Source organism: Humulus lupulus, chromosome 9 (assembly GCF_963169125.1).
Source record: "Humulus lupulus chromosome 9, drHumLupu1.1, whole genome shotgun sequence".
NCBI classification, from domain to species: Eukaryota; Viridiplantae; Streptophyta; class Magnoliopsida; order Rosales; family Cannabaceae; genus Humulus; species Humulus lupulus.
The window spans coordinates 163683977-163756065 of record NC_084801.1 but is presented as its reverse complement, the minus strand read 5'-3'; the positions used below and the strand labels follow the sequence as shown (position 1 = coordinate 163756065).

At 37.0% G+C, this 72089-nt stretch overlaps 1 protein-coding gene and 1 non-coding gene across 2 annotated transcripts; one reads left to right on the top strand and one right to left on the bottom strand.

Annotated features, from left to right (window-relative positions):
• Positions 1-51462: 51462 nt before the first annotated feature.
• Positions 51463-51879, bottom strand: LOC133800259 (uncharacterized). The gene has a single exon (XM_062238213.1). It carries the CDS (start codon positions 51877-51879, stop codon positions 51463-51465), a length of 417 nt encoding a protein of 138 aa, XP_062094197.1.
• Positions 51880-52964: 1085 nt separating this feature from the next.
• Positions 52965-53071, top strand: LOC133802689 (small nucleolar RNA R71). The gene has a single exon (XR_009877434.1). It is a non-coding gene; the product is annotated as a small nucleolar RNA R71 (small nucleolar RNA).
• Positions 53072-72089: the final 19018 nt, after the last annotated feature.

Below are 72089 nucleotides of genomic sequence, written 5' to 3'. Positions count from 1 at the left end.
CCATCTTTTCAAGCATACACAATAGGGAACCCTTACTCCCATCACAGATATTCAACCAGGTGTAGTTTTCTTACCTTTAATCTTTGTGGTTTCGGATTACGAGCAACGCTCCTCAAGCACGATCCGTTCCCGAGCCTAAGCTTTTATCACCTAGTCACAACCAAGGTATAGGGTTCCATTAATATTCAAATATAGGTTTTCGGGTACAAAACTAGCTTCCGGGAAATCGAATCCCACCAAGCACGATGGTGAAATTGATCCCGAGCACTCTAGGTTCAATTCCCGACCTTAAAAACCCTAAATGTTCAAGTGCACAACTAAGGGCAGCGGCCCTTGAAGCTCGGCCGCGGCCCTGGCCTCAAAACAGAACCAAGGACAACCCTGGACAAAGAAACGCGTTGCGACCCTAGCATTGGGCGCCGCGGCGCTCATCCCTGGCCGAGCCTCCTTGGCTCATCTTCAACCTAGGGCCACAACGCTCTAGAACAGAGCCGCGACCCTTCCCTTCGAACCCAGAAATCCCACCATTTCTAGGCTTAAAACCTTAGCCAAAACCACCCTTAAGCTCCCTACTTCAACACCCAACAATCCCAACACTTTCAGAGCAAGTTAAACTACACAATCCAACAGAAAAAGTCAACTTAAACTCATAGAAATCATACTTTTAATTTATGAAACTTAAGAGCATAAACACTCAAAACCAACCAGTTAAAGCTTATATTTAAACCCTTAATCATAACCCAGCTAATTCCCAAAGCTTTCCAGCTCAAATTCCACCTTAAACATCAAAACTGAAATCACCTCAATACCCAGCTGAAAACTCAGAATTGAAACTTCAAAAACATAGTTTGATCTTTACCTTAGCCTTGATTAAATATCTCGTGGATAATCTCTGAGCTTAGCTTCAAATCCCCACTGAATTCCCAGCTTAAAATCCTAGAAATTCTCTATTTTTCCTTTGTGGTTTTCCTTGGGAGAGAGAGAGAGAGAGGAAAGGCTGAATAAAGGGTCGGTTTAATTTTCTGTCTACTGTTTTCTAAAGCTTCAGTAATCTTATCCCATTAAGTCAATCCCGAGGCTCGGGGTGCCGGAAACATCCCCGAGGGAAAAACGGTAAATTTCCCCAATATTCCCGCCTAGACTTCCTAACCTCAAATATATCTCCATATATTTATTTTCATAACCCGATAGTCTAAATAGCTACCCGATACCTAAAATACCCCTGACTTATCCAAAGTCAACTGTTAAGCCCTGTAGTGACTTTTCCCCGCTAACTAGCCCTAGGATCGCCTCGAGTCGTGCTGTAACGCCCTGGTTACCCCAGAACAGTTACGGTGAACGGTGGACCAGAAATTTGACCCGCTACCCGAGCCCTTTGGTCAAAAACGTGCTCTAAGTGTAATTAACAGGTTAAGGTGGAAAACTAATAAAAAGGAAATTGATATTTTCATTACAAACTGCTCTACAGAGCTAATCAAAACATTTACAAGTTGTTCTCAGTACAAAATAGTCATTACTGTTTCAAATTTACAACTCCGCCGACCTAAGCAGCAAAAATAGGGTAAACCCCCTAGTTCCTCTGAGAATGCCTTGGCCGTGGTGGTCAAGCGGCCACATATGTACACATCACCACCTAAGCTCTCCACTCAAGGCTGGGTGAGCTTTTCTTTCCCTTTACCTGCACCACATAGCACCCATAAGCCAAGGACCAGCAAGAAAAGCATAATAAAACATGATATAATATCAACAACGATCATAATAATCATTCAGGACTAACGGTCCAACTAAATAGGTGACAGTCGCAAAAGTCACAAATGTGGGTACAGCCCCCCTCTAGCCATGTGACGTTAGGGTCACTTGGGCTTAACTGATAAGTGAACCTTTCATAAGTTTAACCAGGATAGGTGTATGGTGAATAGTCACCAACATAACCCTCCTCATGACCATAGAGTCATAACCCTGGAACAACGTTCCCTAGCCATGTGACAAACAGCCACCGGGGCCACATGCCCTGGCTCTGAATAACTAGTCTCAGACTAGCCAAGCGCTTATAAGTTCATCGACCTTAGAGTCAGTCCAGTGTTAATGCCTTAGAGTCATTCAACACTGATATCAATTAGATCTAATCTTCATTTGGCTCGACGTTCATGACGCTATGCCATTTCTGACTCTTAGGTCAGTGTCCCTGACTAGTCAGTACATATACAGATAATCAACATTCACTAGCATTTAATATGCAATCCATGTCCACATCTATCAATCAACATGCCACAATAGCCAACACGCATGTCATATATACACAGGGTGCAGTTCTCTTACCTCAGGTTCGAGCGAGAAATATAACAAGGACGACCCCTGAGAACGATCGATCTTTTAGTTCCTTAGCGGTTACCTAGTCACAACAAATTATAACCTCCATTAATGAGAATCCACATAAAAAGGGTCTTAACCTAGGCACCACTCTCGGGACCTCAAAACATGCCCACACAGTGAGTAGATTCGATCCTGGGCCTTAAGGATAGAAACCCCAAGTCAAAAACCCTTAAAAACACTCAAAATGGGACTTAGAAGGAACAGGGTAGCGCTACAGCGCTCAACCCCTAGCGCCCCAGCGCTATACTCAGAACCACCAATATGCCAAAAAGCCTCCTGAGGAGCACTGTAGCGCCCTAGGGTGGGTGCTATAGCGCTACCTCCAGACCAGCACTGCCTTGAACCGACCTTCTTCAACTCCTTCGAATCTAACCTGATTCCCAAGCTTCCAAATCCCATCCTTGATGCCAAATGAACCCAAAAACCATCCTAACACACCCCAAACATCACAAGCATGGGAACCCTACCCAAACTCCCAACAAAACCAAGAATTCACCCTAGAAATCTCAGCTGCAAAACAAAGCCAAAACAGGGCAAACCAGAGAAATCTATGGTTAGAAACTTACCCAAAGCTCAGCTTATGATGCTCTTCAATGGTGGAACACACTCCCAAACTCCCAAGGCTTGCTTCCCAAGCTAGAATCCTCAAGATTGGTTCAAAAATCACAAAGAAAGGTGAAGAGGAAGGTACGGGAGAACTCAAAATCTTGCTCTGTTTTTCACTATCTTCTTTCAGCCAACACTAGGTATATCTATCCTAGGGGTGAAATGTCAATTTTACCCCTAGGTCAATTAATAGTTTCTAAAGACTCCCAAAGGCATATTTGGTACTTTCCTCCTATCTCATTAACTATAATTAACGCTCTCCAATTCCCGCTATTCTCAATAATCTCGAACACCAATAATTCACATCCCACTACCCTTTAATACCCGGTAACGCTCTAATCATTAAAATCACCCCGAGACTCAACCCAAGCCGCGGTCTTAAACCTGTTGTGACTAAACCACTACTCAATATTCTAAGATCGTCTCATGCCGAATAGCTCGAACAAACCCACATTATAATGTGGTCTCAACACATATCATCGACATACATACAATTATACCCTCAACGGGCCAAATTATCATCACACCCCTGTAATTTAAATGTGAACCTACCTGCATGTACTTAACATCATATTATAATATAATTCACATATACATGCATAATATCATTTAATGGCATAATTAAGCAAATATGGCCCTCCCGGCATACTAATCCCGCCAATAAACCACATCGGAGAATTTGGGGCATTACACGTGCTCTGCAGACCTACCCACATAATAATGTGGTTCTCACAATACCATATATAACCATGCAAGCATCATTAATCATATAATTATGCATTTAAATCTATAAAGTCATTCAAATCACATTTGACCCAATAATGCCCTCCCGGCACACTAATCAAGGCCCTTAAGCCTCATTAGCGAATTTGGGGTCGTTACAAGTTTGCATGTTTGTTGGATATCCTAAAGGTACTCGGGGTGGACTTTTCTATAGTCATTCAGAAAAAAAAGTGTTTACTTCTACGACTGCTACTTTTCTAGAAAATAACCATGTTGAAAACTTCAAACCATGCAGCACAGTAGTTTTAGAGGAGATGGTTGAAGAATTGACTCCAACCAATGTTCCATTTTCATCAATGCGAGTCGATGATGAAATTCCCCCTCTTCATGTCTAATTGATGCAAGTCGATTTAAATGAAGAAAGTACCACTGTTCCTGAACAAACAGTCACAGAGCCTCGTCGTAGTAGGAGGGTTTCTAGGAACCCATTTCGCTATGGTTTGGATGGTGAAACCAATATGGTTGTTGGTTACACTAGTGATGATGATTTGTTGCCTTTCAAACAGGCAATGGCCCTGAAAAGTAACTATGGCTCGAAGCCATGAAACAGGAAATGGAGTCCATGTACTCAAATTCTGTCTAGGATCTTATGGAAGCACCTAGTGACTTTAGGGCTATTGGGTGCAAGTGGATCTACAAGAAGAAACGAGGTATTGATGGAAATATCGAAACTTATAAAGTTTGATTAGTGGCAAAGGATTATACCCAAAGAGAAGGTGTGGACTATAAGGAAACTTTTAGTCTGGTATCCATGCTCAAGTCCATTCGCATCCTCCTATCCATAGCAGCCGCTCTAGACTATGAGATCTGGCAAATGGATGTCAAGACAACTTTTCTTAATGGAAAGTTTGACGAAGTCATTTATATGGATCAACCAGAAGGATTTAAAGTATCTGGACAAGAAGGAAAAGTTTGCAAGTTGAATAGATCCATCTATGGACTTAAGCATGCTTCTTGTTCCTAGAATATTAGGCTTGATGAAATAATCAAAACCTATGTATTTGAACAAAATATTGATGAGCCTTGTGTTTACCAACTGAAGGCAAATCAAATAGTGGTATTTTTGGTTCTTTATGTAGATGGTATCTTACTAATTGGAAACAATGTTAAGAAATTGTCAGATGTGAAGAATTGGCTGAGCACTCAATTCCAAATGAAGGATTTGGGTGAAGCAAGTTATGTTCTAGGGGTCCAGATTATCAGGGATAGAAAGAACAGACTCTTAGCTCTATCTCAAGCAGCTTACATTGATAAAGCGCTTGAACATTTATTAATGACAAATTCCAATAAAGGACATTTACCGTCCCGCCATAGAATTCATCTTTCAAAGAAGCAGTCTCCCTAGACTCCAGAAGAGGAAGATGCAATAAGAAAAGTTCCTTACGCATCTGTAGTTGGAAGTCTAATGTATGCTATGTTGGGTACTAGACCAGATATCTGCTATGCAGTGGGAGTATTGAGCAGGTATCAGTCAAACCCAGGACCGGAACATTGGATAACAGTTAAGCATATCCTGAAGTATTTAAGACGAACTAGTGATTATATGTCAGTCTACTAGAGTCGTTCTTTTACTCATTCTCGCTCGAATCAGAGGTAAGAAAACTGGACCCTGTGTATATGACATGCGTGGTTGTTATAGAGGCATGTTGGTTGTTAAATGTGGACATTGATTGCATATTAAATGCTTATCAAATCTCGCTTACTTGTGTATGGCACTGACTATTCAGAATCGGCACTGGTCGCATATTACTGACCTAAGAGTCAAGAACGGCATAAGCGTCATGAATGCAGAGTCGATAAAAGATTAGATCTAATCGATATCAGCGTTGAATGACTCTAGGAGCATTAATGTAGGACCGACCCTAAGGTCGATGAAAATTATAAGCGCTTGACTAGTCTAAGACTAGTTACTCAGAGCTAGGGCCAAAGGCCTCGGTGACTGTTTTGTCACATGGCTAGGGAGCAGAATCCCATGGTTGTGACTCTATGGTCACTCGGTAGGTTATGATTGAGGCTATTTCATCAAATACCTATCTTGATAAGCTAGTGAAAGGATCACTTATTTGTAAAGCCCAGGTGACCCTATCGTCACATGACTAATGGGAACGGAACACACCTTCGTGACTTTTACAACTGTCACTCCTCTATTTTGGACTGAAAGTCCTGAATTATTATTATGATCATTGTTGATGATATATTCATGCAGTTTTGTGTTTTCTTGTTGGGCTTTGGCTCATGGGTGCTATGTGGTGCAGGTAAAGGGAAAGAAAAGCTCACCCAGCCTTGAGTGGAGAGCTTAGGTGGTGATGTGTACATATGTGGCCGCTTGACCACTACAGCTAAGGAGTGTAGGATCTTGGAATTTAAATCTAGATGCATGCTTCCTATTATTTTTCCAAACACATAATAGAAACATAGAATAACATGACATACATATGATTATTAGATTCGTAAATTAACATAAACACAATGATGTAGAAACTTACGAATACGCAGCGGAACTGGACCAACTCCTTCCTTCAATCTCTCTAACTCTTGATTCCTTTCTATAGCAGAGTATTATCAAGAGATTGAACTAGATCAGCAACACAGTCTTCCTCACCAAGCCTTTGATCAACCTAGAACTAGTGTGGGCTGGTTTTCAACACATGAGATAGAGATCTAGAAAAGAAGAAGAGATAGTGGCTAAGAAAGAATTAGAGTGTCTAGGTTTTCACTTACCCAATGAATCAATTGAGACTAACTTTTGAAAACCCTAGATATCATATTCCTTATATAGACAACTTAATGGACTTTATTTAAATTTAAATTTTGAATTAATTAAAATAATAAACAAAAAGATAAAAGCTTTGGGCTCCCACAAATGGACTTGGGCCTAATAATTTTATTTTGAATTTAAATCCTAAATTCAAAACCTTTTATTTATTTATTTATTTTAATTAATTAACTAAATCCTTATTCAAATTAACTAATTATAATTTGAAACTTGATTTAATTTTTATTTATTTATATTGACACCAATTAATCAATATTAATAAATTTACCCAAAGATTCTCTTTTATTCTCTAAATCTCATATCTCTTATAAATTTTCCAAAATTGACCTAGTCAACTTTAAAAAATTCTAATTGATAATTAAATCAATTAATTGAGACATTCTAGATGATTTACTCAAAGGTGATGCGGGGACCATGGATCCATGAAATCAAGCTCCAATAAGTTACCGTGAATTTATTTACGAATAATTTCACTACCTTATTAATTCCTCGTGACTCCACTATAGACTTGGAATTGAACTCTTGAATTCATAGAACGTATTTTCCAAACCATAAATACGTTATCCATTGCTATAACCATTACAGTTAGTCAATCCTCTATCGATGACTTACTAACAAGCTGGGTGAAAATTACCGTTTTACCCCTCATCAGTATTTTATCCTTAACTCCCACTAAGTTCCTTATAAATGATATTTCCGTGAACTTAATCATAGAAATGAGATCTCAATCATTTAACCTTTTGAACAAAGCAATTAAGGAAATCATCTTTTCACTTCTCATACAGAAGTTATAGATTTCATATCTATGAATAATACTCCCACTTAATTACATTACTAAATCTCTAAGATGTAAGTATGGGCTAGACCGTAGGGTAAGCTGGTAACGAACAAGTCAAAAGATTTAAATAATATAATTAGCATAATATTATCACTCAGAATTAAGATCGACTTAACATATGGTCAACGTTGTGATATTGATTAGATTCGATAACAACAATACTTATTTATCAATCAATAATCAATATCGGTCCTAGTCCGATGTAACCAAATACATCCGATCATATCTACTTGGTCAATGCCTTGGACAAGACATCACACTCCTAATGTGTAAGTAGATCATATCGTAGATTTCCTAATCAGTGAAAATCCAATGCACTGATCTAATCTAGGACTCGTTCTTTTGAACATATAATTACAACTATAATCCACTGTGACCTAATCACTATAATTGTAACTATCCATATGCTCAGGATTTTATGAATGTTTGTATTAATTGAATAAACATGTAATAAAACAAGCGAACAATGCAATTGAATAAACAAAACGATTTCTACTTCTTTTATTGATAATAATAACGTGTTACATAAGAAATATGGTTTTATTAAGGGCATAAAACCCAACAAGGAGTTCTCAGGGGAACTAGGGTGTAACGCCCTGGTTACCCCAAAACAGTTACGGTGAACGGTGGACCAGAAATTTGACCCGTTACCTGAGTCCTTTGGTCAAAAACGTGCTCTAAGTGTAATTAACAGGTTAAGGTGAAAAACTACTAAAAAGGAAATGGATATTTTCATTACAAACTGCTCTGCAGAGCAAATCAAAACATTTACAAGTCGTTCTCAGTACAAAATGGTCATTACTGTTTCAAATTTACAATCCCGCCGACCTAAGCAGCAAAAATAGGGTAAACCCCCTAGTTCCTCTGAGAACGCCTTGGCCGTGGTGGTCAAGCGGCCGCATATGTACACATCACCACCTAAGCTCTCCACTCAAGGCTGGGTGAGCTTTTCTTTCCCTTTACGTGCACCACATAGCACCCATGAGCCAAGGCCCAGCAAGAAAACACAATAAAGCATGATATAATATCAACAATGATCGTAATAATCATCCAGGACTATCAGTCCCAACAAATAGGTGACTATCGCAAGAGTCACTAATACAGGGACAACACCCTCCAGCCATGTGACGATAGGGTCACCAGGGCTTAACAGATAAGTGAGCCTTTCACAAGTTTGAACAGGATAGGTGTATGGTGATTAGTCACCAACATAACCTTCCTCATGACTTACAGTCATAAACCCTGGAACAACGTTCCCTAGTCATGTGACAAACAGTCACCGAGGCCATATGCCCTAGCTCTGAATAACTGGTCTTAGACCAGACAAGCGCTTATAAGTTCATCGACCTTAGGTTCGGTCCAGCGTTAATACCCCAAATGAGTCATTCTTCGCTGATATCGATTAGATCTAATCTTCATTTGGCTCGGTGTTCATGACGCTATGCCATTTCTGACTCTTTAGGTCAGTGTCCCTGACTAATCAGTACATATTCAAGTACTCAGCATTTTCTAGAATTTAATAGGCAAGGCAATCCAAGTCCACATTTATCAATCAACATGCCTCAATAATGATCACGCATGTCACATATACACAGGGTGCAGTTTTCTTACCTCATATTCGAGCTAGAAAGATTAAAAGAACGACCCGTGAGAACGATCAACCTTTAGTCCTTTAGCGGTTACCTAATCATAACCAAACACGGGACATCATCAATAATAATGGTCAACATAGGTTTCCACACCAATATCAAGCCTCCGGGAGATCAATTCCAACTAATCCAAGTAGTAGGAACACTCCTGAGGCCTATAGCTAAGTTCCCGAGGTCAAAACGAGCAAACGGGGTAAAACAAGGCAAGGGCTGCGGCCCCCAGAGATTCCAGAGGCAAGCGCCGCGGCGTCCAACCCAAGGGCCGCGACGCCCAGCACAAACAGAACCTCCTCCTTCAACCTCAAGCTAGGGCCGCGGCGCCCAAGAACAGGGCCGCGGCCCCCAACCCTGGGCCATTCCCAAACGCGTTTTCAACTTCTCCAAGCTTCCAAAATCATACCTAACCATCCCCAATCATTAAAGCAAAGTTCCCAAGCTTCCCAAAACACCAAAACCCTCAAAACCCAAGGTTCAAACCAACCAAAAACTCAACAATTCACAAAGTCCAATTCAAAGCTTAGAAACTCGGAAAACTCAAAATTTAAACTTAGATTACCTTTGATTGGGTTGTTTTCCGTCAAATCCTTCGGTTAAGAAGCTTCTAATCTTTCCTAGGATTGCTATACCTCAATCCTCGCTTGATTCTGACTCCTAGAACTCGAGATATCTTCGAAAATGCTCAAACGGTAAAACGGACTGTCGAAAGGGAGAACGAGAGGTTTTCTAATCGTACGTTCTATCAGACAGCTACTTCAAGCTTAAGTAACCTCAAATAAAACCTAATGTTCGGGGTCCCGAAAATACCCCCGGGGACATTATAGTCAAAACCTCCGAAATTTCACCCTGATCTCAAATATTCCCAATTTATCATCAAATAAACATTTCTACTACCCCAAAATTGACCCCGTTATGACAAAACCGCTAATCCATTATATATGACCGTCTCATGCCGAATAGCTCGAATATATCTCCATAATAATGGAATCTCATTCACAAATCAAGTTATGCACCCAAATACACACATTCACCCTCAATGGGCCAAATTATCAAAATAGCTTAATTATTTAAATGTGGACCCACATACACGCATATAACATCATATCATAATATAATTCACATATACATGCATAATATCATTTAATGGCATAATTAAGCAAGTATGGCCCTCCCGGCCTACTAATCTCGCCATTAAACCATACTGGAGAATTCAGGGGCATTACATATGGGGTTTACCCTATTTTTGCCGCTTAGATCTGCGAGTTGTAAATTTTATAATGTAGTGATCATTTTGCATTGTAAATAACTTGTAAACGTTTTTATGGGCCCATGAACAGTTTTATGTTTTAAATAAAATATATCATTTCCTTTTGATTGGTTTTCCACCTTAACCTATTAATAACACCTAGAAGCACGTTTTTAACCAAAGAACTCGGTTAGCGAGTTAAATTCACGGTTCAAAGTTCACTGTAACTTTCTTAGGGTAACCAAGGCGTTACAGCTATGAAATGGAGAAGCCTAAAGTAGTCTGCGATCTCAGATTCCACCATGGAGGCTGAATACATAGTTGCGTCAGAAGCAGCTAAGGAAACAATCTCGCTAAAGAAGTTATATTCGGATCTTAGTGTTATTCCAGAAATGGATAAATCCCTTGTATTATTTTGTGACAACACAGGAGCGATAGCCAACTTAAAAGAACCTTGAAGTCACAAGAGGAGTAATCATATAGAAAGGAAGTATCACATTATTCGAGAATATGTGGCCAGGGGAGATGTGAAGGTTATGAAGATTGCATCCGAAGACAATCTTGTTGATCCGTTTACAAAGACGCTACCAGAAGCTACATTTGATAAGAATATCAAGGAAATGGGATTAGTAGAATTAAGGCATTAGTTTCAATTAGTGCAAGTGGGAGTTTGTTGGGATTTTATGCCCTAGTTAAAACTCAATTTCTTTGTAATCTCATTTTACTATCAATAAAAGAATAAAAATTATTTTTTGACTTGGTCAATCACTTTGCTCACATGTTTTATTTTCATGATTATTTGTTTAATATAAACTTATATTAAATCTCGAGCATATACTTAATCATTTTTATAGAGACGTAATCACAGTGGAATATAAATTTGATTATATGTTCAAAATAAGTTAGTCATAAGATTAGTCAGTGCACAGGATTTACACTGACTTGCCAATCTAAGATATGATCTACTTACACATAGTAGTATTATGTTCTTTCCAGAACATTAGCAAAGTAGATAAGATCAGATGTATTTGTTACATCGGACTGGACCGATATTGACAGTTGATAGGATAAGTAAACATACCGTTATTCTCTATTCTAGTCATATCATATAGTTGACCATAGGTCAAATCAATCTCAATTATGAGTAGTTAGTATTCTAACTGATTGTATTATTTGAATTTTTTTACTTGTTCGTTACCAGCTTACCCTACGGACTAGCCCATACTTACATCTTGGGAACTCGGTAGTATAATTGAGTGGGAGTGTTAATCATAGATATGAACATTTATAGTTTCTGATGAAGAAGTGAAATGATGGTTTCCTTTTAGTTTGGTTCAAGGTGCTAAATAATAGAGATCTCATTTCAGTAATTAATATTAGTTTACTGAAATATCATTTACAAGGAACTAAGTGTTTTAAGGATAAAATACAATGATGGGTAAAACAGTATTTTAGTCCCATCTCATTGTAGACCGTCTATAGTGGAACGAGTGAAAATTATGGTTGTAACAATAGATAATTAATAACGTATCTATATTGCTTATAGAGCATTCTATGAATTAAAGAGTGCAATTCTGAGTCTTTAGTGGAGTCACGAGGAATTAATAAGTTAGTAAATTTATTTGTTAGATTTATGATAACTTATTGGAGCTTGATTTCATAGGCCCATGGTCCCCACCGTACTTTGGATAAAATCATCTAGATAGTCTCAATTAATTGATTTAATTATCAATTAGAATTATCAAAGTTGACCAGGTCAATTTTGAATAGTTTCACAGAGTTATGTTATTTAGAGAAGAAAAGAGAAATTATGGTAGAGTTATTAATTAAGATAAATTGGTTCAAATTATAAATAATTGATTTGATAAAGGATTTGAATAATTATTTAATTAATTAATCAATAGAAAATAATACAAGCCTTGATTTTAAGTCCAACGGGCTTATAATTAAATGAGAAACTTCACGGGCTTAAAGCCCGTGATAATTTCGACCTAGAGCTGATATTATCTATTATTTTATTGATTTTTTAATTAAATTAAATGACCTAATTGAGTCTATAAAAGGAGTGCTAAGTGAGAGTTGAAAACACACTTGTTTCTAAGAAAATCAGAAGATCTAGTAGGTTTTAGATTCTTTCTACAAACATAAGTCATTTTCTAAGCCTCATTATTCTTTTCTCTTCTTCTCTCTATATCTATCTCATGTGTTGAAAACTGTCCACTCTAGTCTAGGTGATTCTGAGGATACTTTTGAAGGCTGTGAAGAAAATTGAAGAACGGTTCAGTTACCTAAATAGGGAGTGTCATTGAAACATGAGCACCTAAATCCTATTTCTTAACCCTATTCCTTGATCTATACGATACATTCACATAACCCTTTCAAATCCCATAAAAGATACCATTTATCCTACAAATTTTCCTAAAAAACTCATTTTTACCATTTTATATACTAGCATATTGGATCAAAACACCCATTTTTTCTATAACATTCCAAGAACTAAATAAAGAACCAGTCAAGCTTTTCCTATAAAAACTACAACAAGAAGATCAGAAAACTTACACCTTGGGAGTTAATGGAAGAATCGAAGAGTCGATTGGTAGTATCCGTGCAGAGAGATCCTCGGAAACTCGTCTTCGAAAGGGGAGTGAGTGGGAAATTGAGGAATTCTTGAGATTTCTTTTCTTTTCTTCTCAGAGAACATGGAAAGTTTTAGAGAAATGAAATGAAAGTGGTGATTGAGGAAGAAGAGTGGGTTTATATAGGTTTAAAATGGGGTGAGGTTAGAATAAATCTGAATCGTCAAAAGGGAATTAAATGAGATCTAATGGACTGCATTTAATCTCGAAGATTGGCGACAAAACGGTGGAGTGGAAAAAGACTTGTGCACAAAGAGAGTACTTGAGTACTCTTGACATGCAATCTCGCAATGATGTGTGTCCACACTCGAGTGTGGTAGGTAAGCACGTTTCCCGAAAGTGAAGTTCAAAAGTTTACTTCTCATAGGATTTGAACCAACACTTTTGAGGGGGCAAAATGTTACACCAAAATTTCGAGAATAAATTAATGACCTCGAAATGTAGGCTCGTGAGTTGCAGGCTCAAAGGCAAAAGTCTCCTCCAAAAGGATGAGTTCGAAAAACTAGTCGAGTAAAGAGGTGGCGACAATTGGAATGGTGAGCTCGAAATTACGTGATCTCAAAAGCGTGCTGAAGTAGTGTTCAAGCTCGAAGACGCGTTAAACATACACACTGAAAAGTTGTTAGGAAATATCTATTTCTTTAGGATTATGTTAAACCGTATATTGAATTTCTATTTTTATGGGATCTTTATTTAAATAATACATTTAAGTTGTATTATTATTATTATTCAAATATTAATTTGAATATATGTTGTAACTTCCCTAAACTTGTGGGAAAATATTCTTGTAACCAATTTTATAAATAACATGAATTTGGTTATTTGTACGCACTCACAATTTGGTACTGAAAAATGCTCTGTGAAAATTGCTCTTTCTTGAAGCTTTGATACATTTCTTAATAAAAGTGACTCGATGACGTAGACAGATTTTAACTGCTGAACCGTGTAAAAATCCCTTTCTTTTTTCTTTTTCCAGATTAATTATTTAATTTCTCTACATAATTATGTTAACAAAAAACGATGTTAACAATACATATATATATAAGTGTTCAGGGGTGTTCATATAAACCACAAAACGTGGTTTGGAACCAAACCGCACTACATCAAACCGCTAAAAACTGTAACCGGTGAAACCATTTTCGATGGTTTGGTTTTACCAGACTACTCAACTTTAATGGTTTGGTCACGATTTCTAATTTTTTAAAACCAATTAAACCGGACCGGACCGTGATTTTTTCTAAAAAAATAGTTTTTAGAAATGATGGTTCAAATGTTTGAACCCCTACACTTAAGTTAATATAAAATCTACCAAACCATTCGAGTCAAACAATTTAATTGTTTATGATATGTTTTAAGGAGTATTTAATACATGCACAAGTTTCCAAAACTAAAAAAAAAAAAGATAACTGTAAAGTCTCACATTGTTTAGAAAGTAATCATTTTTTTTTCTCACTTCTATAAAATAATTCAAAATACTTACACTTACAACAACAAAGACAATAAACTTCTTGTAGACTTTTATGGTCTTTAAAGTAAAGTTAAAATTATTATTATTATTTAAATACAATTATTTAGTTAGTTATTATGTAATAAAAAAAGTTTAAAATTTTAATAATTTGATTGTATGGTTAAAACCAAACCATTTATTTATGGTTTGGTTTGATTTTTTAATTTTAATGGTTTAGTTTAGTTTTTCATATTGAAAAAACCGCATGAGCGGTTTAGTTTCAAAATTCTTCTAAATCGCACCAAACCAAATCGTGTACACCCCGATAAGTGTTATAGTGGCCATCTTTTCAATAGGTTGTAATTGTATATCTCCAATTTGTATTGCTGAATTTGGTACTAAATTTTGGCATTTACTCTTTGTAATATATATATTTTTTAATGGCTATGCAGGTCAATATTCATATGTTTTTTTTAAATGTAGTATTATCATTAATTTTCACAAAAATTGTTTGCTTTCAAATGATATTCCACAATAGAAAAATAAAATGGAACGAATTTACCGAACAAAATTTTCTGGCTAAGTCGCGGACAAAGTCGCTCTCTTTAAGACGTTTCGCGGCTCTGTCCTAAGTGTGCACGGCAGTCTATCAACCACGCCGTCCCCAGGATAAAACAGCCCTCTGTACGAATCCTCCCTGCACCGAGAGGATCGTTCTTGTACACCCTTTATAAAATTGCTCTCTGAGAAATTTCGTAGAAGAAAACTCTCTGTATTTTTGTTGATCTATTTCCAAAAAGGTTCTATCTTATTTATACACAGAGAAATCCCCAAAACGGTCAAAAACGTTTTTTCTTAATAAATCAGAGGAGGATTAAGGATTAAACAGCTAAAAACGTTTATCATTAAGTAAAAAAAATAAAACCGTTTTTGGTATTATTAAAATGAACGTTTTAAAATTAATTTAATTAATAAAATGATATAAACGTTTAGATACCTTTGTTTAAAAAATAAAACGTTAACACCACACCACCCACCCGCCAGCCAGCTCAGCTCAGCTCGGCTCGGTCAGACGGACGGCGGCGGTGGCGCGCGCGCGTGTGTGGTGGTCAAGTGTGTGAGTCCTCACCCATTCGCACAAAACTGGGTACCCCTTGGGGCACACCCCAAGTCATTGCATTTGCAATATATATACACTCCAAAAAGAGTGTTCCAAATCCATGTGGGACTTTTCCCATATCACACACAAATGTATCAATTTTTAATAATTCATAACAAAAGGTTCCAACAATCCCCCACTTGAATTTTTAAAAATATTTTCTTGAGCAATTTCAGAATCTATAAGATTGTGCATAAACAAATGTATCTTTCGATTTGAACATTTGCGTAGTGAATACGATTTAGATTATACTAGAGTGACACGTAGTCTTGAACTCTATTTCTAACATCGTACCACGCACCAACCTTTCAAGGGTGTAATCAAAACAGCCCGTGCGTTAATGGCCATGCACGTCTATCCCAGTATAGTGAATGCTCTAGAAATTTTGCCCAAATTCCATAGGAAGCGGCCCCACTTCCACATTCACGTAGGTGAGTCTATCAAGAGTACTCCTGTAGCTCGGTACTCCACTCCACATAGAGTATAGATCTCATTAAGAGTTTCTATTAACTCATCCTCTCATCGCTTCAGGAATTCATGCTTCTATTTGCTTTAATGGAAATAGCATGATTCAACTCATATCACTTCACAACTTTTTATTACCCATTGAACCTAGTTCTTGGGATCTCCAGTCTTTAGGTTGGGTTACCATCATGAGTGATTCATCATTCTAAGGGCAATAGTCCCATTCCCTTCGATGTTTTAAGGACTTTCTCTCTAGCTAATCCTTTCGTTAAAGGATCTGGTAGGTTATCATCAGTGCGTACATGATCCACTCTAATAGCTCCTGTTAACAGTACTATGCTTACGACGTATCTGTCGTCTCTTATCATTGTAATAACGGTTCTGAATTTTTGCAATAGCCGTGGTACTATCGTAGTGGATCAACACAGCTGGTATCGGTTTTTCCCATAAAGGGATCTCAGCTAGCAGGCTTCTCAGCCAACCTGCTTCTTCACTAGCTGTAGCTAGTGCTATCATTTCTGACTCCATGGTGGACTGTGCCAAAATAGTCTGTTTCTTTGATTTCCAAGAAACAGCTCCACCAGCTATACTAAAGATATAGCCACTTGTTGCTTAGGAGTCATCAGACAGAGAGTTCCAGTCTGCATCACTATAACCTTCGAGAACAGCTGGAAACTTCTGATAATGTAATCCAAGGTTCATGGTTCTCTTTAGGTATCTCATGACCCTTTCAATAGCATGCCAATGCTCTATACTAGGTCTGCTAGTAAACCTGCACAATAATCCCACGACATAGGCAATGTCGGGTCTCGTACAATCAGTGGCATATCGAAGACTGCCAATGATGCTCGCATAGTCAGATTGTCTTACACCGTCACCAGTGTTCTTAAATAACTTTACACTTGGATCATATGGTGTGCAAGCAGGTTTACAATCAAAGTAATTATATTTCTTTAGAATCTTCTCAATATAGTGAGATTGATCCAGAGAAATTCCCTTTTCGGACCTAGTAATCTTAATACCAAGGATTACATTCGCTTCTCCGAGGTCCTTCATATCAAAGTTAGCACACAACAGAGATTTCACAACATTAACAGCATGGATATTCGAACCAAATATGAGCAAGTCATCCACATATAGACATACAATAGTGCAAATGTCATTATCAGATTTATAATAAATGCATTTGTCACTTTCATTCACTTTAAATCCATGTGAGATAACTAAATTGTCAAATTTCTCATGCCATTGCTTAGGTGCCTACTTAAGACCATACAGAGATTTATCTAACTTGCAAACCTTATGTTCCTGGCCATGGATCACAAACCCTTCCGGTTGATCCATATAGATCTCTTCTTCCAATTCACCATTCAAAAAAGCAGTCTTAACATCCATTTGGTGTACAACTAGATTGTGTATGGCAGCTAGGGAAATCAAAACTCTAATGGATGTTATTCTCGTAACAGGTGAAAAGGTGTCAAAGAAATCTATGTTTTCTCTCTGCCTAAAACCCTTGGCTACCAAACGAGCCTTGTATTTTTCAACAGTACCATCGGGTTTCAATTTCTTTTTCAAGATCCACTTACAACCTATAGGCTTACAACCAGGAGGTAAATCAACTAAGTGCCACGTTTTGTTAGACTCAAGAGACTCCATCTCATCATTTATTGCTTCTTGCCAAAGGTCAGCATCTAAAGAGCACAAGGCTTCTTGGAGGTTAGCAGGATCCTCCTCTAATGTATAGACACAGAAATCAGAACCATAATCTTTAGCAACTCTAGTTCTTTTACTTCTCCTAGGTTCTGATTCTCTATCCTCAATATGTTCATTATTCCTAATCACAGGAATGTTGCTAGTAGATGCGCCCCCACTATTTCTCAATTTAAAAGGGAATCTATGTTCATAAAAATCAGCATCATTTGATTCCACAATAACATGCGCATTTAGATCATAGAACCTATATGCTTTACTATTAACTGCATATCCGATAAATACACATTCATAGGCTCTACTTGCTAGTTTAATTCTCTTAGGATCAGGAATACGAACATAAGCCAGACAACCCCAAGTTCTAAAATAAGACAGGTTAGGTTGCCTATTTTTCAAGATCTCATAAGGTGAAACTTTACTTTTAGACTTAGGAACTCTATTCAGTACATAACAAACAGTCAAAAGAATTTCACCCCACCAATGAGATGCAGCACCAGAATTCAATAAAATAGCCACAATAGATTCAGTAAAAGTTCGATTCTTCCTTTCAGCTTTACCGTTCATTTCAGGTGAATATGGTGCAGTGGTTTCGTGTACAATGCCATGAGAATTATAAAACTCAATAAACATATTTGAATCATATTCAGTTCCTCTATCACTACGAAACCTTTTAATTTTCTTATTGAATTGATTCTCAATTTCAGTCATAAATAATTTGAACATGTCAAGCGCATCACTTTTATTTTTCATCAAGTACACATAAGTAAAGTCAGAGCAATCATCAATAAAAGTGATAAAATAACGTTTACCATTCCTAGTTAACGTTCCGTCAAGTTCACAAATATCTGAATGAATTAAATCTAGTGGCTCAGATTCTCTAGTAACAAATTTATGAGGAGTCTTAGTTATTTTTGCTTGACTACAAAAATCACATTTTTCAAAATCATTTTCTGACACTTTAGGAATCAGTCCTATGTTACTCATGTTCTTAATAATGCGCTTATTAACATGACAAAGTCTAGCATGCCAACCATTAAAATCACACAACATATAAGCAGAAGGAGAAACTTTATTGGATTCAACATTTAACTTAAACATACCATCAGTAGCATAACCCTTCCCAACAAAAATACCATTCTTAGTGATGGTGTACAAATCAGCCCCAATAGTTTGAGTAAACCCAGCCTTATTAAGCAGAAAACCAGAAACCAGATTCTTTCTCATCTCAGGAGTATGCATTACATCTTTCAGTAATAAAGTCTTTCCTGAGGTAAACTTAAGCTCCACATTTCCCATCCCAACAACAATAGTGGTGTGGGAATCTCCCAACAGCACTTTCTTATCATCAGCAGCAGTGTATGTTTTAAACATAGCACGGTCATAGCAGACATGGCGAGAAGCGCCAGTGTCTACCCACCACCCATCTGATCCACCAATAAGGTTGATCTCAGAAATCATAGCTATAAAAGCTTCTTCAGTCAAGTTAGCCTGCGGAGCAGTGCTTGGCTTGTTCCTACACTTACGTGCCATATGACCTGGCTTGTTACAAACGTAACAAAGGAATTGTCCAGAGTCATTCTGTTTAGGTGGAGGCTGCTGCCTTCCATGTTGGTTCCTGTTATGGTTCCAATTTTGATTGTTGTTTCGAGGATTGTGCTGGTTGTTGCGGTTGGGATTTGAATTCGCGTTGCGGTTGGAATTTGAATTCGAGTTGCGGTTCTGATTCTTAAAAGTTTTGTCATTTGGCTTCAGAACCGCAGGTGTGGGCTTCTTAGGGATGCTGTTAGAGACAACAAGCACCTCTTCTTTCTGGTCTTGTTTCCTTGCTTCCTCCTCGATACGAAGGCGGGAGATCAAACTTTCTAAGGAAAATTCCTTAGTCTTATGCCTGAGAACATTGTTAAAGTCCTTCCAGGAAGGAGGTAATTTGTCAATTAAAACAGCAACTTGAAACTGTTCATCAAGGGCCATACCTTCCGAGATAATCTCATGAGCAATTTTATGAATTTCGTGAGATTGGGCCTCCATAGATTTGTCATCAACCATCTGATACTTCAGGTAGCGACTAACAGCGTATTTTTTAGTCCCCGCCTCCTCTGTATCGTATTTCTTTTGCAGCGCCTCCAAAATCTCCTTTGCTGACTTGTCTGAGTTATAATAGTCATATAGATCATCAGATAAACCGTTAAGAATAAAATTCTTACATAGGAAATCGTTTTCCACCCATGAGTCCAAGTCCTTCTGTTGCTTCTCACGTTCAGTCTGATTGTCCTTGTCGGTCGAGGCTTCAGGGACAACCGGCTTCAGAGCAGTGAGCACAAACGCCACCTTCTTCATGGTCAGATAAAAAAGCATCTTCTGTTTCCAACGCTTAAAGTGCAAACCCTCAAAGCGAAATGGTTTGTTAATATCAACATAGGTAGAACTAGAAAATTCATCGGTCGCAGCCATAGCAGAACAGAACGTCTTAAAAATGATATTCCACAATAGAAAAATAAAATGGAACGAATTTACCGAACAAAATTTTCTGGCTGAGTCGCGGACAAAGTCGCTCTCTTTAAGACGTTTCGCGGCTCTGCCCTAAGTGTGCACGGCAGTCTATCAACCACGCCGTCCCCAGGATAAAACAGCCCTCTGTACGAATCCTCCCTGGACCGAGAGGATCGTTCTTGTACACCCTTTATAAAATTGCTCTCTGAGAAATTTCGTAGAAGAAAACTCTCTGTATTTTTGTTGATCTATTTCCAAAAAGGTTCTATCTTATTTATACACAGAGAAATCCCCAAAACGGTCAAATTTTAATTTAACTAATAAAATGATATAAACGTTTAGATACCTTTGTTTAAAAAATAAAACGTTAACACCACACCACCCACCAGCTTAGTCGGACGGTGGTGGCGGCGCGCGCGCGTGTGTGGTGGTCAAGTGTGTGAGTCCTCACCCATTCGCACAAAACTGGGTACCCCTTGGGGCACACCCCAAGTCATTGCATTTGCAATATATATATACACTCCAAGAAGAGTGTTCCAAATCCATGTGGGACTTTTCCCATATCACACACAAATGTATCAATTTTTAATAATTCATAACAAAAAGTTCCAACATCAAATATTATTCAAAATTACTTCTGAATATTTATGAATTAGTGATTTTGGTCAAAATTATAGTTTCTGATAAAGTGATAATTGTTACCCTCGAAGGAGATTGATTCCAACAATTTCGAGACTTTCGGATAATTTTTTTTAAAGGAAATCTTAGGATAATTTAATTTATTGTCTTATATATTTTTTTTAACTTTTAAATAAGTGACATAAAATTATTTAATTAAATTTAAAAATAATGCGTAGCCTGAATTACTCCAAACCCAATTTAATTTGGTACATTACTTCACAACTATCATTATATTTCTTAAATATAATTATATCATCTAATTTTCAATTAAAGATTTATCTTTTATTTTTTTACCAATAAATCATACTATTATAATTTTTGCTTTATTAGTAAAACAGTATGATTTACTATAGTATATTATAAAATCAATTAAAAAATTGTAATGACATAAATCATTAAATATATATTTAAAAGGTTATACTTATTCTTTTTTCAATCGTCATAATTAATATTTATTTAAAATGAGATCTGATATATAAATACGTGGTTAAATAGTAATTCTTTAGTGGAAAAATATTATTAATTAGGCCCTAGAGGAATATATATAGTGAAATAATGCTCACATAATATTTCCAAATACTTTATTGGGCAGTATTAGGAACAGAGATCTATGTTATAATTTCAAGAGAAATAACTTAATAATAATTAGGGATATTTGCAGCATAAGTGCCCAATGTTTGAGTTTTGTACGCGGCATAGACCCAATGTTTATTTTTAGTGACAAAAGTACCCAAAGTCAGTAAAACTGTAATTTCCTCAGCCTCTTCCGTTAGGTTCCGTTTCGTAATGACTGGACCAACACGTGTCACTTCGTGATTGATCCAACTCAATAATATTTTAAAAATAATTATGATTTGGACCAATAAAAACGTAACGCGTGTCTGCCTAACGAAGGAGACTGACGAAATTACAGTTTTACTGATTTTGAGTATTTTTGCCACTAAAAATAAACATTGAGTCTATACCACGTACAAAACTCAAACATTAGATACTTATACCGCAATTATCTCTAATAATTATATCATCATCATCCATATAAAATTTATATGATATTTTTTCTGTTATTATAGTAAATTTTCATTTTAAATAAATGTGATTATTTACAAAAATATTATATCATATTGTACAAAAAAAACTAAAAAATGTATTCTTTATGAGTCATATGTTAATTCTATCACACTAAAAGCCAAAAATACATAATGAATGTTTACATCTATATGGCTACAATTAATTTTGTCAGATTTTTTAATGACATTATAGTGTTATTGCCCCATTTATTATTAAGTTGAAAATAATTTTATGTATTAGTGCTTGAAAAATAAAGAAAGCCGCATTATTATAACTATGCCTCAAATTATAGGGACAACAAATTATGTCTATTTATAATGACCCAGTATAGTTAATATCAAGATTACTTTTATTTTTCCCTTTCCAGAATGTATAATTATATATTTACATTCCTAATAGGGATAATAGTAACATATTTATTTGGCTATATTAGTTTACTATTACCACTAATTATTATTTTCTTTGTCAAATAATCATTACCTGAAAGATTAATGAAAAAAGACCACACAACCAAATATGGAAAAAGAAATTGGGTTCAAGCACCAAACTCTTTACTGGCCAATTTGGTCGAATCTGAGAATTGTATATTGGCCAATAGTTGTGTGTAATTGCTTTTATGTGTGAATTTTTTTTTTTAAGATTTTGTGTCGGCATATCCTTTTTTTTCCTCTTTAACTTATATATTTTTCATATTAATATATGTTTTCTTACTGTATACTTTTATGAAGGATATTGTTTTTCTTATGGTATACTTTATTTAAACCTAAGAATTATATATCCTATTGATTAGATATACTATCATTTTAATTTGCACATTTGATTATTTATACTACTATTATTTGTTAATTAAAAAAAATATTTCATTAAACAAATCAAACTTACAACTAAATAGGCAAGTCTCTGCCTCAAAAGCAAATGAGTAATAAAGGGAATTTTCCATTATGATTAGCACTAGCTTTGGTATTCAAAGCATGATTGGCTAACAATGCGCTAAACTATTTGACTCAATTATTTGTTAAGTGTCTTAGACCATTTTTATAAAACAGCACACTATTATATTATATTATATATATATATATGATTGGCTAGAAAATTTAAAAATATAGTAGTGTGGTCTATTAGTGAACAAAAAAAATGTACAAAATTTTATTATAAATTAGGTGGTGTGAATAATTGTAAAATTAACCGGATTATGTATTTCTATTTACTATTATTATGGAAAGTTGATCAAGTCACCCATAGTTGGAAAAATATTATCCATTTCTCAAATGAATTTAGTATAATGTTAGATACAAAAGAAAAGGAGAGAGAGATGAAATTGGTATCTGATTTCATTAATCATAAATGTTTTTTTTAACAAAATTGTTATTTGGAGAAGAAAGAAATAAAAACTTAACAAGCTAATGGTACAATACATTTCAAGCAATATATTATCCATCAAGTTTGACCAAATAATTTGTTTTTTTTTTGTTGAAATTTCCCATAAACATGTGCTGCTCAAGTTCCAGTGTCCCAAATTCCCTAGTCCGACCCGGCCGGAATGAGAAATCCTCGTACATTCTCACATGAATCTTAAAAAAAAAACAAGAACCGAACAACATTAAATAATTAATTCTAAAACCAAAATAAGATAGAAAACTTGCCAAGCCAAGAACTTGAGAAAGATCTCTCTTCACCAATCAATCCAAACACAATAATTAGCACAAAAGCTCATTAATGTTAGTGTATATGCATATATATATATATGTGTATATTTATAGATAGTCTAGATAAACATATACATAAAATAAAATGAAGAAGAATGAGTAACATTCCTTTGCTGCCGACTTGTTCAGGTGCGAGAGAGCAGTAAGAAGAAGCCATGAAACTCAGGATGGATAGCGCTAGAGATGAGTCCATCTAAATACGAGTATATACATATCATAATCTGGTGCTATCCCTCCTGAGCTTTACAGATTCTTCCATACTTGTTTCTTTTGATACAGGCAGCATATTGAGCTACACATGAAAAAGGCTAGAGAGAGAGAGAGTAGGAATCAAAAGAGAGGGAGGGAGAGAGAGAGACCCATCTTTTGTTTTTGGTTGAGAACCATATTTAATGTTTGTGTAGTATGATAGTAAATTTTGGCGTAAAGGGGATTTGATGTGAGGTGTTGAGAAGAAGGGGAAGAAGTATTTATAGAGAGGAAAAAAACGATAAGAAAAATAAGGAAAATGACGAGTGTAATCTTATTAAACACCAATCCCATTTTCTGGAGGCATGAAGAAAAAAGCTTGTACTTACTACTACTTCCTACTAATTTGACAAAAAACAAAAGAGAGCAGCGTGGTTTGGTTGGGTCGTTTTGTCGAACAGTTTGAGGGCATGAAGTGGAAGTGACAAATAATAATTTTCCCTTATTTTCAGCGTTTTTCTGTGGTTGTTAGCAAATCATTTGAATTCCCCTGCCGACTACGCTTCTTTCCCCTTTAATGTCTTTCGAAATACGTATGTATTTATGTACTAATTTAATTTGTATTAAAAGACTAATAATTATATTATTATTATTATTATTTGCACTATACTAAATATATATTGTTGCATTGACTATGTCCATTATACTATTATATGATTCACTACCCAATATCCTTTCAAAGATATGATTTCTTTCTTTATTTATTTATTGGCTAATTGATCATTATTATTATTTGTAAATCTTTTGTGAATAATCAACATCTTTTTTGGGGGACTTTTGGTGACCAAGTTTGTCCTATAATTACTTCATTCCAAAGTTGCACACATGACTACAAATTGAATTAAATCTCCATCAACACGATGTGATTCGATCCATTTAAAGAGAATTTATTATATATTATCATATCATTTAAATTTGGGACCTCTAGACTATGTTTGGGATCACTACTTTTTTTTATAGGTCAAGTCTTAATTTTTTTTTCTTCTCAATTCTTTAATCTGTCTCAAAATAATATATATTTTAATTCTTCATTTATATATATTTTTTCTTTAAAAATTAAAATATATATTATTTATATGTATGTTTTTCAAATATGAAAGGATAAGGATGTCCATAGTTTTTTAAAAAATTATTATTTTTTAATAATAAATGAGGTTATAAAATTTTGGATGTCAATATAATGTGTTAAAATTGAACGAAAATATAATAATAATGAATTGTTTAATTTTATCAATATTTCTACTAAATTAATTTGTGGAACATTTGTACCCTTTACATTATGTATTTTTCCATGTAAAGGGCTATTGCTCTTCTTTTCTTTTTCTTTTAAAAAAATTATAAATAATTCTTTTCTAAATTTTGCGTTTTTTCTTGCAAAATAACACGTGTATTTTAAAATTTTAATAAATAAGTTATTAAAATTTATATTTCAATAATTTCTTTTTTTTTTATGAAATTAACAAGTAGTCCCAATAAAAAAATATATTGTTCGGACACTATTAGATTTTGACAGGGTCTAGCTAAACTTAATTTAAGTTAATTTTAGCTTTTAGGATTAAAAAAATATTTTTGAGAGTTTGGTAAAAAAATAAAAAATGATTTATAATTTAAAATGTTTATTTGGAGCTATGATTCCTGATTTTTTTTAGAAGATGTTTTTTAATTAATATCCAAACATTTTAAAAATCATTTTTCATTAAAAAAAATACTTTTATAATAGTTTTTTTTTTTTTTTATGGAAAAAATGAATATTTTGCAACAAACTAGCAAGATTACAAACCAAGCTCAAAGAGCCAAACAAAAACAGTTACATCTGAGTAACAATCTCAAAGAACGCCACCTCACAAGTCCTAACTTTCAGCTTAGGCAACCTGGCTAATCTAGACCTAATATTGAACTTAATCAACTGAATTACAGGACCAATAGCCAAAGATCTTAACTCATACACACAGAGGTTCCTATTTCTCCAGACCATGTACACAGCAGCTGCCAATGCAGTAGCAAACAACTGATGCTTCAGACTTTTCAGCTTCCCACACATCCAGGTACACCAATGATCATAATTAATCGGCCAGATATCCCTACCCAACCAATCCATCAAATGAGCCCTGAGCTGTTGAGAAAAGGGACAGACAAAGAACAAGTGGGCATGAGATTCCTGCTCCAATTCACAAACAGGACACAGTAAAGAAGGCAACTCCAAGTTACAGTGATGCAGCTTATCCCGCGTAAGGAGATGGCCGAGAGAAGCTTGCAAAAGGATGAATCTCTGCTTCGGGACTGCCATAGAGCACCAAACCACATCAGCAAACTCAACTTTTTCCCTGTTGAGTAATCTGTAATACAGCAATTTCAAACAGAGTTTATCACCCTTCACAGCCACAGCTAAACTGATAGCAGAGAAAACAGACCTCAATTTCACTAGTCTCTTCCAATACCAACTAACATCTTGAGGAATAGAATAGGACCAGAAATCTTGACCATTTAGATAGATTGAGTCCACCCATTTCACCCATAGTATGTCTTGCTTACTAGAAACGACCCAAACAAACTTAGCAAGGAGAACTGTGTTCCAAGAACACCCCTCCTTAAAGCCAAGACCACCCATACACTTCGGAAGACAAACTTGACTCCAGGCAGTGAAGTGTAATTTACTGCGGTTAACATTGCCTTCCTTAACTCCCCAAAGAAAATTTCTACACAAACGATCTATCTCCTTAGTAACACTCTTAGGGAGCATAAAAATACTCATCCAAAACGATCTCAAGCTCAAGAGCATTGTATTAACTAGTTGAGCCCTCCCTGCAAACGAGAGATGACGGCTAGCCCAAGTATGAAGCTTTTGCTGAATTTTAGTAATTAAGATAGCACAATCTCCAGCCCTCCACTTAGATGTTCGAAGAGGAACCCCTAAATATTTGAGAGGAAAATTCCCTTCAGTGAACTGAATCTTCCCAAGCAATTATTGAGTCTCTCTATCATCCAAACCCCCAAAAAAGACCTGCGACTTCTGTAAATTAGCAGACAAACCCGAAGCCTTACAGAATTCAGTAAAACTATCCCTCAAAATCTGAACAGAATTAGAGACTCCCTTACAAAAAATGACCAAATCATCAGCAAAACACAGATTGACTAGCTTAAGAGATTTGCATTTCGGGTGGAATCTGAACCTCTTATCCAAAGAAGCTTGACTTAACAGCCTAGTACAGTACTCCATAGCTAAAACAAACAACAACGGAGATAATGGGTCCCCTTGTCTAAGACCTTTTTTGCCTCTAAACTTCCCTTGAATTCTACCGTTCATAAGAATCAAATAGGAAGGATCCTTCAAACACGCCATAATCCACTTAATAAACTTGATAGGAAAACAAAACTCTGAGAGAATGGTCTCCATAAAATTCCAATCTAGCATGTCATAGGCTTTACTCAGATCAATTTTCATCACACACCTAGGGGAAGCATTTTTCCTATTATAGCCCTTTATAATATCCCGAAGAATAAGGATATTATGCGCCAACAACCTATTTTTGACAAAAGCTCCTTGGTTTTGATGGACTAAACTAGGCAGAACTGTAGCCAACCTACCACAGAGTATTTTTGAAATACACTTGTAGATAGCATTGCAACAAGCTATAGGCCTATAATCAACTGCCTTAGCTGGTGTCTCAACTTTAGGAACCAAGCAAATGGTAGCCATATTAACTTCCTCTGGAAAAACACCACTCTCAAAGAATTCGAAAACAGCCTCTGAAACCTCAGCTTCTAAACTGCCCCACATAGCTTTAAAAAAGCCAGAACCGAACCCATCCGGCCCCGGACTTTTTATAGAACTAATGCTAAATAAGGCATCCTTCACTTCCTTTTTTGTGAACGGTCTAACAAGCTTAATTTGTTGCTCCAGGGATAAACAATGACCAAGTTTGAAACAAGAGGACTGAACAGGAACTGAAGCACTACTACTACTGCCCATAATTTTCTGAAAATGATTCACAAAATGCGTCACAACATCTTTAAACTTCTCAATTAATTCACCCGATTCTTAAACCACTGAAGTAATGCAATTATTGGCTCTCCTTTGCTTTAAACACGCATGAAAATAAGCCATGTTATCATTCCTATAACGCAGCCAATCAACCTTGCTTTTTTGTCTCAAAAAGCTGTCATAAGCTTTAGAATGATAAGCAAGACAAGCACCAGCCATAGATTCCTCCCTTTGCAACTCAGTCGAGTGGGGACTTCTTTGAAGCAATCCTTGAGCAGTTTGAAACTTCTCCTTCGCCAGATTGTAATTCTGAGCCACATCACCCACAACAAGCTTGTTGAACTTGCATAAAACTACCTTAAGTCTACTCAATTTTCTGACAATACGCACCAGCCCTCTTCCTTTAATAGGCTTATTCCAGCTCTGTAAAACAGTGTCCTTAAAACTCAAATGCTCAGTCCACATATTAAAAAATCTAAAAGGCTTAAGACCACTGTTAATAGCAGCTCCCATTTTGATAATGCAATAGCAATGATCAGATAGAAGATCCCAGTTAAACAAAGCTTCAGCTTGAGGGTACGAATCCAGCCATTCTTCATTTTTAAACACTCTATCCAGTTTAGAGTAGATTCTATTATCATTCTCTTGATTGTTAGTCCAAGTAAAATGAGACCCTGTGGAACACAGCTCATCAACTAACCCCAAAGCCCTCCAATTTCGAGCATCCTCCAACTCAACAGCAGTGATAATACGGCCACCCACTCTGTCATTACCCTAAAAAACAACATTGAAATCCCCTGCCACAACCCAAGGTTTAACAGGGAAACTTAACCCAGCAAGATCACTCCAGAGAGGAAATCTACCCTCAGTGGTATTCCTTCCATAAACAAAAGTAACACATAACACTTTACTAGAATTAATCCCTTTAACACATATGTGAACAAATTGGTCACTATCCATCAGAATCTCAACAGTCACCACCTGAGGCAGCCACAAAACCAGAATACGACCCTCCGAATTAGTACCCAAGTAGTAATTCCACCCTTTAAAATAAGTACTCATCATTTTCCCAAATTTTTCACCATAAAGTTTGGTCTCCAAAAAAGCTCCAAGACCAATCTTATTCACAAAACAGAATTTACTCAGAGAAACTTGTTTCTCCCTTTTATTAATGCCTCTAACATTCCAGCTAAGCAGGTTGTGACTCTCCATTAAACAAACTTGTTGAAGCTAATCCCAAGTTTGTGACCTCCATTACCTTATCCTGCAAAGCACCATATGAGTTTATCAGATTGCTCTGTATCTTCCTGTTTTCCTTCTTATGACCACCTCCCCTTTTAGGAGCACTCCATTCCAAATTGTCTGTCACATTAACATTTCTATCTGGAGCGTCATCAATGTGATCTGAATTCCTTAATTAAGCCTGAGGCTGAGATATCCCCTGACCTGCAGCTAACCCCTTATCAGCTAAATCCTTCGTAACAGCAACCTTTCCTCCACTAGTAGCACTCTTTTCTTCTGAAGCTGGCAGTTGTTCCATATCACCTTGTTTAGTCTCAACTATTCCAGTATGACCTTTCTGCCTCCAAATCTCAGTAGGCTTCCTATTACACATACTTTCTGTATGACCAAACACCTTGCACCCTCTGCACTGAGTTGGGAGCCATTCAAACTCCAGCAGCTGTTCCATTAGTTTCCCTTTCTCATTAAGGAACTGAATAGACTTAGGGAGAGCCTCAGCGATCTCAATTTTAACTAACACTCTAGCAAATTGCATCATCAACCTTTCCTTAGTAACTTTGTCTACCAGAAGCGGGTTCCCTATTGTGCTCACAAGAGCACTTAAGCATTTCGTACCCCAATATTGCAGACCCAGCCCTGACAATCTAATCCAAACAGGGACAGTTTTCACAACCTTAAGTGTATCCAAATCAGCCGACCAAGGCTTCACTATCACTGGTTTTCTATCAAAGTGCAGAACCCCAGCTTCTAACACCAAATCTCTTGTGGCCTCATCACGGAACTTAACAAGTGTAAGACTAGAATTAAGCCTAGCAATTCTCTCAATCCCTAGTTTACCCCAAATCCTCTTAACAAATCCCTCAAAAACAACAAATGGTGGGATAGCCCCAAGCACCATACAAACTACAGCTGAGTTCCAGAAAGAAGTCTCTACTTGAATCTCATCCAAATCAACCTGGGAAATCCGAATGCCTTCCTTAACAATTGGCTCCTCAAATGTAAGTTTATCCCCTCCCTGATTAGGCAGCAAGGAGCGAAACTGGGACCACTTATCTTTAGCCTGACTCAGAAAATCATCTTCACCAACACCCTTATCCTTCCCAATCTCTCCAGACCCCAAAACACCAGACGGATCCCTTTCAGGATCCAAAGCATCTCGCGAACCAAAATCTGGGAAATCCACCATCGAATCTTTGAACTCATCATCTATATCCTCTGGTGCATCATCATCCTTCGCAGTTCTACGATCCTCACTCATCTCTTGTATCACCGGAGAAGCAATCACCGTCGAAATTGAAGCAGGCTTTTGGCTGTTCTTCTTGCGTCTCGCCATGGAGAAACCAGAGCTCGGCTTAGGCCTCACTAAAATTAACCTTTTGTTATTCTCAAAATTTTCTATTTTTTTTATTTTTATAATAGTTATCCAAACATAAAATATAAAATATTTAGTTGCAAACAAAAGCATAAACTTTGACAAACATAGTTGTCGTGTGGTCATGACTCATGATGACGTAACATAAGACTCAAATTTAGGACAAACTTTTGTTATGAATTTAATTACGAATAAATAGTATTTTTGCCCCTCGAACTATGACCATTGTATGATTGTGCTCTCTGAATAATTTGCGATATTAAAAATTCCCCCCGAACTATGCACGTTACTAAAATATGAGACTTCTGTTAGATTTCGTCCTATGAGACTAACAGATTGATGACGTAGCATATTGTTTGTTGATGTGGTAGTGTCATGTGTAGAATAATTATCAATTTTGCCCCCCGAACTTTGACCATTACCAAATTATACCCCTTTTATAAAAATATATATATGTTTTTTCTTAAAAAAAATAATTAATTCCTTAATAAATAAAAAATTTTAATTATCAACAAATAACTCTTTTTTACTTTTTCTTAAACAATATTAATTAAAACTATTTTAGAATGAACATTTAAAATAAATACTAAAACAAAAAAAAACTTTTAATTAAAGAGGTGAAAGACTTAAATAAATAAATACAAATTTTAATTTAAGAGGAGGACAAAGGGGAAAAAACTTTGTTTGAGGATTTATTTTTTAATTTTTATATTAACATATATATTGTAAAAGAAAAGAAAAAGTAAAAAAAAAAATTATTTGCTATTAATTAGATTTTTATTTTTTGAGTATTTGAATTTTATTTAATTAATTTGAAACTTTTAGTATTGATTATTTTCTTAATCTTTTAAAATGATTTTTTTTTAATTTTTAAGGATTTAATTATCAATTTAAAAAAAAATAGTCTTAATAAAAATGACATAATTTGGTAGTGGTCAAAGTTCAGAGGGCAAAATTTCTAATTATTCTACACATGACACTGCCACATCAAGAGACAAAATGATACATCATCAATCTGTTAGCCACCTAGGACGAAATCTAACAGAAGTCTCATATTTCAGTAACGTGCATAGTTCGGGAGAAATTTTTAACATCGCAAATCATTCAAGGGGCACAATCATACAGTAGTCATAATTCAGGGGTAAAAATACTATTTATTCTTTAATTATTAACAAATCATTAAACAAGTGTCAATTATTTCTTAGCATATGGACTGAATTAGGCATACCTATACATAACATATATAATACAAAACATAATAATCTTTTAAGTTTTTCGTTGTTCCAAAATTAAATCTTCAAGAAATTATATTGCAATAAAAAAAAACTTCAAGAAATTATTGTTGACAAAGTCAATATTTTGTGTTATAATAATAATAAAGCCTTTATTGTTTAAAAATTAAGAATATATATAAATATCAAATTTAAAACATAGAAAAATTAGAATTTCATTTAAAATTTAATGACAAAAAGTTCATTATTATTATTATTATTATTATTATTATTATTATTATTATTATTATTATTGTGATATTTAAAAACTAAGACCATACCATTTATATATAAATATCAATTTTAGACCATAAAAACTTAATTGTTATTATTTTAAAATAACTATGAAGGAGTACAGAGTGTAATTTGTCTTGTATCAAATTAAGTATCTCAAAATATATATTTTTTTTTACAAGAAGTATCTCAACATATTCAATTTATAAAAGAATTAATAAAATAAACAAAAATAGGTAACTTATGCAAGTTAATAGGGGATGTATGTTGACTACAATTAATTAAACTTCGTGTTAGTGACGGACTCTATTTTTATATTCCAGCCGATATTAAGCCAAACAATTTTGTACATATCCGCCCCCATTTTTGGAATTTATTACTATTTTATACATGTATATATATATTTTTTGGACTATTAGTACTTTTTTATATTCTATTTATATAAATATATATTTATATTTATATATACCATTGATGATTATATTAATATATTATTGAATAATTCTGATTAGTTTAATAAGCATTAATTAGTGACCTATAACTTGATAACGGTGTAATCATGTAATATTTATTTAAAATCTTTTATTTCCTTATAAAAATATTAGTTAAGATTTATTTTTAAAATAAATAAATTTTATTAAAATTAAAAATTATCATTTTTAATAAAAATATTAGATAAGGTATTTTTAACAATTGAACTTCATATTTATTTTTGTTTTCATACGTAATTAAATATTGAAGAAAAGATAAATAAAAATATAAGGTCCTAATTGGTATGGTATATGAATTTCATTTTATCATTTTAAAATTTTGAAAATAGTGAGACCTACAAGAAAAACTGTAAGATGGTTTTGAAAATAAAATTCAAACCAGTATTCTAATTTTTTGTTCTAAAATAAAAAACAAAAAATCACATTTTCTCTTCTTCCAAATCATTGTATCCTAAAATCCTACAAATCTATCATTTTTTTATATATTTAGATTCTTTACCAATCACATATTCGGTTTTTTAAAACTCAAAAATATTTTTCAGATACAGAACCAATTACATTTTTAAAAACATATTTTTAGACTATAAATTCATATTTTTATTTCAGAAGCACATTTTTTGAAAATGCAGTTTTCCAATCACGAACCAGTCAGACCCTTAATGAACACAAGTTAGAATAAATTTAAGGATTAAAATAATTAAGAGGTATTTCTCCACCACTAAATATTTATTCAAGCATTTAATAACAACATTGATCTATATTCCCTATCAAATTACTAACTATTGATAACACTAAATTCGTCGTTACCCAATCTACCAAAGTAATTAAGTAAAATAAAGCACTTTAGTCTTAATCAATTCTATTAATTAAACAACCTTGTTAGAACCCTGTTTGGCAAATATTTTTCTAGACCATATATTTTATTTCTCGTGATTTCTATGAATTAAAACTAGATTTTATGTGGCGTAAAAATCGTGTGTGACTCATCATTGGGTTGTCAAAAGTTTTGATTCTTATCTATATCTTAAAATGATTCATAATATAAAAATTACAATCCTTGAAGATATGATCTTATCATGAAAATTTCGTGCAGATTAAATCACATATCCTCAAGATATTATTTGATATGAATGTGATTTATTTTTTAAAATGAATTTGGACTTCATTCTGCCCAAGTACAGAAACTGCCCAGCCTGATGTCCAACCTGTCGAGATAGAATCCATCAAACTGACAGATTGTTTCCTTATAAAGAAAATTGCAAATCATTTCTTTATTGCTCCATATTACAAGAGATCATCTTTTGAACATACAAACAACTATAAATAGATAGGTAAGGCTCTTGAATCATTGTCTCTCTTGTCTTGTAAAAATTGATAATATTTTGTATTCTTTGAAAGCAATTTTCATTGTTTTGGCAAAGGCTAAGTTGTTCACCTTAGTCCTCATTATTGTATTATGTGCACCTTGTTTCTTGTATACCTCTTGTTCTTTGTAACAGGTTTTGGTTCTGTAAACATGTTCCTAAGGATCTTTGGGAGAAGATTTCATCAAGACTCACTTCGGGGGGGGGGAAGAGAACACTCGATATTCTTTGAAAGGAGTTCAAGGGAATCAACGTTTTAATAAAATTAGTTTCGTAAAGAAAAGTACAACAAGATTGCAACAATAGTTTAAGAGGGAGTCTTACATTGTTTAAGTCAATGCTTTTGTACAACGTTGTTGTATACTAATTGGTGTTTTCTTTGGGCGTGGCCCCGTGGATGTAGGTTATTCGAAAGGATTTCTAAACCACGTAAAAATTCACTTGTGTCATTTTTACATGCTTTTTGTCTTTCTGTTTTGAAAAGTTCTATAACTCTTGTAACAATACGTGAATCTGTTTAAAAACTTATTTCATATTCTGAATATTACAAATTGTTTAATTCTAATCACTTGGTAAGTATAAAATACAGAATTTCAATTGATATCAGAGTAGATCACTAAACACTTAGTGTGATCTTGTGGTATTCTGTTTGTTTGTTGTGAAATGTCTTTCTTTGCAGAAGGTGGTTCAATAACACGTCCTCCCTTACTAAATGATTCTAACTATCCTTATTGGAAAGTTAGGATGAAGGCTTTTATTAAATCACAAGAGGAAAAGGCGTGGAGATCAATCTTAATTGGTTGGACACCACCAACTAAATCAAATGATTTAACAAAGGTAAAATCTGAACGTGACTGGACTGATGCTGAAGATAAATTGTCAAGTTATAACAACAAAGCCTTGCATGTTATCTTTAATGGAGTCGGTGAAGGATACATAAAATTAATCTCTTCTCGTGAGTCTGCAAAGAAGCTTGGGAAATCCTTCAAACTCAATTTGAAGGAACTGATGATGTCAAGCGTTCTAGGCTTATTATGTTAACCACAAGATTTGAAAATCTTATAATGACTGAAACCGAATCTCTCACTTATTTTTATGAAAGATTGTCTTATATTGCTAACGAATACTTTTCCTTGGGACAAAAATTGGAAAATAATGTGTTAATTCGAAAAATTGTTAGAGTTCTCCCTAACAGGTTTCAAGCTAAATTCACAGCAATTTAGGAAGCAAAAGATCCTGACATGATGAAAGTAGAAGAGTTGATGGATTCACTTAGAACCTTTGAACTAAATCAACAAATTCGCAAAAGGAGAAACCAAGTGCTCCTAAAGAGAAGTCAGTTGCTCTCAAATCTTCAAAGAAGAATAAATCTAATGAAGATGATGATGAAGATGAGATGGCCTTGTTAACCAAGAATTTTCAAAATATATTAAGAAGATTGGTAACAAGAAACCCATGTTCAAATCTTCCAGAGGTAACAACTACTCTAAAACTTTTGATCATAACAATAAAAAAGTGTGCAATGCAAAGAATGCGACGGGTTTTGTAACGACCCAAAATCACTAATATGGCTTAAGGGCCTAGATTAGTGTGCCGGGAGGGCATAAGTGGCTTATGTGTAAATTTATTAATTTAATGCATGATTATATGATAAGCATGCCTCTATGGTTATATGAATGTAAATGTGATTATATGCTATAATTGTGAGAACCACATTATTATATGGGTAAATCTGCAGCATGCGACTTGAGGCGATCCTAGGAGCTAGTTAGCAGGAAAGTCACAACGGGGCCTAATATTTGACTTGGGGTAAGTCAAGGGGTATTCAGGTATTGGACGGTTATTTAGGTTATCGGGTTATGGAAATAAATAATTTGAGATATATTTGAGGTTAGGACGTTTAGGCGGGAATACTGGGGAATTTTACCATTTTGCCCTCGGGGACGTTTCCAGTACACCGAGCCTCGAGATTGGTTTAATTGCTTGAGGATAGATAGATAAAATTGAGAAAACAGTGGAAACTCAAGGAACCGACCCTTTCCTTTTTCTCTCCTCATCTCTTCTTCTCTCCTAAGGGAAAATCACTAAAAACTAAGGGGATTTGGCTTGGAATTCAGAGGTTGGAGGATTAACTCAGTGGAAGCTAAGGAATCAAACTAGAAACTAAGGTAAGCACTGAATTTCATTTTTGATAAGTTGATTATGAGGTTTTTGGGCTAAAATCTAAGGGTTCCTAGGTTCTTAATTTCAAGGTAGAATTAAGGCAGAATGCTTGGGAGTTAGCTCAGAATTTGCTTAGAGAAGTGGTTCTGCAGTGGAGGTAAGCTTGAATCTATGATCTAATGGTTGAATTCTGGTGTTTCATTGCTGGTTTTTATGTTCTTGAGCTTCTGGGTTTCAGAAATTAAAATGGGGTTTTAATGAGTTTTTAAGCTAGGTTTTTGCTGGATTATGTTGCTAGAATCATGTTAGAAGTTTTGTGATCAATGGGTTTTGGAATTAGGATGGTTTGGGGTGGTTTTGAGCAAGGCTAGGATGTTAAAAATGGTGGATTTTATGGGCACAAGGGGCTGGGCCGCGGCTCTATTCTAGAGTGTCGCGGCCCTGCGAAGCAAAGAAGAGCCAAGGAGGCTCTGTAGTAGGGAAGCGCCGCAGTGCCACAGGGCAGGGCTGCGATGGGTGTCTATGGTTAAAGAGGCCTAGCCTTTGTTTTAGGGGGTGGGCTGCGGCGTAGGTCTTTAGGGCCGCGGCCCTTAAGGGTATTTTTTGTTATTTGAAGGTTTTAAGCGCAGGAACCTAACCTAGGGTGCTCGAGATCGATTCCACCACCATGCTTGGTGGAATTCGACGTTCCGGGAGGTAGAACTTCACCCAGAAACCTTTATTCGAATATTAATGGAATCCCTTATTTTGGTTATGACTAGGTAAAAGCTAGGGCTCAGGAGGCGGATCGTGCTCAAGAGGCATCTCTCGTAATCGAAGCGTTTAGAAATTTAAGGTAAGAAAACTACACCCGGTTGTGGACTCATAATGGGACTAAGGGTTCCCTGTTTTGTATGCCTTATAGAGGATGGTATTCTGCCATGTAAATGGTAGAAAAATGACCTAAGAGTGCCAAAGTTTACATTAGCGCACAGGGCGCGGCTCGGCCACTGGTAGCTGAGGACAGCTTATTATGCACCGAGCTCGATTTAAGCGGGCTGGAGTCAGTGGGGTAAACAGAGGGTGTGACCTATGGGTGTCGACCCTATTTATTGTGTAATCTGGTTATTGTGGTTGATTGTTGAATATGATATGTTGAATGGCTAATTGTTAGCTTGTGAATTCATGTTTATGTCATTACGTATATATGTTTATTAGGGATTGCAAAATGTTTAAACATGCTTAAAGAGTTTATGATTATTATCAGTACTTGTGTTATGATAATACGCTTTCTTGCTGGGCCTTGGCTCACGTGTGCTTTGTGGTGCAGGTAAAGGCAAGGGCAAGCTTGACCAGCCCTGATTTGGAGAGCTCTGGGAGTAGAATGTATATGAACAGCTGTTCAGCCACCACGGTTGAAGGGAGACAAGGACAGGAGAACCATAAACATCTGTTTTGCCATTAGAATGGCTAGTGGTTGTCTGTACACTGGAAATTTTGTAAACAGACTTTTAAATGCTGTCTCTTTTGGGATCCCATGTTTAAAATGTTTAATTATATGAAAAGTTTCTTTTGAGACCGAAACCTTTTAACCCTAACGCATTAATGATTTTAGCAAACATGTTTTTAACTAAATGACTTGATTAACAAGTCCTGCACCTTTATAAATACACAGTGTAATGGTCTTGGCTATCCAGGGCGTTACAGGTTTGGTCATATTCAATCTGAATGTGCCAACACGTTGAAGAAAAACAAGAAAGTTGATCATGACTCCAGAAGTAGTGATGAAGACAATAGTTCAAATCTCGCTTTATCTTCTGCTGTTTCTGGACTAACCCAAACTGTGCAGGTTAATAAAAGGTTTGTGTGTATAAACAACACAGTTTAGGATGAGGATATCTCTGAATGTGAATCAATGAATCTAATCTAGATGAGGATTCTTTGAAAGAGTCTTACAATGACATGTATGATTTATGGTTGAAGGTATGTGCTAATAATCACTTAATGGCAAGTAACAACAAATCTTTGAAGAAAAAGAATGATGAACTCGAAAATATTGTGAAAAATCTCAAAGATGATGTTACCACCAAAGATTGTGAAATTAAGAGATTATCCATTGAAATTAATCACATGATTAAAGGAGTGAAAATGCTTAATCCAAATTCTATGATTTTGGATGAAATTATCCAAAAGGCTGGTAATTTAACTAGTTTAGGATCAGATGGATCTAAGTCTAAAAGCAAAACCACCTTTGTAAAATCTGGAAATTTTTTTACTATTTCAACCACTGACGGTTTGCAGGTACTTCTCTGGTAGTTGACGCTACAAATTTCCAATATGTTGCAACAACTATGAAACATTCGAAGAGGCAATCTGGTCATTTCATCCCAACTTGTTATTTCTGTGGTATAAAAGGTCACATTCGACCTAGATGTTTTACTATGATGATTTTTTTGAAAAACAGGTATTTCAGTCATTATAGCAAAACAAAACAGGTAATTGAAAAAAGATCCAGAAAGATTTGGGTAAAGAAAAATGAATTATAAATGTCTTGCTGCATTTACTTGTCATAAAACCTGTGCATCCAATGCTTGGTATTTTGATAGTGGATGTTCTAGACATATGACAGGTGATGCAAGTATTCTCACTAATTTTAAATCTTTGAAATGTGGTGTTGTGACTTTTGGTGATGGTATGGCAGGAAATATTGTTGGAAAAGGTACCCTGAATTTTGATGGGTTGCCAAAATTAAAAAACGTTTTGCTTGTTGAAGGACTAAAAGCTAACTTAATTACCATAAGTCAAATCCATGATCAAGGCTTCACAATAAACTTTTCTCGTAATGATTGCAATGTTGTTGATCAAAATAAAATAGTATGAGTGTGTTGAAAGAATATAGGTCTTTTGATAATTGCTACACTATTTCACAAACACACACATGTCATTCTGTCATAAGTAATACAACTGACTTATGCATGAAAATCTTGGTCACATTAATTTAAACAATTTGAAAAGAATCGCAAGTGCAGGATTGGTTCGTGGGTTGCCCAAATTGGGTAAAGAGTTGGCAGGTAAATGTGAACCATGCCACCTGGGAAAACAATAGAAAAATTCCCACAAAGGAGTTACAGATATTACTCAAAAGTTCTTGAACTTTTACACATGGATCTCATGGGTCCTATACAGGTGGAAAGTATTAATGACAAAAGGTATATTTCTGTGTGTGTGGATAATTTTTCCCATTTCACTTGGATTGACTTTCTAAGAGAAAAGTCAGATACGTTAGATGATTTTAAAACTCTGTGTATAAAACTAAGAGTTGAAAAAGATTGCAACATAGGAAAAATTGTGAGAATCAGGAGTGATCATGGTAAGGAATTTAAGAATACTGTTTATGATGATTTTTATAAATCTCTAGGAATTTCTCATGAGTTTTCTGCTCCTAAAACTCTTGAGAAAAATGGGGTCGTTGAAAGAAAAAATAGGACTCTTCAAGAAATGACGAGAGTTATGCTGAATAGCAAGAAACTCTCAAAACGATTGTGGGCTGAAGCAATCAATACTGTTTGCTACACAATTAATCTAGTACTTTTAGGACCAGGTACCACCAAGACTCCTTACGAAATCTAGTAAGGTAAAAAGCCAAATGTAAGTTATTTTCACATTTTTTGGTGTATTTTCTATATACTTAGAGATTGTGAAAATATTGGAAATTTTGACTCTAAAAGTGATGTAGGAGTATTTCTTGGATATGCCACAAACAATAGAGTCTATCGTGTGTTTAACATGAGAACTCAAACTGTAATGGAATCTTCAAATGTTGCTATTGATGACTTGAAAGATTTTTCTGATTATTCCAATGAAGAAGAGATTGACAGGTTAATTGATGAAAGGAATCATACATAATCACTTTATGTGACTACAAGTGATTCTGCGCACATACCTGCTGAAAAAGTTGTAACAGAAGTTGAATCTGTTCCAACAACCTCTATACAGATACTCGAAGAAGGTTGAGGAATTATCTCAGACTCAATACAAAGAGAACCTTATACTAGAGTAAAAAAGAATCACCCTACTAACCTCATTCTCGGTAACATTGAGGATAGTATGGTCACGAGGAGAAGGTATGTGAATCTTGTACAATTTGTGTGTTTTACTTCATCATTTGAGCCTAAAAATGTGAAAGAGGCTTTGTGTGATGAATCCTGGATTAAAGCAATGAAAGCATAGTTGGAACATTTTCTAGAAATGATGTTTGGACTCTTGTACCTAGGCCTAATCATACCAATTTTATTGGTACCAAATGGATTTTTAAAAATAAAACTGATGAATTTGGTACAATAATTATAAATAAGGCCAGGTTGGTGGCACAATGTTATACACAAGTATAATGGGTAGACTTTGATGAAACTTTTACCCCTATTGCTAGACTTGAGTCTATTAGACTATTGCTAGTTGTGGGTTGTATTGTTGGTTTTAAACTGTACCAAATGGATGTCAAATCAACATTTTTGAATGATATCTTGAATGAAGAGGCATTTGTTGAACAACCAAAGGGATTTGAAGATCCCAAATTTCCTGATCATGTTTTTCAACTCAAAAAGGCTCTTAATGGTTTGAAAACAAGCTCCTAGAGCCTGGTATGAAAGGTTACTCACTTTCTTGTTTTAAATGGGTATAAAAGAGGTGGAGTTGATAAAACAATTTTTATTAAAAACGTTGATTATGACATTGTTATTTCTCAAATTTATGTCGATGATATTGTTTTTGGTTCCATTTCTAACTCTCAAGTGCAGGAATATTTCAAACAAATGAAAGATGAGTTTGAGATAAGCATGGTAGGGGAGTTAAATTTCTTCCTAGGGTTGCAGGTTAAATAGTCAGAAGATGGAACATTCATCTCGCAAAGTAAGTATGCCAAAAATTTGGTCAAGAAATTTGGTATGGAGTATGCTAAACATGCCAAAACACCAATGAGAACCACGATCAAATTGACCAAAGATGAAAATGGTGTGAAAGTAGACCCAACTCTATACCGAAGCATGATTGGAAGTCTTCTGTATCTCATAGCTAGCAGACCAGACATTAGCTACTGTGTTGGAGTGTGTGCTCGATATCAAGGTAATCCTATGGAATCTCATGTGACAGTTGTAAAGAGAATTATTCGCTATGTGAATGGTACTCTTGAGTATGGAATTAGGTACTCAAAGGAAACAAACTCTAACCTTGTTTGTTTTAGTGATGCTGGGTAGGTAACGTGGATGACAGAAAAAGTATAAGTAGGGAGTGTTTCTACCTAGGAAACAATTTGGTTTCCTAGCATAGCAAGAAAAAAAATTCAATCTCCTTGTTAACTTCCAAGGCTGAGAATATAGCTGCAGGAAGTTGTTGTGCTAAATTGTTGCGGATGAAAATGATGACAAATTATGGGTTTGATCTTGACACCTTGACTATTTTTTGTGATAATACTAGTGCAATTAATATCTCAAAAAATCATGTCCAACACTCTCATACTAAACACATTGACATTCGTCATCATTTTATCAGGGAACTTTTTGAAAATAAAACTTTGGTCTTAGAATATATTGAGACTGACAAACAAATTGTAGATATTTTCACAAAAGCCTTTGATACGGTCAGTTTGATTCCCTCAGGAAATCCTTGGGGTGTGTATAAATTAAATATTATTTGTTTTTGTGCTAAAAAGTATTGCTCGAAGTCTTCCTCGTCTCGTCCAAAGAAAAAGTTTCAAACATTTTGTCAAAGCTCAGTTTTACCACTAGTTAGATTTTAATAGTTAATATACATCATGCATATTTTTCTGAAAAATAAAGATCAAAAGATATAGAAGGTTGGCTTCAGTGTAGTGTGAAAGTGTCTAATTTGTTACTATTTGATAAAAATGCTAAAATTTCCACAAAGGGCAATGACCCTGAAAAAGGCTAAAAATTGCCAAACAGGGCAATGGTCCATTGCTTTGACAATCACACACTTATGCTTGAAATTAACTAAAAGTGAAAAATTGTAAGACTCATACACACTCATTGATTTGGTTAAAATATTCTTTGTGATAGGACTAATTATTTTGTGATATTATATATATTTTTTTTAAAAAGCATGATCTATATTAAATATATTTTATAACCTTATAGTAAAATTTTACTTTGATTAATTGTTTTCTACTTTTTCCAAGGATAGGACATGAAAACATTGGACACAATATTTAGGGGATATTTTGTTTTGACACTTATATATATATTAAATAAAAAAAAGAAAAAGAAGGGAATCCAATCCGTGTGTATCAAGAGAAACAAAAAAGAGGGCAAGTTGTTGCATTTTTGTTTTGTCATTTAAATATTTTTTTATGACCAAAAGTTTCCTTTTTTTGGCTTGCTTCCCAATTTAAAAAAAAATGTTTGACTTTTGTTATGTTAATGTTGACATTTATTTTTGGATATTTTCGTGCACTTTAATAGTGTATATTCACATATATTCTCAGAAAGGGAATATGATCAAATCCCTAATTGTCTCATTATTTATATACGGTCAACTAGGTTCCCATTATCTCTCACCGCCTCACTTCCATTCACACCGACATCTCCTTCCCTCTCTTTGTCTCTTCGTTTTTTTCTTTCTTTCTTCTCTTTGTGTTTGTTTCCTTGTTTTGCAGCCATGGTGAAAACCCGAGGAAGTGGGTCACGATCCCTCAAAGACCCAAAGGCTCTTCCTTTTTCTCCATCCCCTCACTCATGAAGACCAAGGCTCACAAGAAGACCTTGTCTCTCCCTAGCCTCGCTGAAGCAACCACCACCAACACAAGCAAAGTCGTGGTATTTCTGGACCTCGAGGCACCCAAGGCTCCGATCGGATCTCCTTCCTTGGCGGATCCGCTTGCCACTACCCTTGGGCCTTCCAAAGATGCCCCTGCATTACCCTTTGCCAACGATTCAGTACATGAAGGTGCCTTGGCCAAGACCCATTCAAACTCATCCATCTCTCCTAATGTCCTAACACCTGTTGCGTAAATTTAAGCTAAGTGCAAGTGTACACTATCAACAACAAGTAATATAGTAACAAGTACCAGATATCGTATCCACAATGACTATTTTCTTAAATTTTAATTGTGAAACTAAGTTCTAACAAAATGATTTAAAAGCACTAAAATTAATTAAAAAGATTGTGGTCTAAAGACTAAGCAATTAAATACTAAATAAATGCAGAAAAATAAAATAAACAACTCAGGAAAATTGATTCAAGGAGTAACAAATGGTATGATGGCAACCAGAATAATTATCCCCCTAATATGCAACTCTGACACTGATGCTGCAGCAATTGGAAGTCTATGAGCCTAGAATTTTAGTTAATTATCATAGGCTTTCGTCAAAGCACTATGATTCTATTCTTTTAATTAAATCACATATGTCTATGCTAATTCAAATTCAAAGATTTAATTTAAGCATCAATTCCATAAGACTATGCATGGTAATGATATGTGTCTATATCACTACAATCTTGAATTCAAAGAGTTCAACCATGCACCATTCAAATTATGTGTCCATTAATTTCAACCTTTTCAGAATTAGAAATTAACCCAATTACCTACTAATGGTGATCAATTAATAGCAAGCATTAAACATGATAAATATTTGAATGAATAAACATCAAGTTGCATAAACATCAATATAAAAGTGTCAATACAATCACATATTAGGGTTCTAATTATCCTAGCTATTTAGAGTTTAGCTCATAATCATAATCTCAAAAATACCCAAATAAATGCAATCCATAATCTGAAAATTTAGATAATAAACTGAAAGAAAATAGAAATAAAGGTAAGAAATTCAAGCCCAAGTGATGTCTCAAGTGGTTTGTCTTCTTGTTTTTCCTTATTTTTTCCTTCCTCTCTCCTCTTTTCTTCACATTAATGGCTGCCAAAACTGAATTGGGTCTCCTCCAAATGCACCAGGCGGCTGGGTCTTTTTCTTTCTCTGCTAGCCATGTGTCTTCAAGAAAGAAAGAAGACCCCTCTTCCTTTAGGTCACCTCTTCCCTTAGGTCACGTGGGCCTCTCTTTGTTTTATCTTTTTAATTTCTTTTTTTGTCTTCTTTACCACAAATGGATCAAGTACAATAAAAGCCCAAATATTCTTTTATCAATTACTTTCAGCCCAATTAAGATAATTACAACAAAATGAGTTAAAGACCATAAATTTAAAATGTCACACGTGGACGCTCAAAATAGAGCATCTGCCAGGATGCGATGCTGCAGTAATGCCACAACATTCCTCAAATTCTGATTCAACTTCACACTTCAATTCTTTCTCAAATTGCTCCAAACTCAAAGACCACCTATCAAGATAATGAACCAACATTTTTTTTAGAGATTTTCCCAGCATTACTATACTATTTAATATTATCATACTTTAATTAATATTTAATGAAAACATAATAAAACTACTACAAAACATCACAAATCACTCTTCCTTGATAAAAAAATATAAGTTTAAAAGCATAAAAATAACTCTAATTCCTAGAGTTATCACACCCCCAAACTTATCTCATTGCTCGTCCCGAGTGATGACACGAACAAAACACAAAAGACACAAAATCCACAAAAGACACAAACTAAATAAAACAACTCAACACAACAATGACACAAAATCAAAACATACAATTTGGAATCAATCTACAAAGGATATGCAAAAGTGGGGATAATGCTCTCAAATCAATTATGCAAATGATAACTCAAATGTGCTCACAAACCAAATTCCTCAAGTATTAAAATGCTAACAAAACTAAGATTTGAATGTTATTCTGGTGAGTGGGTGAATAGTCATTTCCAATCAATCCCAAATCCCTAAATCAAGTTAAGCAACAATCCTAAGGTTCAATTCATGCTTTCATATGTTGGACTCGGTAACCCCTCTTCACTAATGTAGTTAGCTTAGCAATCTAGATCAATAGGTCTTTATTTTTTGTTGTAATGTAGGCTAGGCTAAAGGTATGGATGAAATGGACATTTGTAAGCTAAAACCTCAACCTAGTTTTCCTTGGACCTCATAAACATATTGCCCTTTTCCCACTTCTTTGAATACAAAACATATGCTCAATTATTACAAATACAAACTATATAAAAACAACTTATTTATTTACAACACACATTTTCTTTTTTGTTTTCTTCTTTTTGAATAAGTAATGAAAATAAAATAATAGTGACATAATCTTAACTAAATTAAATTTGAGCATATGCATGTATATGAATAACAATGATAATCAAGAAATTGATACCCCAATTTTCACTCACCCAAACTTACACAAGGTTGTGTCTAAGACAACTAAGCCTAATGTTTGGTAGAGAAGAAAAGAGAGATATTCACAAAGGAATGGGCTATTTAATTTCATGTGTAATAAAAAATAGGCCATTAAGCTCAAGATGGGTTAGCTAGGGAAAATATTCAACAAGGTAGGCTTGAAATGCTCAAACGGTCCAACAAAAATGCCTAAATCCTTTCTAAATTGCTAAGCCTCCTAGGATTTCGCCTCAAGGGAATTATCAAACTAATTCTAAAAACTTGAACCTTCATGCAAACTTAACTTTTCCTAAGACTTCAGAATTTTCAAGGCTGAACTATGTGCATTGATTTGGATTCACACTTTCACTAAAGTTCGGTTAGCATAAAAAACTTTAAGTACTAAATGCTCATTCACACACAAAAGCTATCACTTTTTATCAATATCTTTGAAATTTTATCATCAAGCCCTCCCCCCAAACTTAAGCAAAACCATTACAAAAATTGATTCCAAAACAACCTAGACTCTACATAAAACAAGACAAGAAATTTCAAGAAAGTAAAACGACACAATTAGCAAATAAGAAAAACACCCCCCAAACTTAAGAGAGAGCAATGTCCTCATTGCTACTGAACACAACAAAACAAAGAACAACAACAACAATAAATTTCAGCAACAAGAAACAGTTCAAATAAAACGAAATAAAGCAAAAGACAAAGAAAACTTCCTCCTTTCACTGATCGCCACCATCGACGTCTTCATCACTAGTCTCCTCCGTGTCTGCGGTGCTACCTCCTTGCCATGGTGCTAGGATGTTGTTCGGAAATTGAGGCAAGAATGTCCATCATCTGGCGGTGGTGAGGGTCAACGACAGGAGCAGCGCTGGAGGAGGCATTAGTAGGCATAGGAGGGGCCTCATTTTCAACTGGTGGCGCAACCGGTGGTTCATGGTCTACATCCGGAGCAAAAGAAGAACTTGTCCCATGCTTCTGGGAATCAGACGTTCAAAACACTCGGGAGATGTCATAACTGGTGATATGTCCGGGGATATACTTCTCAGTGCACGGCTCAGCCATTGGGACACCCGCCTGACGACATAGTTGTGTGATCAAAGCGGGAAAGAAGGTATGCCCTGCCTTCTTACCGACACACTTACGTATTGCTTGGGCAATGATTCTACCCACATTTATGGTATGCCCTCCAATGATGGCAAACAATAGGAACATTCGCTCCATATTGACAGTGGAAGTATGCATGGTGGGCATAAAACTGTTGCGGACAAAGTAGAACCACACTTTAGCTTCAGGTGATAAGAATTCTCACCGAAAAGTGAGGCAACCTTGGGTGGAAGAGGATGTCCACTGAGTGCCAGGAACCGTCAGATCATCTAATACTTGTTGGCATAACTCCAGACCACAATTTTGAAACATGGCTACATAGTCATCATCCTCAATATTTGGTAAGCCATACAGAGCATTGGTGGCAGCGGATGTTAGTGGGACTTCGGTTTCGCGCACTAGGACACTTGGTGACTGGGTGGGCCAAAGGTTGGCATAGAATTCCTGCACAATAGTATCATTAGGCATAAGGAGAGGGCCACAAAAGAGCTGCCAATGGAGTGCTTCAATAGGAGTGCGAACATATAGGGGCATTTCTGCTTCATCAACGCTATTCAAATTAAATCCCTTGTCTGCTAGAAAGATTTGGTTGTGAAATGTTCTCTCATAGCGATCAACGACCTCAGTACTGCTGAACTTAACATAAGAACTAAGCTTCCTAGCGACTTGCTTCTGTCCCCGAGGCAAGTCATTTCCGTGAGCACAGTGACCAATCGAGAACAATAGTCATTCAAATCTCAGTAACAACAAGTCCCAGCCACAATGAAGTTCAATGCTCAAAGTGAGGAAACAAAAGGAATGGGATACCTTGAAGGATCGGGAAAAACTTGTGAAGCACTCTTGGTCTTGTAAAAATTGTCTTGAAATCCCAATGAAGAGTAAACCAATGAGCTGACAAATGTGTTTCTTGAATGGGAAAGTGAGAGCCGAGAGAGTGCTAGAGCTTCGAACAGGTTGTGGGTGTAGTCTTGGGTAACTGGGACGGGCTGTGTGTTGGCTGGGTCATGGTTAGGTGGGGCCGTGGGCTCGGCTATTTGGGTTCATAGGTCGGACTGGGTGACAAGGGTGATGGGGCTTCGTGAGATGGAGGAGGCGGAGTTGGGGGTTTCGGTGGTGCAAGTGGGTGAATGGTGGAGTTGGTTCTTCGGGGTGGTGGCTGGGGGCCTCGGGATAGGGTGGTCGGTGCTAGGTGGGGTCATGGGTTTGGGAGGCAGAGATGTGGCTAGTAGGCGCGGGGTTCAGGTGGGTCGCGGTCGTGGGTTGCGCGTTGGGGTTGTGGCTTCGTGGTTTTTGGTGACTATTTGGGTTCTTGGGTTTGGCTGTTTAGGTTCGTGTGAGGCGGAGCTAGGTCGGAGGCAGGGTGGGTGGAGGAGGCGGAGCTGGGTTCATGGTGGAAGGGATGGGTTTCGGACAGAGCTGGAAGTGTTGGAGGGGTGAACTTAGGGATAGGTAAAAAAAATAATTTTTTTATTGGGGGGTAATTTCTGAAATTTGCCCAGACCTTCTCAAAAAGTCTCAAAGCTTCGCCTATCTCCAATGCTGCAGCATCACTAAAAAAACTTAACAACATTGTTGCAGCATCACCTCCAGACTTTCCAAAATTCAAATGATCCGCAAACCAGCCATAAATATCACCGAGTCCCGACCTGAAACATGTCCAAATACACTGCAATTGACCCATAAAACTACCTGAATCCTCACAGCCACCCCATACTTGAATTTATTCAAATCCACAACATAGACAGTGAAGGCAAGAGGTGAAAAACAAGAACAAAAGAAATAGAACGCTATATATTGTATATAAGTATATGTATAATTAGCTGCTCTCCAAATGTAACTTTAAGCACAGCAGCTCAAGAACATGATTTCTGAAGGATCAACTAAGGTGAGTGAAGTCTTGCTGCGCTCAACGTCACCACCCCAATAGTGTTTCAACCTCTGCCCATTGACTTTGAATTCACCTCCTTCATTTCCTCTCAATTTCACAACCCCATGAGGGTACACCTTGGTAATAATGAATGGCCCAGACCACCTAGACTTGAGCTTCCCAAGAAACAACTTGAGTCTAGGATTGAACAATAAAACTTGCTCCCCTTCCTCAAATGAACGAGGTTGGATATGCTTGTCATGCCACCTCTTGGTCTTTTCCTTATAATGCTTCGCATTCTCATATGAAAACAACTGCATTTCTTCCAACTCATCAAGTTGTAATATTATTTTCTCTCCCGCAAGTTGCAAGTGTAGATTGAGTTGTTGGAGTGCCCAATAAGCTCTATGTTCAAGTTCTACTGGCAAGTGACATGCTTTTCCAAACACTAGGCGATAAGGAGACATCCCCAATGGAGTTTTAAATGTCGTTCGATAAGCCCATAAAGCATCATCCAACCTCTTAGACCAATCCTTACAATTCGAATTCACCACCTTTTCAAGCACACCCTTTATTTCTCTGTTAGACAATTCCGCTTGGCCATTGGTTTGAGGATGGTATGTCGTAGCCACCTTATGCTTCATACTATACTTAGCCAATAAACTAGCCAACACCTTGTTCACAAAATGGGTTCCCTCATCACTTATGATAGCCCTTGGGGGTGCCAAATCTAATGAAAATATGCTTATGTAAAAACCTCATGACCACCTTGGAATCATTAGTCGGATAGGCAGCTGCTTCAACCCACTTGGAGACATAATCAACAGCCACCAAAATATACAAGTTTCCATATGAGGGTGGGAAAGGGTCCATTAAATCAATGCCCCACACGTCCAACAACTCAACCTCAAGAATACTAGTAAGAGGCATCTCATTTCTCCTTGAGATGTTTCCTACCCTTTGACAACGATCGCATCTTACCACATAAGCATAAGAGTCTTTAAACAAAGAAGGCCAAAAGAAACCTGATTGGAGAACCTTGGCAGCAGTGTGTGCTCCCCCAAAATTACCACCGCATGGAGCTGAATGACAATGGAAGAGAATACCCTCAATTTCATGTTCTGCCACACATCTTCAAATCATCTAATCTGCACATTGCTTATATAGAAAGGGCTCCGCCCAAAAATAAGACTTCACATCATGCAGGAATTTCTTCCTTTGTTGGCTAGTCATCTTTGGTGGCATCAACCCACTAGCCAAATAATTAGCAAAATTAGCAAACTAAGGGAGCTCATGAGAATGATTGACCCCAAACACTTGTTCATCGGGGAATGTTTCTTTGATGGGGACAAGAGAGTTGGAATCTTCTTCACGCTCCATTCTTGATAAATGGTCAGCCACTTGATTTTCTACCGCTTTTTGTCTTGAATCTCAACATCCAACTCTTGAAGAAAAATCACCCACCGAATCAATCTTGGCTATGCATCCTTCTTGGCAATCAAATACTTTATGGCTGAGTGATCAGTGTAGACAATCACTTTAGTTCCCACAAGATAGGAGCAAAACTTGTCAAAAGCAAAGACAATGGCTAGTAGCTCCTTCTCAGTTACAGTGTAATTCAATTGAGCTCCTGTCAAGGTGCGGCAGGCATAATAAATAGAGTGAAACACCTTGTTCCTTCACTGCCCCATCACAGCCCCAACGGCATAATCGCTAGCATCACACATCAATTCAAAGGGACTACTCCAATCTAATGCAACAATGATAGGGGATGAAATTAATCTTTCTTTCAACTCTTGAAAAGCCTTCAAACATGCTCCATCGAAATGGAAAGGTGTATCTTTCTCTAAAAGATTGCAAAGTGGTTTGGAGATCTTAGAGAAGTCTTTGATGAACCTTCTATAGAAACCGGCATGCCCAAGAAAGCTCCTAATGTTCTTCACTGAGTTAGGAGGTGGTAGCTTCTCAATAACTTCATTTTTTTCCTTATCAACTTCAATCCCTTGCTTAGATACCTTATGCCCCAAAAAAATACCTTCCTTAACCATAAAGTGACACTTTTTCCCAATTGAGGACTAGGTTTGTCTCTTCACATCTCTTCAACACCTTAGACAAGTTATTCAGACAATCATCATAAGAATCCCCGAAAATTGAAAAGTCATCCATGAACACCTCCAAAGTTTGCTCAACCATATTAGTAAAGATAGCCATCATACATCGCTGAAATGTAGCAGGAGCATTGCATAAACTGAAGGGCATTCTTCTAAATGCGAAGGTGAAATAGGGGCAAGTGAATGCAGTTTTGTGTTGATCTTCTGGGGCCACTGCTATCTGATTGTAAACAGAGTAACCATCAAGGAAGCAATAGTACTCTCTCCCAACAAGTCTGTCTAGCATCTGATCAATGAAAGGAAGAGGGAAATGATCCTTCCTAGTGGCCTTGTTTAGCTTCCTATAGTCCATGCAAATCCTCCATCCAGTCACAATTCTAGTAGGAATCAACTCATTATCTTCATTCTTCACCACTGTGATCCCACCCTTCTTAAGTACACACTATACAAGACTCACCCATGAATTGTCAGAGATAGGATAAATAATGCCAGCACCCAACCACTTGATGATTTCTTTCTTCAATACTTCCTTCATGATAGGATTTAGTCTTCTTTGCCCCTCAACAGAACCTTTTTCACTGTCTTCAAGCAAGATCTTATGCATACACAAAGAATGACTAATACCTCGAATATCTGCAATAGTCCACCCAATGGCCTTTTTGAACTTTTCTTCTTGATCCTGGCTCAACTCCACTAAAATAATGACAGGTAAAGTGGATGATGGACCCAAGTAGGCATATCGCAAATGTGATGGCAAGACTTTCAACTCCAACTCAGGTGGCTCTTCAATGGATGGTTTAGGAGCTTTGAACTCCCTAGACGACAACTGCAATGAATCAAATCGGTTTCTTGTTCTTAACCCTTGAGAATTAGCCTCCAACCAAGCTAAGTACTCCTCCTCATGGATCACCAACATTACTAGTCTCAAACTCCCTTGATGCCAAAGAATCTACCACTGAAACCACTGAGCATTCCTCAACCTCATCACGAAATCTCATAGCTTTAAAAACATTAAAAGTCACCTTTTCATCTTGGACCCTCATAGTCAGCTCCCCCTTCTGCACATCTATTAAAGTTCTTCCTGTCGCAAGAAATGGCCTCAGAAGATAATGGGCACCTTTCTATCTGCCTCATGGTCTAGCACAATAAAATCAGCAGGGAATATGAATTTGTCTACCCTCACCAATACATCTTCAATCTTCCCATCCAGATGAGCAAGAGATCTTTCTGCTAGTTGAAGAGTAACTGTAGTAGGCCTAACTTCTCCAATCCCCAATTGCTTGAAAATAGACATTGGCATCAAGTTAATGCTTGCACCCAAATCGCATAAAGCCATCCCACAATAAGTATCTCCAATAGTACAGGGAATAGTGAAACTCCCAGGATCCTTCAAATTTGGTGGCAACTTGTCTTGCAGAAATGAACTACACTCTCTAGTTAGAGCCACGTTTTCAAACTCTCCTAACCTTCTCTTCCTTGTAAGAACATCTTTCATGAATTTCACATAGTTAGGCATTTTCTCAAGTGCCTCTACAAGTGGGATGTTGATATGCAACTGCTTCAACATATCTAGAAATTTCTTGAATTGCGAATCTAACTTTTGCTTCTGAAAATGTTGGGGAAATGGAGGTGGCTGCTTTGAAATTGATCTGTCTAGGTGCTGATGGTGCGACATTCTGGCTAGAGGCAGATTTTTTGACACTAGGAATTTCAGCATCTTTTTGAATTTCCTCATTTATTTGGATTGAAGAGGGCTCACCCTCGTGCCCATAATTTTTTTTGGAATTCTCCAACTCCTTCCCACTTCTCAAAGTGACGACTTTACAATGTTCTTTGCTCCCATTTCTTGGATTCTCGGTGTCACTTGATAACGTACCATGGGGTCTATTTCTAAGCTCATTTGCTAGTTGCCCAACTTGATTTTCTAAGTTTCTCAATGAAGCCGCTTGGCTTTGAATCATGGCTTCATTCTTCACTATATATTCCTTCAACATGTTCTCAAGAGAGCTAGATTGCATTGCTTGTTGTTGTGTCCTTTGTTGTGGTGCTTGTGGGGGATAACCCAGTGAGAAATTTGGTCTTGGAGGCATAGAAGGATTGCTAGGGCCAGTCCCTTGATTACTCCATGAGAATTTGGGATGTTGCATCCATGATGGGTTGTAGGAATTAGAATAAGGGCCATTCCTATTTTGATTCCCCATGTAACACACAACTGCTAGATTGGAAGGACAGTTGTCAAAAGTATGACCCTCATCACAATACACACAAGAAATGTTCTCCATGTGCCCCATTTGTGTCCCCATAGGCTTCCCCATTGAATGATTCATTCCCATGTTCATTGTCTTGAGCATATTCGAAATAGAGGAAACTTGGGCTGCCAAAGAAGTGATGGCATCTACCTCATGAGTACCAGCCACCTTTCTACCTATAGCTGATCTAGTAGTGGGCCACTGATAATTATTGTTGGATATCCTCTTAAGGATTTGATATGCCTCATTACAGGACTTAGCAAGAAGAGCCCCATTCACTGAAGCATCAACCACCATTCTAGTATGAGCATTGAGACCGTTATAAAAGGTCTCCATCTGGATGCAATGTGGAATGCCATGGTGAGGGCATTTGCGCAACAACTCTTTAAACCGCTCCCATGCCTCATATAAAGATTCTTCATCAAGTTTCTGAAATGAAGTAGTCTCATTGCGGAGCTTGGCATTCTTAGTGGGAGGGAAATACTTCATCAAAAACCGCTCAGCCAACTCTTGCCAAGTAGTCACAGAATCAGATGGCAAAGAGTTCAACCAAGCTCTAGCTCTGTCTCTCAAGGAGTATGGGAACAACTTCACTCTCAAATCATATTCTGTAACTCCCGGAAGCTTGAATGAATCACTCACTTCAATGAACAATCGAAGATTAAGGTGAGGATCCTCTGTTGGCATCCCACTAAACTGGCCCATAGTTTGAAGCATCTGGAACATAATGGGCTTCAACTCAAACTGTGTAGCCTGGATTTCTGGTCTAACGATGCCTGAATTGAGCTCATTGAAGACGAGAAGAGCATACTGCCTGATAGCATGATCTCTATCATCAGCCGCAATCACTACATTTTGCCCATTATTGGCCGCTACTCCCCCTTGAGCTACGCGTTCTTGAGCAGCTCCTGCTAGATTTGTCGCCCCTTGAGCAGCTCCCTGTTGAGCTCCTTGCTCAGCATCCATCATCATTACTCCCCTTTTTTATTATTGTATCTTTTGCATTCTTCTAAATGTACGCTCGATTTCTGGATCAATGGGAAGTAGTTCAGAGTCTTGATTCTCGTTCATACAATGTGTAAACCTGAAATTGCATGAGAATCACCCAAGTTAGCACAAAAAAAATAAAACCAAATTGCGATATAGTTAATTTCACAATAAATGACTTTAAACAGTCCCCGGAAATGGCGCCAAAAACTTGTTGCGTAAATTTAAGATAAGTGCAAGTGTACACTATCAACAACAAGTATCAGATATCGTATCCACAAGGATTGTTTTCTTAAATTTTAATTGTTAAACTAAGTTCTAACAAAATGATTTAAAAGCACTAAAATTAATTAAAAAGATTGTGGTCTAAAGACTAAGCAATTAAATACTAAATAAATGCAACAAATTAAAAAAAACAACTTAGGAAAATTGATTCAAGGAGTAACAAATGGTATGATGGCAACTAGAATAATTATCCCCCTAATATGCAACTCTGACACTGATGCTGGACTGATGTTGCAGCAATTGGAAGTCTATTAGCCCAGAATTTTAGTTAATTTTCATAGGCTTTCGTCAAAGCACTATGATTCTAATCTTTTAATTAAATCACATATGTCTGTGCTAATTCAAATTCAAAGATTTAATTTAAGCATCAATTCCATAAGACTATGCATGGTAATAATATATGTCTATATCACTACAATATTCAATTCAAAGTGTTGAAGCATGCCCCATTCAAATTGTGTGTCCATTAATTTCAACCTTTTCAGAATTAGAAATTAACCCAATTACCTAGTAAAGGTGATCAATCAATAGCAAGTGTTTACCGAGATTTTCAGAAACTAGAGTTATGAAAGATAAGAGGGCTTAAGGAGAAAGGATTTAGGAGTTGCAAGCAAGGTTTTTACGTGGTTGGGGCTTTAATGAGCCTTAGTCCATAAGTCAGTTTTATTAGAGCTTAGAGAGCTTTTGACAATGGTGTTATCTACAAGTTTTAGCAGAGTAATTGCTTACAAGAGAAAGTCTGGATCCCCTCCTCAATGCACCACTATTCATATTTATAGGCAAGTGAGTGCACTAGCTTGGGCCAGGCTAATCTGGGCCCAATAAGGGTGTAAATATTATTTGATCTCTGATGGAGGTTTAATACAAAGGATTGAAATATAGAACATATATCAACCAAGGCCCATTGGGCCAGCCCAAACATGATCATATTATAAGACTCGCGACAAACAAGTGCTTCAGTCTGGGTGTTATGGGCTACGAGGAAGATTCCGGGGACAAGATCTGTCAGTGTAGTGGCGGCGCAGTTCTGAACCAACGGCGTACATTCCAGAGGTAGCCTCCTCTGCAGGTTACTTATGGGGACACAGCTCCATGCTTCTTGGGATGATGTCAGTATCGAGGATGCTTTAGCACGCCAAACTCGTCCAACCGATCCAAGTCCATTTACCAACATTCGTCTTCATTTACCAGGGTCCCGGTTTGTTTACCAGGACTCGGGTTCATCCACAGCGATCTCGGCCCAATCTCGGACTTGGGAGCCGCAACCTCTTTACTGCATCTTGGGAGACATCCCGGCATGCGGTCCCGGGTTTATGCAACATGCCCCAGTGATGGTCCTGGCTTATTCTCCCGGATGCCCTTCTGGGCCTTACCAAGACTTGGACTGCCAATAGTCGTTTTCTCTTCGTCTACTGGGCCCGATCTGGGCCTTAACCCCTGGAAGGTGGCCCATAAACTTGGAGCGTGGATCCGTACATTTGGGAAGAAACGGGGATAATAATTACCCCCTAAGCCTTCATATGTGCTTGCGCGGTGGAGGCTTGATGCCCTCCTGGACCAGCTCAGTACATCCCGGTTCATTTCCAGGGTGATGGGTCCGCTGATGGGGGCCATTGCTTGCTGAACGATCATGGAGTGAACGCCTGTTTCAATGTCCCAGACCGAATCCCAAAAAGCTCGGTCCATTTACTAGAATCCGGGTTCGTTTACTTCAGGGTCGTCGGGGTGCCTTCCATTCGCTCTACTTCATCTTGGTGTGCGCACGTGTCCTCCTTTGACTGGCGCCTCAATGGCACTCGAATTTTAAGGGTTAGAAAACATTCTAATGGTTGTCGTGTTGGCAGTCATGCGTCAGCGCGACTTCTGAAGCGTCCCATCCGCACGGACGACCCTTTTATTACCTCTGCGTTAAAGGGGACCATTGGATGGGATGACCTTCGAGATGCTCTTCCCCTGGGCCGTTGGATCAGGGATGCGCGGATTGCACCTTTCGGTAACCGTGATCCAGTACTTGAGTAGGCCATTTAATGTCCCTGCACGATCCATGACCGTCCGATGGGTGGGATCACGCCGAACCGTTAGATCAAAAACAGCCTCTTGGTCCTTATAAATAACCTTAGGTTCTCATTTAAAATCTTTACACTCTCAACACGAAATCGCACAAGGGGCCTTTTATGTCTGAGCTCGTCGATGACATTCACCATTAGCTACTCTGCCTTCGTCGTCACCTATTTCCAACGTGCCTGATCTCCGCACCTTTGCCTGAACGGACAACCTCGGCTTGTCCAATAGACGAACTGTTGTGTCGGCTCCGCCTATTCAAAATGGTGATTCTGCCGTCACTGTCGCCGAACATACGCCATTTCTCACGACCAGTCCTTTCTAGTAAGTTCTCTTAACTTTTGCTTTTATTTTCTTGCGTTTATCATATCGTCCTACTGTTTTTATAGCCATAAGGTTGCTAGAGCCACCGCCTCTGTTTAGGGTGGCTCTGGGTGCGTTAGAGTAGGCAAGGAAAAAAATGTCTGGGCTATCCCGGATCTTCTCAGGTTCGGGCTGTCCCGGGACAAACGGCAATAGACTGGCTTAGGAAAACTTTAGCTAGAAACCTTCCTGTTTGTTCCTGATCAGGATCTTGCATCCTTGGTGATCCCGGATCCGATCCGGAGGGGACTCTTCCAAGCAGTTCGTAGGAGAGCCCCCGTACCTTAACCGACCTTTTTGGGTTTTGGTGTTGACTGCTTGGTTTGTTTTGCTTCCTTTTGTTCTCAGATCATTAGTTATGACTTTTGGTGTCACCATCCATTCAGAGGAACACGATCAAATGGCCCATTTCATGCTGTTAGGACATAAGGCTCCCGGTGGCCACAGATGGGAGATGGACGGGGTGAAGAATTTATTTCGGAACTATCGAATGTTGTACGCCCTGGAGAAGCATTTGGGCGTGGAGTCGACTCCACGCTTCTTGGGATGATGTCAATATCGGGGATACTTTAGCACACCAAACTCGGCCAACTGATCCAGGTCCGTTTACCAACATCCCTCTTCGTTTACCAGGGTCCCGGTTTGTTTACCAGGACCCGGGGTCATCCACAGCGATCCTGGCCCAATCTCGGACTTGGGAGCCACGACCTTTTTACTGTATCTTGAGAGACATCCCAGCAAGCGGTCCTGGGTTTATGCAACATGCCTCGGCGATGGTCCTGGCTTATTCTATCGGATGCCCTTATGGGCCTTACCGAGACTTGGACTGCCAATAGTCGTTTTCTCTTCGTCTACTGGGCCCGATCTGGGCCTTAACCCCCTGGAAGGCGGCCCATAAACATGGAGTGTGGATTTGTACATTTGGGAAGAAACGGGGATAACAGCAAGTATTAAACATGTTAAATATTTGGATGAATAAACATCAAGTTGCATAAACATCAATATAAAAGTGTCAATACAATCACATAATAGGGTTCTAATTATCCTAGCTATTTAGAGTTTAGCTCATACTCATAATCTCAAAAATACCCAAATAAATGCAATCCATAATCTGAAAATTTAGATAATAAACTGAAAGAAAATAGAAATAAAGGTAAGAAATTCAAGCCCAAGTGATGTCTCAAGTGGTTTGTCTTCTTGCTTTTCCTTCTTCTTTTGTCCTTCCTCTCTCCTCTTTTCTTCACATTAATGGCTACCAAAACTAAATTGGGCCTCCTCCAAATGCACCAGGCGGCTGAGTCTTTTTCTTTCTCTGCCAGCCGTGTGTCTTCAAGAAAGAAAGAAGACTCTTCTTCCTTTAGGTCACCTCTTCCCTTAGGTCACGTGGGCCTCTCTTTGTTTTATCTTTTTAATTTCTTTTTTTGTCTTCTTTACCACAAATGGACCAGGTATAATAAAAGCCCAAATATTCTTTTATCAATTACTTTCAGCACAATTAAGATAATTACAACAAAATGAGTTAAATACCATAAATTTAAAACTTCACACGTGGACCCTCAAAATAGAGCATCTGCCAGGATGCGATGCTGCAGCAATGCTACAACATTCCTCAAATTCTGATTCCACTTCACACTTCAATTTTTTCTCTAATTGCTCCAAACTCAAAGATCACCTATCAAGATAATGAACCAACATTTTTTTAGAGATTTTCCCAGCATTACTATATTATTTAAATATTATTCTACTTTAATTAATATTTAATGAAAACACAATAAAACTACTACAAAACATCACAAATCACTCTTCCTTGATAAAAAAAAATATAAGTTTAAAAGCAATAAAGCAACTCTAATTCCTAGAGTTATCAACACCCAAGAAGAAAAACAAAGGGTGGTTTCAGGTTTCCTCCTCACGAAAAACCTCTTGGTCCAAAGGTTCTATTCCTACGGATTCCACTCCAAAAGCTTCATCTCCCATGGGTTCAACTCCTCTATCAAAGTTTTAGAAAAAGGCCAAGAAAATTCGTCCACCAGATTCTTCCTCTAAATCTGATCCATCTGAGGAGTTTGTTCCATCTAAAGAAGACCGTGTTGAAGATGAACCCACTGCTGAAGATGAGGTGGCCATAGACACAGAATCTAACCCATCTGAGGTCCCATCTGATTCTCCAAAATCCAAGGGCAAGAAAGCTGTGAAAATTCTCAAGCTTCAATCAAAGACACCTGTGGCTTCTAAAACCACCTCAGATTCTGATTTCAAACCAAACTCTTTGATTTTTTGCTTCAATGGTAATGAAGAAAATATGAAGCATTTTGTGAATTAGGATATTATTTGTGAAAAGATATTTAGGCTGTCTGTTCATCGTGTTTTTGGGGTTTTACTTACCATTGAAAATAGGGGTTGGCTAGGAACTCTTACTGATTCAGGTGGTTATGTCTCTCGGGTGGTTAAAGAATTTTATGTCAATCTCAATGATCAAATTTTTTATAAGAAATCTTTTATGTTTGGAAAAGTCTATGTCCGTGGTCATTGGTATGTGTATTATGAGATTGAGATTGCTAAACTTATGAATTTACCACTTCAAGGTGAATCAGATAAGTTGATTTTGATAAAGATCTTGTGTTATCTGAAATGGTGGGTCAAAGGATGCAATGGGAACTCAATACCACCCTTAAGATTTCTGATCTTACTCACTACTATGATGTCTTGCATAAGTTTGTCGTTAAAAATTGGCCGTCATCCACTCATTCCTCAACCATCACTCAAGAATCAGTATTCTTTTGTTCAAAGTTGGGGCTGATGTGCGCATCATTCTTGCTGCCTTGATTTTTGATCAAACTATGGCTCTTGCAACTGCCAAGAAGAAGGGACAACATCTTGTGTTTCTTTGTTTGATATACAAACTCCTTGAATCCCAAAGGCCTTTCAAGATGGAGTATGAATCCTTGACTAGTGCTTCTACTGATGCTAATTACAAAGTAAAGGATGACTCTACGTCTACCGCTGCCAAAAAGACGAAAGGTATATCCTTGCAATATGAAATTCTAGATTCTGTGTTGGCTGACATTGCAGCTGTGAAGACCAATATCCATCGTCTAAATGCCATGGAAGGGTTGCAGCGGTTCACTCTGGAACAACTTGTTGGTCGCATCTCAGCCACCACCATGAAAGTTTCAAGTTTATTTTTCTTTTGTCTTGAATAAAAAGCAACAAACTTTGTATATTGTTACTTTTCTTTATGTCTTTTGGCCCTTTTGATAGACAAAGAGGGGGAAAGGTAGTTTGCAGTTTAGTTTTTATTTTGTTTTTAGTTATGATTTGGATATTTTGCTATGTTTGGTTGTTGGATACTTTGGCATTCCAACTATGTTTTTTTTAAAATGTTTATTTAAAGTTAGATGTTTGTAGGGGAGATTTTACAAATCTAACTATTTTCTTACAGGGATCTCTCAGCAAAATAAAAATATATGTGTTTTGTCTATAAAAACTCCAAAAAGGGGAGATTATTAGAACCATGTTTGGAAAATATTTTTCTAGACCATATATTTTATTTCTCATGATTTCTATGAATTAAAACTAGATTTTATGTGATGTAAAAATTGTGTGTGACTCATCATTAAGTTGTCAAAAGTTTTTATTCTTATCTATATCTTAAAAGGATTTCTAATATAGAAATTACAATCCTTGAAGATATGATCTTATCATGATAATTCCGTGCAGATTAAATCACATATTCTCAAGATATTATTTGATCTGAATGTAATTTATTTTTTCAAATGAATCTGGACTTAATTCTGCCCAGGTACAAAAATTGTCTAGTCAGATGCCCAACATGTTGAGACAGAATCAGACAGATTGGCAGATTGTTTCCTTATAAAGAAATTTGCAAATCATTTCTTTATTGTTCCAGATTATAAGAGATCATCTTCGGAATGTACAAACAACTATAAATAGATAGCTAGGGCTCTTGAATCATTGTATCTCTTGTCTTGTAAAAATTGATAATATTTTGTATTCTTTGAGAGCAATTTTCATTGTTTTTGTAAAGGCTAAGTTGTTTACCTTAGTCCTTATTATTGTATTGTGTGCACCTTGTTTCATGTATAACTCTTGTTCTTTATAACAGGTTTTGGTTCTTGTGAACGTGTTCCTAAGAATCTTCGGGAGAAGATTTCATCAAGACTCACTTCGGGAGGAAGAGAGCACTCGTTATTCTTTGAAGGGAGTTCGGGAGAATTAGCGTTTCAACAAAATCAGATTCGTAAATAAAGTACAACAAGATTGTGGCAATAGTTTTAAGAGGGAGTCTTACATTGTTTAAGTCATTGCTTTTGTACAATGTTGTTCTTTACTAATTGGTGACTTCTCTGGACGTGGCCCCATGGATGTAGGTTATTTGAAAGGATTTCTGAACCACATAAAGTATCATTTTTACATGCTTTCTATCTTTCTATTTTGACATGTTCTATAACTGTGGTAACAAAACGTGAATCTGTTTAAACAACTTATTTTATATTGCACATATTACAAGTTGTTTAAATCTAATCACTTAGTATAAAATACGAGATTTCAAACCTAAATGAAAAATACTAAAGATTTAAACTAATGAAAACATTAAGCACAATGAAGATAGGTTGATCTAATCAATAAATCCATAAAGCCTGCAATTAATTTAACACAAGCTATATTCTTCATCGTAATTAAAACCAATTTTGACATTAATCTTAATTATAATTTATCACAAAAACCTAGAGTTCTAAGCGATTAGGTGAATAGAAACTCTAAGATAATAATAAATTAAAGAAATTCTAAACCTAGGTTATTTTATTATTATTTTTGGTATCTTATTTATTATTGGCATTAAATGTTTGCTTTTTTATTTATTTTTTGAGTAACTGACAGTGAAAATACATAATTTTTTTCATTTTATAGCACTTAAATACCCAAGTATTTTTTTAACGGTAAAAATACATTTTGTCAACATTTCTTAAAACACGTAGGTACCTCGCTGTTATTTGCCAAGTAAGCACCTACGTGGCAATATGTGATTGGTCCACAGTAATAATTTTTAATTTTCATTTAAATATTGAAAAACTAAATAAAAATTATCTAAAATCATTTGAAATTCTTAAAAAAATATTTAAAATTCAGTTTGAAAATTAAAATTAAAATAATTATAAACTAATTAAAATTAAATTAATTGTGCTCTTGATTAAAAAAATCTTATCAAGATAATTTACAATGTTGAAATCAAGATTTAAGTAGTTTGTTGCATGTGTACCTGCTATTTTATTCGCGTGGGAAAACATACTCTTTGAACCTTGTTTTCAGCATCGTAAATTTTTAACATTTTTCTAAAAATTTGCAGGGGTCTTGCATGTTAGAGATAAATATATATTGCCTCAATGGAAAATAGCAAGACTCTTACAACTCTAAGCAAAATAATACAAAGACAAGATTATTGATTAAATAAGATTACAACTCAAAAACCAAAATACAAGTAAATGTAGAAATAAGATGAAGAAGAGAATTATAAGAACTACAACTCTAAATCAACAGATACAAATAAACATGTAAAGTAAAAATAGAAGAAGAGAAGATAAAATCAATAATAGAAATAAGAAATAACAAGAACAATAAGCAAAACTCTCTCACTCACACAACTAAAGTGAAGAGAATTAGAGATCACCAACTTGAACAAGGTTTACAACCTTTGCCCAAAAGCTTATTTTCCCTATCTCAAGCACTAAGCGATTCTTTCAATACCGGAAATAGCTCTCTTGAATAATCAAGCAATTTTGGTGTATTTTTAGTCAAGTGCTCTAGTGGATAGAAATAGTGTTGTCTTACAAGTGAGCAATAGTCTCCTATTTATAGAGTTTTGAGACACCCTTTTAATTTCAAATTTCACCAACCCCATGGTTGTTACCAATGTATAATTGGATGCTTATGAAATTAAAAATGACTTTTGGGAGTTACATGAATTGTTAGAATTGTTCAAAGTGGAAAAAAGATATAAAATTGGTTGCACACATCTTTGGCCGCAGCCATGTGCATCTGTCCACCAGGCCACGACCAGGGACACTGGTGGCCGCGGCCACAGGCCAATTTTCAGCATATCACTTTTGTGCATTTTTTCAAACGACTCTATCCCACATGACTTTGTAACTTCTAAATACATTATGGGAGTTAAAATCATGTCTGCTACAACCATATCACTAATGACTTTGATCAATTCAAATAAAAAATGTGTAACATAAAATCTATACATTATTGGGTGATATTTGAGAGTTACAAATTTGTAATTGATTTTTTAACTCTCAATTATATGTTATAAGGTGCGACAAATCACATTTTGTCGCATTATTTAATATAATATTATTATATGAAATAATATAACATTGTTATGACTCCAATAAATACCGTCATAAAAAAATTTGGAATCATAGTTAATTTACGTGCCTAAAACAAAATCGTCACTTACTGACACCTTACCTAAGAATTTATAAATAAATTGGGTATATAGTAATATAAATTTAATGGGATTAAACCTCTATATATTTTGCTTAAATAATGGGATTTCAAACTTAAAATAGACAGATTGAATAAGATATTGATTTTTCAGCGGTAGAAAAAGCTTATACGGTAATAAAAATATAAGATTCATATTTAATCAAAATAAATTGGGTATATAATTATATAAAATTTTAGTAATCAAAACTGTAAATATTTTGCTAAAAGGTATCCTCGTGGTATAAATACAGTAGGAGTAGTTTATGCCTTTGTTATTCTCTAATTCGATTCATCTAATTTTCTGGTAGATCCATTTAATGATTTGACTTTTAATATATAATCCAAAATTTTATTTTTTAGTAAGATTTTTGCCAATATTATTATTTATTTTTTTATTCATAAATAGTCATATCACTAATTATTAAAGAAACTTAGTCAAAATTTTAAAACATATAATAAACTTATAATTGTTTAGATAGAAAACTTATAAAAAAATTAGATAATAATAACAAATAACAAATAAACCTTACTATATATACATATTTAACAAAACTAGTTTAAGGCTCCCAAACAAATCCTAATGGGACAGGTCAAAACAAAAATAAATGAAAATATTAAGAGGTTATGATAACAAATTTATTAGCTTTTTCAACTACATCTTTAGATTGACTATCATCAAGGTGAACCCCATAATGGTAAAGATACAAATTTCCAAAGTGGATTTGTGAGTACTTTAATACAGTTTAACATATTTTGAAATTATTTTCTATAAAATAATTATTTTCAATTATTTATTGTTTACCCTAAAACGGCTCTTGATGATGTGGCAGGATTAAATTACACGTGGCTGGCACGTGACGATTTCAAGTGAACGAATCTTGTCCGACCATTGACCAGAGAGTTATTGATGTATCAAGACTCATTCTAGGGTGCGACCAGTCTGGTCGCATACTTTCGTTTACTTCCTTTTGAATATGCAATATTATAATATTAACATTTATTATATTTTCTTTTATTACCTTGATATGCAAATCTTAATTGTAATTAAGGTCTGTTGGCCCATGTAGCCTTCTTGAGCCTATAAATAAGAATCAAATAGCTCAAGGGAGAGACTTTTGATCTTTGTATTCAGAGAAAAGAGTACAGTGTGATTATCCACCGAAATTGTAATCCTCTCAAGGCTTGTGAAACTCGTGAACCCTAGTTCATTGATCACAATATTAGGATTCAATATCAATAAGAACACTAAGTAGACATAGGTCATTACCATCTAGTTGGGGTCGAACCACTATAAATCATTTGTGTCATTTTCTTTCCATTTGATTCTCTTCTTGTTTCCCTTTTGTTCTTTGTCGTTTATTTGACTCCGTGTCGTTGGCCAAATTGAGGGTCAACATTTTGGTGCTTTTATTGAGAGTTTAATTCTAGACTTCAAGAAGATCAAATGGCTAAGACATCCAAGAGAACTGGGCAGACTTCTAGCGCTGCATATACTCAACCTCCTCCTCCAAATGTGGCTGAAAATGAGCCACACTTGGATTTTGAGGAGGAAGAAATGGATTCTGAAATGCTGAGGACAACACTGAGTGTGTTGCAGGACGAGTTGGCCAATCTGAGGGCCAATCAAGAGAATGCGGCGGAGAACTTGGCGCTACAGCAGAGGGAAATCGAGCGTCAGCATCAGGAACTGAATGAGCGGCAGATAGACATGGACTGCTGGCAGAGAGATGCCACAGCCGCTTTAGAAGCAGCCATTCAGTTGGCTCGGGGACAAGCTGCGCCGGCTTCTCAACCGGGTCAGCCACCAAATGCGCCACCGCAACAGGCCCCAAATCCGAGTCCTCCACTTCAGCCAGCAAGCCCTCAAAGGCCGAAGCAACCGCCTGCAGCTCAACAGGATATCCCAATTCAGGATCCTAAGAAGCAGTCACCTTCTCAAGCTAGTCGAGGCAATCCTCAGCGCCAGAGGCAGAATAGGGTCGGGCAGACTCCCCGAAGCCCTAGACGCCCAGTGGCCGATGAGCCAAATCCACCGAGCAGGGGGCAACGTCCTTCTGCTAACAGAAGGCACACTAAGTCAGGCTTTGCGGTCAGGGGACCCCCACGGCATAATAATGCACAGGGACCCACCGACCAATGCAGGCCTCCCCCTGACGCTCAGGAGATGCCAACTAGAGGAGGAAACAGAGTGACCACCTAGTCGAGCAATAGTCGATCACAGTTTAGGGATGACCATGATTATAATGAAGCCGACTTTGGCAGGAGAAATGCTGGTCGAGGGCATGAAAGGAGAGGTGGAGAAAGGAACCCCCCACCAAGAGAAAATAGGCTAACGAACCAAAACACTGGGGGGCAACCTAGACAGCATAACGTCTTTGATCGGTTGGGCGCTATCGAGAAAAGGCACAGAGATGATGACCTGAGGGACGTGCTCAACGAAAAGCGCGAGAGGCACGATGAGTACGCTCCTCCGGCACCAGTCGCCCCAGCGATCCCAGACGCTGTACAGGCATAAATTGATGCACTGAATCAGGCTGTCTAGCAGCTGGTGGGAAGCCGGACATCCTACATTGACTATGATCGGAGAAGAGGCACTCCGTTCATAGAAAGGATAGTTGTGGCCGAAACCCCCAACAAATTCAAAATGCCAGTGTTACCAAAATTCGATGGGTATGGCGACCCAGTATCTCATGTAAACAGGTTTGAGATACAGATGGACATCCAGAAGGTATTGGACGATGCCCGCTGCAAGATCTTCCTGACCACCTTATCTAACACTGCGCATGTAACGCCCTGGATAGCCAAGACCGTTACACTGTGTCTTTATAAAAGTGCTAGACTTGCTAATCAAGTCATTTAATTAAAATCGTGTTACTGGAACTATAATGGAACTATGGTTAAAAGATTTTGGTCTTAAAAGTCGCATTTCTTATAAATAAACACCTTCTATTTACACGGGATCCCAAAAATAATAGGATTAAAATCATTTACAAAAGATTCGAGATTTAAATACAGTATTAGCCATACTAAGGAAAAATAAACAGTTAAGCAATCCCTGTCCTGATCCATTCCTCGGCCATGGCAACCGAACAGCTGACTATGTACATTCAGCCCCGCAGCCCTCCACCCCAGGATTGGTCCAACTTGCCTTTGTCTTTACCTGCACCACTAGCACCCGTGAGCCAAGGCCCAGCAAGAAACACACAATAACAAAGCATAAGCAATCAACAAACAATCCAATATCTCATATCACATAAGCATGTTCTCAATCATATAAGCATTCATGATAATCAAGTATTTAGCATACTAAACATATCAACTCATATCAATCACCAATTTACAAATGATAACTAGGGTTAGCGCCCTTAGGCTGCACCCTCTGTTTATCCCACTGACTTCGGCCCGCTTAAACCGAGCTCAGTGAATATAAAGCTGTCCTTGGCTACCAGTGGCCAAGCCGCGCCCTGTGCAAATATTCTATATGGCACCCTTTGGCCGCTTATCACATGTCCTAAGGCATAATACCATCTATGACATTATGTAGATATCGGGAGCACTTAGTCCCATCATAAACATATAACCGGGTGCAGTTTTCTTACCTTTAAATTCGCTAGCTTTGTTCACTTGATCCTTGAGCACGATCCCCCTTGAGCCCTAGCGCGCACCTAGTCACAACCATAGGTCAAAATCATCACCAAACCTCAAGTCCAAAACCTAGCCTTGGGACCAATCCCGAGCCCTCGGGAAGCTCTAATTCCACCAAACGGGGTGGTGGAATCGAACCCCAAACCCCCAGGCAAAAACCCTTGAAAATAACTCAAAAACCCCTTTCTAGAAATAGGGTAGCGCTACAGCGCCCAAAGGAGGGCGCTACAAACAGAGCCAAAAATCCTCCCAGGACAAATGGCCTAGCGCTACAGCGCCTAAAGGCTAGCGCTGTAGCACTAGTCACAGACAGCCAATGCTGCACTTTTCCTTCCTGCGATTTCCCCGAGCCAACCCTTACCAAAACTTTTCCAATCCTCAACCAAACTTAATAACAAGCTTATTAACATACTCCACTCATCCCAAGCATCCCAAATACACAAAACCCAATCACATGCATCCCTAATCCCAAAATTCACCATGGTTGAACCTCAAACTCATAAACTTCATCACAACAATCAAAACCTCAGAATTTAGAGCTTAGAATTTCATACCTTCAATGGGGATTCAACCTTAAGTCAGCCTCTACACCTCCTTGGCTTACTCCTCCTCAAACCCTTGGCTTAAATTCCCTAGAGTTCCCATCAAATTCAGCTTAGACACCTTAGTTTAAAACCAAAACCAGAAACTGAAGAAACTTCAAAATCTTACCTCAACTGAATGGCTTGTTCTTACTAAACCCTTGCCAATTCTTCAAACCAGACCAAGGACTCTAGCCTCAAGCTTACTCTGGCTTCCCCTGGGTTTCTGCTCCAAAATACCTCAAGAATTGATGGAGGTATGCCTAAACCGACCTTGGAAATGACCTGCTCCTCTTTCCCTTCTTTCTTTCCTTTCTTTTCTTTCTTCAGACTTCTATTTCTTTCTACAAAATCCACTAAGCATAAAGCCTCACTTATGCCTATCGTTTATAAGCCAAATGACCACAATACCCTCCCTTAAATCCTAAGTCTTTTAATCCACCTAGGGGCATTTTGGTCATTTCACCCAATTCCCGCTAATTCCTCGAGTGTCTCTAATATTTACCACTTACTTCCCGATACCTAATTAAACACCAATTATATTCCTCAATATCAAAATTAACCCCAATATATTCTCTAAATTCCCACTCACACCCCCAGGCTCGCCCCGAGCCGGGTATAAATCCCCGCCGTGAATTTTTGGCTAACCTGCTCACTAGGATCGTCTCGAATCACAGATCACAAATATATCCACATAATAATGTGGTCTCAACAATTATCACATATATATACAGTTATGCCCTCAACGGGCCAAAATTACAATTATGCCATTTCTAACCTAATCAGGGCCTACATGCATACTAATACACATAGTCATGCATCTCAGATATTCAAATAGTCATATAGCATACTTTTAATCATTAAATCACATATATTCCAATTATGCCCTCCCGACACACTAATCAAAGCCCTTAAGCCTCATTAGTAAATTTGGGTCGTTACAACTATCCCCTCCTAATGAGAATTTCGTCATTGTAATTTACCTGAATAACTCAGGATATTGATCCCGCATCGCTGTCTCAAGCTCCCAGGTCGCTTCCTCGACCCTACTATTCTTCCACAACACCTTGATCAGAGGAATCGTCTTATTCCGCAATACTTTATCTTTTCGATCCAAGATCTGAACCGGTTGCTCTTCATAAGCCAAATCTGTCTGTAACTCCAAGTCTTCATATCTCAACACATGAGTCACATCTGAGACATACTTCCGGAGCATAGAAACATGGAATACGTCATGAACTCCAGACAACAATGGTGGTAATGCTAACTTGTCAGCCACCTAACCAATCCTTTCTAGGATCTCAAATGGTCCAATGAACCTAGGACTTAGCTTGCCCTTCTTTCCAAACCTCCTTACCCCTCGCAGAGGTGAAACTCGAAGGAACACGTGGTCCCCAGCCTGGAACTCCACGTCCATATGCTTAGGATCAGCATAGCTTTTCTGTCTTCTCTGAGACGCGAGCATCCTAGCTCGGATCTTCTCTATAGCTTCGCTTGTTCTCTGAACCATGTCTGGTCCCAAATATTTCCTCTCACCCATCTCATCCCAATGAATGGGTGATCTACACTTCCTCCCGTACAGCAACTCATAGGGAGCCATTCCAATCGTTGATTGGTAACTATTGTTATATGAGAATTCAATCAATGGAAGATACTTATTCCATGAACCTTCAAAGTTAATTACACACGCTCTGAGCATATCCTCCAACACCTGAATCGTCCTCTCAGACTGTCCGTCAGTCTGAGGATGAAAGGTTGTACTGAACTTCAACTGAGTCCCCAAAGCCTTTTGCAAACCACCCCAAAACTTGGAAGTGAAGATAGGATCTCGGTCTGACACTATAGACTTAGGAACCCCGTGGAGACGTACGATCTCCCTCACATACAACTCAGCATACCGATCCACAGTATATGTCGACCTTACTGGAAGAAAATGGGCTGACTTGGTGTACCTGTCCACTATCACCCACACCGAGTCATGAAGCCCCACTATCCTGGGTAAACCTCCCACAAAATCCATAGTAATGTCCTCCCATTTCCACTCAGGAATACCCAAAGGCTGAAGCAACCCTGCTGGTCGCTGATGCTCAGCTTTCACCTGCTGACAGGTTAAACATTTGGCTACGTACTCCACCATATCCTTCTTCATCCCGGGCCACCAATATAACGTCCGTAAATATTGGTACATCTTCGTGGTACCCGGATGAAGCGAGTACGGCGTCGTATGAGACTCATCCAATATCTCTCATCTGATTCCCTCATCAGCTGGAACACAAATCCGTCCCTGATATCGAAGCAAACCAACCTCAGAAACAAATAGTCCTTAGCTACTCCTGTTAAGACATCCTCCCTAATCTCCTGTAACTAAACATCTGCCAACTGTCCTTCTCTGATCTGCTCTAGCCTAGTCGACTGCAAAATAATATTGGCCAAACGGCCTACCATCAACTTTATCCCTACTCTGACCATCTCATCAGCTAACTGCTATATTATTTTATAATATAATGTAATATTATATTATTTTATAATATAATGTTTCAGATTAAATAAATGTGACATAGAGTGTCACATATTGTAACATATAATAGAGAGTTACATTATTTGGATATATGTGAAATATCCAAACATGTAACATATTTGGTGTTACAAATTCATCACAAATTTGTAACTCCTAAATATCACCCATTATTGTGTAGATTTGTTGTTACACAATATTGAGATGAATTTCTTAAAGCCATATGAGAAATGGCTGATAGAGATGTGATTTTAACTCCCATATTGTGTATGGATGTTACAAAATCAAGTGGGAATAAATTGGAACGTTTTGGAAAAAACTGAAAAAATGTGTTGCTGAAATTGACTGAGGGCCGCGGCGCCTGGAACAAGCGCCGCGACCCTAATGGCTGACAGCTTCATATAATTTTGGTTTTTATCCAATTTTGAACGATTCCAACAGCCAAGTAACTCCCAAGTCTCTATTTTAATTCCATAAAACACCCAATTAATCATTGGTAATAGCCATGGGGTTGGTGGAATTTGAAATTCAAATGGTGTCTCTAAACTCTATAAATAGGAGCCTAATGCTCACTTGTAAGACACACCATTTCTATCCACTAAAGCACTTGGCTAGAAACACCTTGAGGCTTGATAATTCCATAAAGCATTTCCAAAAATCTGAGAGAGATCCCTTAGTGCTTGAGTTAGGGGGAAATAAGCTTTTGGACAAAGGTTTTAAACCTTGTTCAAGTTGGTGATCCCCAATCCTCTTCACTTAGGTTGTGTAAGTGAGAGTTTGTTTGTGGTTTATGTTCTTCCTTTTATTCTATTGTTCTTCTTCTTATTCTCTTGTTTTATTTACTTGTATATTTTGTTTAAGAGTTGTAATCTCTTCATTTGGTCCAAACACTTTATTTTATTTGTAACTTTTGTTTTGAGTTGTATTTTACTATTCTCTTCTTCTTCATCATCTTCTTCATTTCCTTTGTTTTATTTGTATTTTCAGTTATAGAGTTGTAACACTTTATTTAATCAATCTTGTCCATTGTAATATTTTGCATAGAGTTGTAACATTATCTTACCATTTCCATTGAGGCAATATTATTTTTCCTAACATTCAAAAGCTTATCCCTTTTTTGTTTCAATGGAAGGGGAGACAATCAAGATCATGAACCAAGACCTAGTGAGATTGGATAGGTTTGATGGATCCAATTTTACTAGGTGGTAAGACAACCTTCTCATTCTGCATCAACACACAGCCTAATCCCAACCTTGATGCATCGCAATAAACAACGAACTTCCCTTCCCGCGAAGGAAGACTCAACACAGGCGCTGTAATAAGTCGTCGCTTCTGCTCTTGAAAACTGTCTTTTCGCACTTGTCTGACCAGATAAACTTTAAATTCTTCCATGTCAATTCTGTCATCGGTACTGCTATCTTCAAGAAGCCCTCTACAAACCGTTTGTAGTAACCTGCCAAACCAAGAAAACTCCGGACCTCTGAGGCGTTCCTTGGCCTCGGCCAATCCCTAACCACTTCTACCTTAGATGGATCCACCTTAATCCCATCCGCACCCACGATATGTCCAAGGAATGTCACTTCTGGTAACCAAAATTCACACTTCTTAAACTTGGCCTACAACTGATGCTCTCTCAACCTTTGAAGAACCTGTCGAAGATGAAGCTCATGCTCTACCTCTGAACTGGAATACACCAAGATGTCGTCGATGAAGACAACAACGAACTGATCCAGAAAATCCTTGAGCACCATGTTCATTATATCCATAAAGGTTGTTGGGGCATTGGTCAATCCAAACGACATGACCAGAAACTCATAGTGCATGTACCTCGTTTGGAAGGCCGTCTTTGGTATATCCTCATCCTTGATCCTCAGCTGATGATAACCAGATCGAAGATCAATCTTTGAGAACACCGTCTTACCCTGCAGCTGATCGAACAAGTCATCAATCCTTGGTAGGGGATACTTATTCTTGATAGTTAACTTGTTCAATTCCCGGTAGTCTATACACATTCTCAAAGTCCCATCCTTCTTCTTCACAAACAAAACTGGAGCACCCCACGGCGAGTAACTAGGCCTGATAAACCCCAAATCCAGAAGCTCCTGCAGCTGTATCTTCAATTCTTTCAGTTCCGCCAGTGCCATCCTATATGGTGCCCTTAACACTGGCTCTGTCCCTGGCGCCAACTCAATAAAAAACTGAATCTCTCTACGCAGCGGCAACCCAGGAAAATCCTCAGGAAACACATCCAGGAACTCGCAAACCAATCTGGTCTCCTCCGGTCCTACTGGTGAAACCCTAGTGGTATCCACCACACTAGCCAGAAAGCCTATGCATCCACCCTGTAACAAGTCTTTGGCTTTCAACACCGATATCCTAGGTACGCAGGGTCCATGCATCGCTCCCACAAAAACAAAGGGATCCTCACCCTCTGGATCAAAAGTCACCATCTTCTTCCTGCAGTCAATGGTAGCTCCATATCTAACCAGCCAATCCATACCTAGAATCATATCAAAGTCCTCCAAAC

Bases quoted from the DNA above. Each gene is read 5' to 3' on its own strand.
- LOC133800259 (XM_062238213.1), bottom strand. From the start codon at position 51,879: ATGCCTAACTATGTGAAATTCATGAAAGATGTTCTTACAAGGAAGAGA.